Source organism: Bos mutus, chromosome X (genome assembly GCF_027580195.1).
Source record: "Bos mutus isolate GX-2022 chromosome X, NWIPB_WYAK_1.1, whole genome shotgun sequence".
NCBI lineage: Eukaryota > Metazoa > Chordata > Mammalia > Artiodactyla > Bovidae > Bos > Bos mutus.
Genome location: NC_091646.1, coordinates 115,974,012 through 116,046,100, shown reverse-complemented (window position 1 = coordinate 116,046,100; position 72,089 = coordinate 115,974,012). Strand labels below are relative to the sequence as shown.

Below are 72,089 nucleotides of genomic sequence, written 5' to 3'. Positions count from 1 at the left end.
ACTATCCTCACTGTTCTGTACATTAGACCTCTAGAATTTATTCACTTTGCATAATGGAAACATTGCACCCTTTGACCAATCTCACCCCATTTCTACCCTCCCCTCATGTCCTAGCAAACATCATTCTACACTCCACTTCTATGTATTTGACTATTTTACAAGTAATATTGTTAAAAGATGTATTTATATAAGCTGAATGAATTTAGTAGACTTCTTATTGTGTAATTCCAGCTTCTGAAATGGTCTCCTGTAGTAGTGTGTGAGACCCAAAGGCAGCGAAAAGAATTCACCATTTAACAAGTGATTAAGTACTAAATATGGCTACTAATAACCAACTGCTTCTTTTCCAGTCTTCTCCAGACACAGATTTATCACTACCACCCTTTGAAGGACAGCATGCGCAGAACCACCTGATAAAATGAAGTGCTCTCAGACTAGCACATCTAAGGACAGACAGGACATCAGTTATCTGTTACTGTTTAACAAACCACCCTAAAACTTCATGACTTAAAACAACTACCATTTTGTTTGCTCATGAGTCTGTGTGCAAGGGACATGGGCTGGGCTGAGCTAAACAATTCCTCTGCTGGTCTAGTCTGGGGTTATTCATGTGGGTACAGTCATATCACTAGATGATCTAGACGGTGGTATCAAATATTTTGCTCTTGGGATCCCTTTACACACTTAAAAATTGTTGAGGACCACAAAGAGCTTTCATTTAACTGGATTATAGTTATAGATGCTCACCATATTAAAAAACAGAATTTTTTAAAACATGAATACATAAGCATGAATTGTCTATTAACCATCAGAACAATGATGTGATCACACATCACATAGCCTCTGGAAAATTCAAATACACACTTGTGAGTGAAGGAAAGCAAAGAAGGCACATGTCTTAGGATTACTATGAAAATAGTTTTGATCTCATGGATCCCCTGAAAGGGCCTCAGGGATCACCAAAAGTCATCAGACCACACTCTGAGAACTGCTGGCCTAAGATAATCTCATTCATATGTCTGAAAATTGGTACCAGCTGACAGCTGGGCCTCTCTCTCACTGTTGTGCTGTTGTGCCAGGTCACTTCAGTTGTGTCCGACTCTTTGCAAACTCACGAACTGTAGCCCACTCCAGGGGATCTTTCCAACACAGGGATTGAACCCACATCTCTTATGTTTCCTGTGTTGGCAGGCAGATTCTTTACCACTAGCGCCACCTGGTAAGCCCTCTCTCTCATTATATGGCCTCTAATTCACCCAGCCATGGTGATCTCAGGGCAGCAAACAGAGTAGAAGAGGAAGCTATAAAGGGTCTTGGAGCCTTAATCAGCAATCCCTCAAGGATACTTCCACTACTTTCTATTGGTCAAAACAAACCACAGGACTATCCCAGATTCAAACTATTTCAGAGAGGAAGTAGGATCTACCTCTTGATGGAAGAAGTGCAAAGATATGGTCTTCTTGGCAAACGATCTCCCTCAGACAGCTGACCCCTTAAAGAACATGGTGGCCATAGGACAAACTTTTGACACTGCAGACTCAGCTAGTCACACGAGCCATCTGGTAGTACACAGTCTGTTATCAGCCTGAGAAATACACAAATGAGCTAGGTTACCGCTTATTGGTGTTGGTGGGAACACAAGACAATTTAGGTTAAGACTATATGAAATATGTGTGGAAAATAAAGGCTGGGCAATAATCCTTTCATAGAGTATGTGGAAAATAGTTGGAATTTTTTTCCTTTTTAATTGTACTCCTGTCATTTATTGTATGGGATAAATCTCAAACATTTATTTGTTTTATTGTTTGGCAAAGCTTTTCCTACTTTGCAGCAATGAGCTAATAAAAAGGTTTGATGAAACATTAAGTACTGAATTTCCTTTCCTCAAGTAAGGTATTGACTAAGTGCAATATGCACAAAATATTTGTTAACATTTACCATCTACAATGGGGGTCCTTACGACATAATTTTCCATGTGAAAACCAGAAGATCAAACCTACTACAGAGGCATCAGTATCTCTTCAAAATTTGCCATTTTAAAAAGCCTGTAGCTGAAGATAATTTAATACAAGCAGCTGCCAAAGGTCTGAGGACCTGCAGCGAGGCTGTTCATTTTGACCAAATGACAACTTTTCATTTGTTCATTTTCAATTCCAAATGTTCTGGTGCACATAACATCACAGCTATTGTGTCAAGTCAATTAGAAGAAAAGAATTCCCAATTAAATGATGCCAGATTTATATCAATAGTATCAGATGATTCAAATGGAAAAATCAGTTAATACCAGTGACAATTATACAACTTTATTTTTCATCCATTTTATGAAAACGAAGTAAAGCTCAATTCATTCTGCTGAAAGTGAAAGAGCTGATGCTGTGAACAGCAGTACACATTCAGTTATAAAGCTCAACATGAAAGGCACAGGTATTTATTCTTATGTGAAATATTTACTTTTTATTTTGTGCAGGACAGTGATGTGATACAAATGATGGCCTTACTTCATACATAAACCTATGGGAGGGGCAGCCCCAAGGTGGTGGAGGAATAGGACGGGGAGACCACTTTCTCCCCAACAAATTCATCAAAAGATCATTTGAATGCTGAGCAACTTCTACAAAAAAAAACTTCTGAACAATGTCAGAGGACAACAGGCACCCAGAAAGGCAGCCCAATCTCTTCAAAAGGAGGGATTTTATTACTGGCTTGATTCCTCTCTCCCCTTTTGACTCTCCCTTTTCTCCTCCAGGTCACCTCTATCTCCTTCCTCCCTCTTCTCTTCTCTATGTAACTCTGTGAATCTCTCTCGGTGTTCCAGGCTGTGGAGGGCACTTAGGGATTTGATTTCTGGCTAGACTGCTCTCTCCCCTTTTTACTCCCCCTTTTCTCCTCCTAGTCACCTCTACCTCTCTCCTCCCTCTTCTCTTCTCTATATAACTCTGTGGATCTCTCTGGGTATTCCTGGCTGTGGAGAACTGTTTCACCAACAAACCTAGGGGTTTTATCTTCTATACTGCATGAATGGAAAAGTCTTGAGGTTACTGTAAGAGAAGGACCAAAAGCCAGAGGCAGGGGGCTTAACTCCAAAACTTTAGAACATCAGAGAACTCCTGACTCCAGGGAACATTAATAGACAAGAGCTCACCCAAAAGTCTCCATACCTACACTGAAACCAAGCTCCACCCAAGAGCCAACAAGATCCAGTGCAAGACAAACCATGCTAATTCGCCAGCAAAACAGGAACACAACCCTGAATATTAAAAGACGGGCTGTCCAAAGCCATGCCAAACCCATAGAAACCCCAAAACACACTAATGGACACTTTAATTGCACTCCAGAAAGAAGAGATCCAGCTCCACCCACCAGAACACAGATGCAAGCTCCCCCAACCAGGAAACCTTGACAAGTCGTTATTGGTCCAACCCCACCCATGGAGAGTAGACTCCACAATTAAGAGGAACCACAAACTTCCAGCCTGCAGAAAGGGCACCCCAAGCACAGCAATCTAAACAAAATGAAAAGGCAGAGAAACATTCAGCAGGTGAAGGAACATGATAAAAACCCACCAAACCAAAGAGGAGGAGATAGGGAGTCTACCTGAAAAAGAATTTAGAATAAATGATAGTAAAGATGATCCAAAATCTTGAAAACAAAATGGAGTTACAGGTAAATAGACTAGAGACAAGGATCGAGAAGATGCAAGAATGTTTAACAAGGACCTAGAAGAAATAAAGAAGAATCAATCAATAATGAATAATGCAATAACTGAGATCAAAAGCACTCTGGAGGGAACCAACAGTAGAATAACTGAGGCAGAAGAGAGGATAAGTGAAATGGAAGATAGAATGGTGGAAATAAATGAAGCAGGGAGGAAAAAAGAAAAAAGAATTAAAAGAAATGAGGACAACCTCAGAGACCTCTGGGACAATGTTAAACACCCCAACATTCAAATCACAGCTGTCCCAGAAGAAGAAGACAAAAAAAAAAAAAAGGCATGAGAAAATATCTGAGGAGATAATAGTCAAAAAACGTCCCTAATATGGGGAAGGAAATAGCCACCCAAGTCCAAGAAACCCAGAGAGTCCCAGACAGGATAAACCCAAGGCAAAACACCCCAAGATACATATTAATCAAACTAATAAAGATTAAACCAAAGAGCAAATATTAAAAGCAGCAAGGGAAAAGCAACAAATAACACACAAGGGAATACCCATATGGATAACAACTGATCTTTCAGTAGAAACTCTTCAGGCCAGAAGGGAATGGCAGAACATACTTAAAGTGATGAAAGAGAAAAACCTACAACCAAGAATACTCTACCCAGCAAGGATCTCATTGAGATACGAGACAGAAATCAAAAGCTTTATAGACAAGCAAAAGCTGAGAGAATTCATCACCACCAAACCAGCTCTTCAACAAATGCTAAAGGATCTTCTTTAGACAGGAAACAAAGTAAAGGTTTATAAAAACGAACCCAAAACAACAAAGTAAATGGTAACAGGATCCTCAGATCAGATCAGTTGCTCAGTTGTGTCCAACTCTTTGCGACCCCATGAATCGCAGCATGCCAGGCCTCTCTGTCCATCACCAACTGCCGGAGTTCACTCAGACTCACGTCCATCGAGTCAGTGATGCCATCCAGCCATCTTATCCTCTGTCGTCCCCTTCTCCTCCTGCCCCCAATCCCTCCCAGCATCAGAGTCTTTTCCAATGAGTCAACTCTTCGCATGAGGTGGCCAAAGTACTGGAGTTTCAGCTTTAGCATCATTCCTTCCAAAGAAATCCCAGGGCTGATCTCCTTCAGAATGGACTGGTTGGATCTCCTTGCAGTCCAAGGGACTCTCAAGAGTCTTCTCCAACACCATAATTCAAAAGCATCAATTCTTTGGCGCTCAGCTTTCTTCACAGTCCAACTCTCACATCCATACATGACCACAGGAAAAACCATAGCCTTGTCTAGACGAACCTTTGTTGGCAAAGTAATGTCTCTGCTTTTCAATATGCTATCTAGGTTGGGCATAACTTTCCTTCAAAGGAGTAAGTGTCTTTTAATTTCATGGCTGCAATCACCATCTGCAGTGATTTTGGAGCCCAGAAAAATAAAGTCTGACACTGTTTCCACTGTTTCCCCATCTATTTCCCATGAAGTGATGGGACCGGATGCCATGATCTTCATTTCCTGAATGTTGAGCTTTAACAACTTATCAACAATTACCTTAAATGTAAATGGGTTAAATGCTCCAACCAAAAGACAAAGACTGGCTGAATGGATATAAAAAAAGACTCCTATAAATGCTGTCTACAAGAGACCCACCTCAAATCTAGGGATGCATACAGGCTGAAAGTGAAGGACTGGAGAAAGATATTTCAAGCAAATGAGGACCAAAAGAAAGCAGGAGTAGCAATACTTATATCACATAAAATAGACTTTGAAATAAAGACTGTGATAAGAGACAAAGAAGGACACTACATAATGATCAAAGGATCAATCCAAGAAGAAGATATAACAATTATAAGCATATATGCACCCAACATAGGAGCACCTCAATACGTAAGGCAAATGCTAACAAGTATGAAAGGAGAAATTAACAGTAACACAATAATACTGGAGAACTTTTTAATACCCGACTCACACCTATGGATAGATAAACCAAACAGAAAATTAGAAAGAAAATACAAGCTCTAAATGATACATTGGACCAATTAGACCTAATTGATATATATAGGGCATTTCACCCCAAAACAATGGAATTCACATTTTTTTCAAGTGCACATGGAACATTCTCCAAGACAGATCATATCCTGGGCCATAAATCTAGCCTTGATAATTTTTAAAAAATTGAAATCATTTCAAGCATCTTTTCCAATCACAATGCGATAAGATTAGATGTCAACTACAGGGGGAAAAAAAAAACATTAAAACTACAAACATATGGAGGCTAAACTACACACTTCTGAATAACCAAAAGATCATGGAAGAATCAAAAAGGAAATAAAAATATGCATTGAAACAAATGAAAATGAAGACACAACAACCCAAAACCTTTGGGATTCAGTAAAAGCAGTGCTAAAAGGGAGGTTCATAGCAATACAAGCCTACCTCAAGAAACAAGAGAAACATAAAATAAACAACCTAACTTTACACCTAAAGCAACTAGAAAAAGAAGAAATGAAGAACCCCAGGGTTAGTAGAAGGAAAGAAGTCAAAAAAATTAGAGCAGAAATAAATGAAAAAGAAACAGAGGGGACTATAACAAAAATCAACAAACCCAAAAGCTGATTCTTTGAGAAGATAAAATAAAACAGACAAACCATTAGCCAGTCTCATCAATAACAAAAGGGAGAAGAATCAAATCAATAAATTAGAAATTAAAATGGAGAAATCACAACACAGAAATAGAAAAAATCATAAGAGACTACTATGAGCAATTATGTCAATAAAATGGACAACTTGGAAAAAATGGACAAATTCTTAGAAAAGTATAACCTTCCAAAACTGAACCAGGAAGAAATAGAAAATCTTAACAGACCCATCACAAGCACAAAAATCGAAGCTGTAATCAAAAATCTTGCAACAAACAAAAGCCCAGGACTAGATGGCTTCACAGGTGAGGTCTACCAAAAATTTAGAGAAGAGCTAACACCTATCCTACTCAAACTCTTCTGGAAAATTGCATAGGAAGGTAAACTCCCAAACTCATTCTATGAAGCCACCATCACTCTAATAGCAAAACCAGACAAAGATGCCACACACAAAAAGAAAACTACAGGCCAATATCACTGATGAACATAGATGCAAAAATCCTCAACAAAATTATAGCAAACAGAATCCAACAACATATTAAAAAGATCACACATCATGACCAAGTGGGCTTTATCCCAGGGATGCAAGGATTCTTTAGTGTTCACAAAACAATCAATGTGATACTCATATTATCAAACTGAAAGATAAAAACCATATGATGATCTCAATAGATGCAGAGAAAGCCTTTGACAAAATTCAAAACCCATTTAAGATAAAAAAAAAAAACCTCTCCATAAAGCAGGCATAGAAGGAACATACCTCAACATAATAAAAGCCATATATGACAAACCCACAGCAAACACTATCCTCAATGGTGAAAAATTGAAAGCATTTCCTCTAAAATCAGGAAAAAGATAAGGATGCCCATTCTCACCACTACTATTCAACATAGTTTTGGAAGTCCTAGTCATGGAAATCAGAGAAGAAAAAGAAATAAAAGGAATCCAGATCGGAAAAGAAGTAAAACTCTCACTGTCTGCAGATGCCATGATCTTCTACATAGAAAACCCTAAAGATGCAACCAGAAAATTACTAGAGCTAATCAATGAATATAGTAAAGTTGCAGGATATAAAATTAATACACAAAAATCCCTTGCAAAATCCCTTGCATGCCTATACACTAACAATGAGAAAACAGAAAGAGAAATTAAGGAAACATCCCATTCACCACTGCAACAAAAAGAATACTTAGGAATAAATCTACCTAAAGAAAGAAAAGACCTATATATAGAAAACTATAAAACACTGATGAAAGAAATCAAAGATGACACAAATAAATGGAGAAATATGCCATGTTCATGGATGGGAAAAATCAATATAGTGAAAATGAGTTAACTACCCAATCTATAGATTCAACGCAATCCCTTATCAAGCTACCAATGGTATTTTTCACAGAACTAGAACAAATAACTTCAAAATTTTTATGCAAACACAAAAAACCTCAAATAGCCAAAGCAATCCTGAGAAAGAAAAATGGAACTGGAGGAATCAACCTGCCTGACTTCAGACTATACTACAAAGCTACATTCATCAAGACAGTATGGTACTGGCACAAAGACAGAAATATACATCAATGGAACAAAATAGAAAGCTCAGAGATAAATCCATGCACCTATGGACACTTTATCTTTGACAAAGGAGGCAAAAATATACAATGGAGGAACAAACAATCTCTTTAACAAGTGGTGCTGGGAAAACTAGTCAACCATCTGTAAAAGAATGAAACTACACAGGGCCCTGCGTAGACCATCATCTGGTGCCACAAATCGAAAGCTTCTGTGTTTAATGTTATCCTCTTGCTATGTATAAGTAAAGCAGATAATGTTTAGGCTAGGGACTCACTGAAGGGGAGCTGTCCTGTCATTTGTGGGGGTAAACTATTCTATGAACATGTGCAAATGGCCCTAAATAAATCTACACTCTAAAACTTTATTGGTGTGAAATTAACTTCTTACTGGCCAAATGCCTGTTTGGATGAGTTGGCTTGTTATAAACATTTTTGTTAAAGCTCGTAATTTTTAATATTTAATAGTGCAGTTTACAAACCAGTAGGCGGCCACATGAAAAGAATTACTGCATCTTTGTTAACCTCAGCAGGTATTTACTTTTTTCTTTTTTGCTTAGAGATTTGGTCATAATCTGGTTGTAATTTTGGCCCAAATTTCTTTATTCTGTTGAGCTAAACTGAATCATGGAAAGTAGTTCTCCTCACAACATGTAACAGCACTAAAGTACTACCTTGGTGATTCTACTGGATGCATGGTAGAGACTGCCTTGAAAGGTGTAGGCTTCGAACCAGTGCTGACCTTGCAGAGCGCTGTTGCAGCCCATAGTTGGCAGAGGAAGCCACTCGTGAACCTGGGGCCACTCACTCACAGGGCTGGTCAGGAGGCTGTTCTGAGAGTGGCCTTGCACCCTGGATTCAGGAGAGTGTGCACCATCTTATAACAGCGAATTGTAAAGCAGACCTGGGCTCCAGCATAACCCACTTTGTTAATGAAAAACGGTGAGGGTGGTGTATTGACAGACTGTGACTCTGTGCTGTCTTTAACTAATTATGTCTCCTTCAGAACTTTGTTGCTTCTGGTATAATAAAGTATGGAAGAATGTTACTTTTACTCTAGGGCCCGGGAGAACTTCCTCTCCTAGAGTAGCTTGCAACTGTACATGCGATGTGGAGCAGGTATGATGGACGACACGGGAAGCCGTGCTGAGCACCCTGGAAGTGACTGTCCTTCACATCACAGGCATAACACTGAGCACCTAGAGACCCACAAACGGTGGAATTTAGAAGTAGCAGTACTGGCTTTATGTAATAAAGGAAGCATTTTTAACTTCAAAAAAAAAAAAGAATGAAACTAGAACACTTTCTAACACCATACACAAAAATAAACTCAAAATGGATTAAAGACCTAAATGTAAAACCAGAAACTATAAAACTCTTAGAGGAAAACATAGGCAGAACACTCTCTGACATAAGCACAGCAAAATCCTCTATGACCCACCCACCTCCCAGAGTAATGGAAATAAAAGAAAAAATAAACAAATGGGACCTAACTAAACTTAAAAGCTTTTGCACGATGAAGGAAACTATAAGCAAGGTGAAAAGGCAGCCTTCAGAATGGGAGAAAATAATAGCAAATGAAGCAACTGACAAAGAATCTCAAAAATATATAAGCAGCTCATGCAGCTCAATACCAGAAAAGTAAACAACCCAGTCAAAAAATGGGCCAAAGAGCTCAACAGACATTTCTCCAAAGAAGACATACAGATGGCTAACAAACAGATGAAAAGATGTTCAACATCACTCATTATCAGAGATACTCAAATCAAAACCACAATGAGGTACCATCTCATGCTGGTCAGGATGGCTGCCATCAAAAAGTCTACAAACAATAAATGCTGGAGAGGGTGTGGAGAAAAGGGAACCCTCTTACACTGTTGGTGGGAATGCAAAGTAGTACAGCCACTATGCAGAACAGTGTGGAGATTCCTTTAAAAACTGGAAATAGAACTACCATACAACCCAGCAATCCCACTGCTGGCATATACACTGAGGAAACCAGAATTGAAAGAGACACATGTACCCCAGTGTTCACTGCAGCACTGTTCACAATAGTTAGGACATGGAAGCAACCTAGATATCCATCAGCAGACGAATGGATAAGCAAGTTGTGGTACATATACACAATGGGATATTACTCAGCATAAAAAAGAATGCATTTGGATCAGTTCTAAAGAGGTGGATGAAACTGAAGCCTATTATACAGAGTGAAGTAAGTCAGAAAGAGAAACACTAATACAGTATATTAATGCATATATATGGAATTTAGAAAGACAGTAACGATGACCCTATATGCAAGACAGCAAAAGAGACACAGATGTAAAGAACAGACTTTTGAACTATGTGGGAGAAGGCGAGGGTGGGATGATATGAGAGAATAGCACTGAAACATGTATACTAGCATATGTAAAACAGATGTCCAGTGCAAGTTTGATGCATGAAGCAGGGCACTCAAAGCTGGTGCTCTGGAACAACCCAAAGGGACTGAAAGGTTGTCGCTGACCCACGAAAAGACTCCGGGATTCTTGGCCTCCGGAGGAGAAGAATTCAATCCGGGGCCAGAGATGAGGCTTGATTGCTCAGAGCTTTTGTGTAATAAAGTTTTATTAAAGTATAAAGGAGATAGAGAAAGCTTCTGACACAGGCATCAGAAGGGGGCAGAAAGAATACCCCCCTGCTAGTCTTCAGCTGGATGTTATATAGTCACTAGCAGTCTGTTAATGAAAGAAAGGAATGTCTTAAAACTCAGAATAGCACCAGGCCCCTCATCCATAAGATGTATTTTGGGATAATCTCGGCACCAGACAATTCATCCAGGGCCATAAAATGATTGACTTGAATCTTATATATGGGCAGATTACCATACAAATAGTTTCGTTTACATAGATTAGGGGAACAATATCTGAGTATAACATAATGGTTTGTCAAGTAGGTTCTGAGCCTACTAGGCAAACCGACTTGAAGACAGAGTCTGGGGTAAATGCATAGTACATTAACATAGCTTAAGACAAACATTTCCATAAGAAAAATGCATTGGTTAACTCAAGGTTTGAGAATAGTTAACTTCAGGTGAGACCAGGTGTCATTATGGCAACACAGTATTTTAAGAGAAACCTTTGAAATTTGTATAGAGAAGGAAAAAAATTTCGCTAGTTAGTTTCCTCCTGCCGCTTAAGAGAGATAAAAATGTCTGACACTTGCAGCCTATTTCCTCTGTTTGGAGACCCCTGGCCTTCGTGCCTGTTACCCTCTCAGGATAGGGTGGGGAGAGAGGTGGAAGAGGGGTTCAGGATGGTGGGACACATGTACACCAGTGGCTGATTCATGTCAATGTATGGCAAAAACCACCACGATATTGTAAATCAATTAGCCTCCAATTAAAATAAATTAATTTTTTAAAAAAACCTATGGGAAAAAATAAGTTCTTAGAATTGGTTTGCTGCATACACTACTCATGATCTGATCATACTCAAACAAGCAGCAGTATTCTACCAATCAAAATAGAAGTTGTAGCTATCAAAATTTCAATTATGTGTCTATAAATACACAAAGTAACTGAATTACAAAATTTTTGTGACAGAGTGTTGAATGAGAAAAATAATAGCAATCATCATGGCAATACATGCTTTCTTTCTTTGCTACCCTCATTCACCAGATTTCAGAACTGTTGGAGCTTTTAAGTCTTCCCATGGCATAGGATTTTTGCAAGTGTGCACAGAGCTCTCTAAATTATGGTTACATTTTTTCCAAAATCTATTGAAAATCTTTAGTTAAGTATTCAACAGATGGAGAACAAAAATATCTGGCTTTCAACAAACTGTAGTGATTGAAACAAAGACTGTAAACAGAAGTCATTAAAACATATCCATACAAATGCAAGAGAGAAAACAAATGAAATAGATGATGAGACCTCAGATCATGCATATGATTTAATTTTGAGTCTGTTATTGTATTTGGGGTATCTTGCTTAGGAAGAAGCTTTAGATAGCACTCCTATCATTAATTGGGTAAATCAATATATTCTTCACTAAATGAATTCAAATTGATGAATGTTATTATTTTGCACCTAAATTTCATGACATCCAAAAGAATCATTAAAAGAGACAATTTGGAAGGGGGGTAAGTTTTGTCTATAAAATATTTGTTGAAGATACCTGGAAGCAAAATAATAATACCTGTTTAAAACAAAACTACACGGGCGTAAATACTTATACATTTTAATATCCATAAACATAGAGTCTGGCATTGGAGTATAAAATGAAGCAGGGCAAAGGCTAACAGAGTTTTGCCAAGAGAACAAACTGGTCATAGCAAACACCCTCTTCCAACAACACAGGAGATGACTCTACATGTGGGCATCACCAGACGGTCAATACCAAAATCAGATTGATTATATTCTTTGCAGCCAAAGATGGAGAAGCTCTATAAAGTCAGCAAAAAAACAAGACCAGGAGCTGACTGTGGTTCAGACCATGAATTCCTCATTGCAAAATTCAGACTTAAATTGAAGAAAGTAGGAAAACCACTAGGCCATAAAGGTATGACCTAAATCAAATCCCTTACAATTATACAATGAAAGTGATAAATAGATTCAGGAGATTAGATCTGATAGACAGAATGCCTGAAGAACTATGGACAGAAGTACTTGACATTGTACAGGAGGTGGTGATCAAAACCATCCCCAAAAAAAGAAATACAAAAAGGCAAAATGGCTGTCTGAAGAGGCCTTACAAATAGCTGAGAAAAGAAGTGAAAGGCAAAGGAGAAAAGGAAAGATATAGGCATCTGAATGTAGAGTTCTTTAAAGAATAGCAAGGAGAGATAAGAAAGCCTTCCTAAGTGAACAATGCAAAGAAATAGAGGGAAACAATAGAATGGGAAAGACTAGAGATCTCTTCAAGAAAATTAGAGATACCAAGGGAATATTTCATGCAAAGATGGGCACAATAAAGGACAGAAATGGTATGGACCTAACAGAAGCAGATTTATTAAGAAGAGATGGCAAAAATACACAGAAGTACTATACAAACCCAGATAACCACAATGGTATGATCACTCACCTAGAGCCAGATATCTTGGAGTGTGAATCAAGTCGTCTTAGGAAGCATCACTATGAAAAAAGCTAGTGGAGGTGATGGAATTCCAGCTGAGCTATTTCAAATCCTAAAGGATGATGCCGTTAAAGTGCTGCACTCAATATGCCAGCAAATATGGAAAACACAGCAGTGGCCACAGGACTGGAAAAGATCAGTTTTCATTCCAATCCCAAAGAAGGGCAATGCCAAAGAATGTTCAAACTGCCACACAATTGCATTCATTTTACCCACTAGCAAAGTAATGCTCAAAATTCTCCAAGTTAGGCTTCAACAATACATGAATTGAGAAATTCCAGATGTTCAAGCTGGTTTTAGAAAAGGCAGAGAAACCAGAGATCAAATTGCCAATATCTTTTGGATCATAGACAAGCAAGGGAGTTGCCAAAAAAATCTCTCTCTGCTGTATTGACTACGCCAAAGCCTTTGACTGTGTGGATCACAACAAAGTGTGGAAGATTCTTCAATAGATGGGAATACCAGACCAACTTACCTGCCTCCTGAAAAACTTGTATGCAGGTCAAGAAGCAACAGTCAAAACTGGACATGAACAACAGGCTGATTCAAAATTGGGAAAGGAGTACATCAAGGCTGTATATTGTCACCCTGCTTATCTAACTTATATGCAGACTACATCATGTGAAAAGCCAGGCTGGACAAAGCACAAACTAGAATCAAGATTGCTGCAAGAAATATCAATAACCTCAGATATGCAGATGACAACAACTTAATGGCAGAGAGCAAAGAGGAACTAAAGAGCCTCTTTATGAAGATGAAAGGAGAGAGTGAAAAAGCTGGCTTAAAACTCCACATTCAAAAAACGAAGATCATGGCATCCAGTCCCATCACTTCATGTTAAACAGATGGGGAAACAATGGAAACAGTGACAGACTTTATTTTCTTGGGCTCTAACATCACTGCAGATGGTGACTGCAGCCATGAAATTAAAAGACACTTGCTTCTTGCAAGAAAAGTTATGACCAACCTAGATGACATATTAAAAAACAGATACATTACTTTATCGACAAAGGTCAGTATAGTCAAACTATAGTTTTTCCAGTAGTCATGTATGGTTGTGAGAGTTGGACCATAAGGAAGGCTGAGTGCTGAAGAAAGGATGCTTTTGAGCTGTGGTGTTGGAGAAGACTCTTGAGAGTCCTTTGGACTGCAAGGAGATCCAACCAGTCCATCCTAAAGGAGATCAGTCCTGAATATTCATTGGAAGGACTGATGCTGAGGCTGGAGCTCCAATACTTTGGCCACCTGATGCAAAGAACTGACTCATCGGAAAAGACCCTGATGCTGGGAAAGATTGAAGGCAGGAGGAGAAGGAAACAACAGAGGACGAGATGGTTGGATGGCTTCACTGACTCAATGGACATGAGTTTGAGCAAGCTCTGGGAGATGGTGAAAGACAGGGAAGCCTGGCATGCTGCAGTTCATGGGGTCACAAAGAGTTGCACATGACCGAGCGACTGAACAACAACATTAAGCATAGAGATGAGAAGATCTGCCATTAGCAGAATTTGTTCAGAATCTATAAAGAGGGTAAATTTGCAACTAAAAATATTATGGTCTAAAGATAGTTGATTGGTGTGTCAACAATTTCAAATTATCAACCACAAAAATGCAACTTTAAAGAAAATTACAATTTTATTAAAAATGATTAAAAACAATAAAACCATATTAAAAGACATTCTTTAGATAAACATCACTGACACACTGTCAGTTGAAGAAAGACAGCTAGGAACCTAGTAAAATATATAAATTACAAATATTAAACTATTTATATACCTGAAAATAATGTTATATGTCAGTTATACCTCAATTTTTAATGTGTAAATATGTACAATAATTTCTCTGCTTCTGCTATTTTTTTTTTTTTTATTTTTTAATTTAAATTTATTTATTTTAATTGAGGCTAATTCAATGTAAAAATGTTTACATTTTACTGTAATATATACACACATGTATTACTTTTAGTTTTGAAAGATTTTATTCCTAATCAAACTATTTTTAGATCCATTGGTATAATAAAACCAAATCATTTGTCAGTAAATAAATATTTATTTTAGACCTTCCCCCTTTCACATTAGTCCTGGTTTGGACTAAAGTTATATTGTGACTGTAGTTATAAATGTATGATTTATACTCCCACAGGGCTGTCTAATGCAATTGTATTAAAATAGCCATCATAAGAGAGGCTGAAGAGATGCTCAATTTCCACTCAGCACAAAAGATCTTTTTTATTTTCCCCTATCTTTTTTGCCTGATAGCTTTGGGGAACAAGATTTGATGTTAGATCATCCTGCTGGTTAAATTTCTCATTCCCTCCTACTATATTCCATCTTTATGATGCTCAAGGAAGATTTCTCACTCTAGAGTCCTCAAGGGTTCTTTTTGTAAAGGTTAGGATATTTGCCCTGGGCCAGCACAGTGCCCCTTTCCCGAGTGGTCACAGCCCACATAGCCCACTCAACCTTATTTGGATCAAATCCTAAATCAGAAAAGTCAGCTGGAGAAAGCCAGTAGCTATTCCCATATAGCCCTCCTTTCTTTCTCTTCCCTCTCCCCACAGTCACCACTTTTAATAAGCTACCATAGTAAGTAAAAAAGCAATAAAACCCTTTGTCACTAAATTATGAATAGGTAAGTGTCCTTCTCGGAGGAGGCAATGGCACCCCACTCCAGTACTCTTGCCTGGAAAATCCCATGGGCGGATGAGCCTGGTAGGCTGCAGTCCATGGGGTTGCTAAGAGTCGGACATGACTGAGCAATTTCACTTTCACTTTTCACTTTCATGCACTGGAGAAGGAAATGGCAGCCCACTCCAGTGTTCTTGCCTGGAGAATCCCAGGGACGGGGGAGCCTGGTGGGCTGCCGTCTATGGGGTCACACAGAGTTGGACACGACTGAAGTGACTTAGCAGCTTAGCAGCAAGTGTCCTCCTTTATTAATGAATGTGCTTTAAATGGAAACATTTTATAGTCTGGTTATTGTTTTTGTTGGCTTTTATTGCAGCCCCACTTCAATTACTTCCTAGCATGTTGCGTAATGTTTTGAAAATGGATTGGCTCAGATCACTACAATGGGAGAGGTCCAGCATGCCTTCATACTTCTGTTGTCTCTATTTTCAAGATTGTAATGATCATCACAATTTCCATTCCTGTTGCTTGTTCCACATTTCTGTTGCTTCTGTTCTAGAATGTTATTCTCTATCTTGTACATGAGTTAGGGAATGCTAGTTGCCCAGAAATCTCAAGGGTTTAAACCATCAAAGCTGATTGCTGTTGCAAATCAAGCCCAGTTGGCTGGAGACTGGGGATATGTGGTGGGTCTCTGCTCCACAAAGTATCCCAGAAACTCAGGCTGACTAAGACTTTGCTGTCTTCACGGACCACATGGAAAGTTGTAATGAGTCAAACCTAACTGACTAACTGATGGGCATCTGGTTTCATCACTTCATGGCAAATAGATGGGGAAACAAAATCACTGCAGATGGTGACTGTGGCCATGAAATTAAAAACGCTTCTTGGAAAAAAAAGTTATGAAAAACTTAGACAGCATATTAAAAAGCAGAGACATTACTTTATCAACAAAGGTCCATCTAATCAAAGCTATGGTTTTTCCAGTAGTCATGTATGGATGTGAGAGTTGGACCATAAAGAAGGCTGAGCGCCAAGTAATTGATGCTTTTGAACTGTGGTGTTGGAGAAGACTCTTGAGAGTCCCTTGGAGATCTAGCCAGTCAATCCTAAAGGAAATCAATCTTGAATATTCATTGGAATGATTGATGCTGAGGCTGAAGCTCTAATACTTTGGCCACCTGATGCAAAGAACTGACTCATTGGAAAAGACCCTGATGCCAGGAAAGATTGAAGGCAGGAGGAAAAGGGGACAACAAAGGAAGAGATGGTTGGATAGCATCACTGACTCAATGAACATGAATTTGAGCAAGCTCCGGGAGATGGTGAAGGACAAGGAGGCCTGGTGTGCTGCAGTCCATGAGATCACAAAGAATGGACGTGACTGAGCAACTGAACAAGAAAAACAAACCTAAAAGTGACCTACATAGCTTCCACCTACATTCCACAGACCAGTGCTCAGTCACACTTAAGTATCTAACATCAAGGGAAGCTAGGTAATGTAGTCCAGCTGTGGGCCTGAGTGTTACGTCACTGAGTCGTGTCTGACCCTTTGTGACCCCATGGACTGTAGCCCACCAGGCTCCTCCGTCTATGGGATTCTCCAGTCAAGAATACTGGAATGGGTATTCCCTCTCCAGGAGATTCCATTCCCTTTCCAGGGGATCTCCCCAACTCAAGGATTGAACCCAGGTCTCCTACATTGCAGGTAGATTCTTTACTGTCTGAGCCAACAGGAAGCTGTGGGACCTCAGAGGAAAGAAAACAAGTGCAGCCAGCAACCCACTAGCATTGGCCACAAACTAATTAGACCCAGTTACTGTAGTCATTAGAACCTCAGAATAGGCTAAAGGAACACTTTCTGAAGAAAAAAACCTTAAAGTATAAGCTCACTGCCAAATGTACATTATGAAAGTGAAAGTGAAGTCATTCAGTTGTGTCCGACTCTTTGTGACCCCGTGGACTGTAGCCTACCAAGCTCCTCCGTCCATGGGATTCTTCAGGCAAAAATACTGGAGCCGGTTGCCATTTCCTTTTCCAGGAGATCTTCCTGACCCAGGGATCGAATCCGGGTTTCCTGCATTGGAGGCAGATGCTTTAACCTCTGAGCCACCAGGGAAAGTTCTTGTTAAATGATGAAAACTGCCTTTTAATTAATAGGGGAATTGGTAATTTGTTTTAAGAAGTAGTAACATAACTTGTTTCAGAGAAGGCAAATGGCAACCCACTCCAGTGTTCTTGCCTGGAGAATCCCAGGGACAAGGGAGCCTGGTGGGCTGCCGTCTATGGGATCTCACAGAGTCGGACACGACTGAAGCGACTTAGCAGCAGCAGCAGCAGCAACATAACTTGTCTAGGGACTGAAAAAGTTTGTCTCTGAGAGAATGTGCAATTCAAATCGATTCCGCTTTGTCTGACTCCTTTTGAGTATTTATTTGACTGCCCATACACTCTGATTGCCCATTTGAAAATAACTGGCAAAGTTACCACAAACTACTGTGAGCCAGAATCCCTGAGAAGAAATGGAGTATCCCTCATAGTCAACAAGAAAGTCCGAAATGCAGTACTTGGGTGCAGTCTCAAAAATGACACAATGATCTTGGTTTCCAAAGCAAACCATTCAATAACACAGTAATCCAAGTCCATGCCCCAACCACTGATGGAGAAGAAGCTGAAGTTGTAAGTTGTTTTCATAACTTTTATTTGTACATGCTGCACCAATAGCCAGTTCACATATTCATTTATTTTTTCCAGCTGTAGTGAGGTGTAATTAACAAAAAATTGTAATATATCTATAGTGTACAATGTGATGATTTGATGTATACATATACTGTGAAATGATTAACATGATCAAGTTCATTAATACATCTATCACCTTTCATGGTTACTCCCCCCCCCACCTTTTTTCTTAAGAATGATAAGATCTATTCTCTTAGCAGAGTTCAAGTATACAATACAGAATTATTAACTATAGTCATCATGATCCTCAGAATTTATTTATCTTATGATTTAAAGTTTGTACCCTTTGACCAGTGTCTCTTCATTTTCCTCAATCCCGAGCCTCTGGCAACCATGGCTGAACTGTTTCTGTGAGTTTTTTGTTTTTTACATTTCACATATAAGTGATACCATACAGCATTCATCTTTCTGTCTGGTTTATTTCACTTGGTATAATGCCCTCCAGTTTCACCACTGTTGTTGCAAGTGGCAGAATTTCCTTCTTTTTCATGGAAGAGTAATATTCTATTGTGTATATATACATCGCATTTTCCTTATCTGCTTATCCATCAGTGGACACTTGGGTTGCTTCCATAGCTTGGCTACTGTAAATAATGCTCCAGTGAACAAGTGGGTACAGATATCTCAAGATAGTGATTTCCTTTCTTTTGTATTTATGATCGCCTGCTAGTTCTATTTTTTTCCAGGGGCTTCCATACTGTTTTCCACAGTGACTGCACCAGTTTACATTCTCACCAACAAAGCACAAGGGTTCCCTTTCCTCTATATCCTCACCAACACTTACTTCCTGTCTCTTTGATAGGTGACATCCTTATTTATTCACTTATGCATCTGTTCTTCACTTACCTACTGAGCAGGTACCAGAGCTGGGCACTGTCTTAGATACTAAGGATCCCAAGAAAGACAAGATAGACAAGGTCTCTGCCTCATAAAACCTGCATTCCTGTGGAGAAGACATTCAACAAGCAGAAATATGAATGGATAGATTTTATATATATTTATTATATATATTAATCATAACATCTATAGATAACAATAATATATATTATATCACTGCCACTGCTACTGCTAAGTCACTTCAGTCGTGTTCGACTCTGTGCGATCCCATAGATGGCAGCCCACCAGGCTCCCCTGTCCCTGGGATTCTCCAGGCAAGAACACTGGAGTGGGTTGCCATTTCCCTTTCCAATGCATGAAAGTGCAAAGTGAAAGTGAAGTCACTCAGTCGTGTCCGACTCTTAGCAACCCCATGGACTGAAGCCTACCAGGCTCCTCCATCTATATCACAGGTAAGGCCAATTTCATGACTTTTCCTGTCTCAACAACAGCCCTATATAAACATCCACATTCTACCTCTTTCAGCATTCAGCACTTTAGGAAAATTCTTGCTATTGGTGAACAAAAGGGCTAGAGCATAATAGAAGGAAACAAAGTTCATTAAATAACTGGAAGACACATACAAGTGTCATATTTTTCCCTTTTCAAGTTATTTTAGAATCTCATCCTCCTTGCCACCCAAAACAAGACGCCAGGGCCCCAAGTTGTTGCTAGTTGAGTTGTTTCTCCTCTTCCCGTCACATGAACACAAATATATAGAATTCTAAAGGCCCTGAGGGATCATCTTCTCTCACCATGTTATTTTACAAATGAGAAGAGTTAGGTTTAGAACAGGAAGCAATTTGCCTGAGATTACAGAAGTAGTTGGGGGAAGAGCTGGACTGGATTTCCATTTTAGTTTTACATCCCTGGGAGAGCACAATAGAGAGTAACAATCTATTTTATAATACTAATGAGAAAACACCGGTGGACTCAGCTACATAAAATCCGACTTTGAGGTTGTAAACTAGAAAATTGAAAAGCCTATTGAAAGTCATTTTCTTTCTTTCTCTCCATGCCTCTTTTAAGGAAGGAGACAGATTTCCTTCACAAAGTTGAATGACTCTCTGACACGGTAGGGAACTGAATCTAAGCTGAAAATTGAGAAAACAAGACACTTGAGGAAAAAAATTAAAATCAGTATAGTCCCCCTAAACACAAGCCAGCTGGTGTGTTTCTAAACTCTGCCTTCATAATGATTGAAATAGTCAACACTTCACAAGATAGGTAAGAGGAAGTAAACAAAATTTAAAAGCAAACAAATAAAAAACAATTAATAAGTTACATAAGAGGAAGTCAACAAATTTCTAAGCAACACATGAGAAAACTTTCCCGAAGATCAGAAAGGGCAAATTAAAATATCAGGATATTATTATTTTACCTGTGAACATAGTGTTTCTAATGATAATTTGCAGTGCTTGTGAGGGTTGGTAAAACGGGAACACTCATGCATCACAGCTTAGTGGGTCTGTCTATTTGGACAACCATTCTGGAAGGTACTTCTCCAGGAAAATATACCAGGAGTCCGGAAATGTTCCTGTCCTTTGACTCAGAAATGGACTCTTAGGAAATGGTCCTAAGGAGATAATCAGAGATTCAACTAAAGATTTATATGCAAGGATACTCATCACTGTGCTGTTCATGATGGCAATACATACATATTTTTAATACATATATATATATATATATATATATATTTTATATAACAGACTAAACATCCAACAAAAAAGCCATGAGTAAATGAAGTATGGTGTATATATATATTGCATGGATTTTTCTATGATTATTAATGATATGGGAGAAAACGTTCACAATATAAGGTCAGATCAGAGATTCTCAACTGGGGGTGACTCTGCCTACCAGGGGACATTTGGCCACGTCTGGAGTCATTTTTGGTCACCAAAGCTGGGGGAGGGGCATCACTGGCAGCTAGTGAGTTGAGGCCAGGGATGCTGCTAAATAGCCTATAACCCTCTCCCCCCATGACAAAGAATTATCCTGTCAATAGTGCCACAGTTGAGAAACTGTCAGATAGATAAGACATGTACAATGCTATGAATGCTGACAAATTTCAAGCTTTAAGAGGATAAAACGAGGACATCACCTGGTGATAAAATTATGAGTGAGGTTTATTTTCTTCTTTACACTTTACTTTCTTAAATATTCTACCATGAACGTGTATTATTCATACAGTCAATTTAAATTTTTAAAATAATCCTTCAAAAGCTCTCTGCAGCCTCTTACATCAAATGAGACTCCTCACCTCTACCCTCAGGATCATGTATAATTTGGCCCTGCCTGACCTCTGGAAACCTTACTTCTCCCCACTTTTCATGAAGAACTCTCCACTTTAATTAGACAGATTTCTCCCACATCCCCCAACACATCCTGGTCATTTGCTCATCTCCTTGATCACCTGTGACACAGGATAATTGCCACCTCATGGGATTCTTGAGAGGATCAATCGAGATAAAATGTGCAGAAGTATTTTATAATTGTTGAGTCCACAAACGTTAGTTTTCACTCTGTCACCAGGCCCACCTTCCCTCCAGCTGAACTAAACCCATCCATGATTCAGTTTCTAACCCATGAATCTCTTTTTCTTTCAAGTCTCTCCTGGTTTCCTCCAGGCTGTTTGGGGAAACAGTGAACCCTACAACTTCATCACCCTAAGAAAGGTTGAAATGAAAGCATAGTTTCCCAAAGTAAGTTCATTGGAACACTAGTCTCACGAGACATCAGTCAAGGTTATGTCAGGAAACAAATGGTACTTCAAATTGGGCAATTGGAGGAAAGTTTAACAATGGGCTAGTCACAGAGATGGGGGCAAAATGTAGGGAAACCATCCCCAGAGGAAAGACTGTGGAATGATTTACTGAGAGGGAAACAGCCCTAGGGAGAAGGTTCCAGATAGGAACTGGGAGTTCTGTCCACAGACACAGCCAACTGTAAGTGACCCAGCATAGTGAGACCCAGAGAATAAGCACCCTACCTCTATTCTCCTTCCTCCCTCTAATCACATATAGGTGGGCCTTATTGGCCAAGCCAACCCAGACATCAAGGTATTTATCAATCAGGGTTCTCCAGAGAAGCAGAAACAGTATTGAGAAACAGAGACTAATTTTAAGAAATTGGCTCATGCGGTTGGGGTCAGGGGATGGGGACATGGTTAATACCAAAACCTTCTTCAGGAAACCTCAATATTTGCTCTTAAGGCCTTCAGCTGATTGGGTGAAGCCCACCCACACTATGGAAAGTAATCTGCTTTACTTAAAGTGCATAGACTATAGAAGTTAGCCACATCTACACAATACCTTCAGTAACATCTCGATTCACTGTAATCATGAGAGAGGTCAAGGGGGACCTGTTGATATGTTCATGCAGGTCAGCCTCCCCTGTAGCACCAACCAGAGTGAAGGAGTGTTGAGGGCAGGCCTGGAGGAGCGAAGAGGAGACTGAAGCTCTCCAGCACAGTTTTAACAACCATCTTGTAAGCAAAACTGTCACATGGTTAAAAAAACAACTTGAGAAACACTGAGTTAAACAAAGTTAAACCAATTATATTCCTGGTCAAATGACTATAACATTTTACCAGGAATGTAGAGGGGAGGCACTGTAAACAGGAGAGGTGGGATGTGCAAAGGCTTAAGGGTTAATAGATGGGTATAAATATGCACCTAAGGATGCCAATGGGCTTATGGAGCTGGAGTAGGATGCCCAAGTGGAGGAGGGCAGGCAAGGGGGCCATTAAGTGGAGGAGTTTACAGGCTGAGGACTTTAGCGTATATAATTAGGAGGTTTTATTTTATTCAAGAGGTAATTGAGAGTTATTCTGAGCTCCTTAGAATGGGAGTGACCTAATCCAAATAAAAGCTGAAAAAAGTATTCATGTTGCTATGTGTAGGATGCATGGGAATAAAGACAAGAAACTAAGAAGCCAGAAAGGAGGCAGCTGATGCACTGTGGATCTAAGGTAGTCATTGAATATTAGAGATTATGATGGGAATGAAAAGGAAGCACAAGAGCCAGGAAAGTCTCCGGAGAAAAAATGCTTAGCTGAAGGCTTGAAGTAGAAAGGAGAGGAGGGAGATACTGTGAAAGTTGGAAAATAATTGCAGTGTTATTTTACCATAATTAAAGACACAGGATACCCATGCAGTCCATCCAGTTCCAATCAGCAGCCAGTTCTCTCATCCTCAACAAAAATTAGAAGATGCTTCATGAGAGAGGTCGAAATAATACAACCCCAAGCCATTCTACTGCGCCACTGGAGGGCCAGTTCTTAGAATAATATAATAACTGAGACCAAAATTGCAGAAGCTTCTTGAGGAAAAATCTCAGAAGAGAATAAACTCATAACAGGAAATAATTAGTGTAATTGAAGAAAACTGTAGAAAGATGTGTTGCTGCTGCTGCTGCTGCTGCTAAGTCGCTTCAGTCGTGTCCGACTCTGTGCGACCCCAGAGATGGCAGCCCACCAGGCTCCCTTGTCCCTGGGATTCTCCAGGCAAGAATACTGGAGTGGGTTGCCATTTCCTTCTCCAATGCATGAAAGTGAAAAGTGAAAGTGAAGTAGCTCAGTCATGTCTGACTCTTAGTGACCCCATGGACTGCAGCCCACCAGGCTCCTCCGTCCATGGGATTTTCCAGGCAAGAGTACTGGAGTGGGGTGCCATTGCCTTCTCCGGAAGGATGTGTTAATAGATGCAATAAGAGAGTGTCTTTCATGATTGCAATTGATGAGGACCCACACACTCCAGTGGGTTTCCTGGTGGCTCAGATGATAAAGAATCTGCCTGCAGTGCAGGAGACCTGGGTTCAATCCCTAGGTTGGGAGGACCCCCTGGAGAAGGGAATGGCTATCCACTCCAGTATTCTTGCCAAGAGGATTCCATGGACAGAGGAGCCTGGGAGTTGCAAAGAGTATGACACAACTGAGAAACTAACACTTCCCACACTCCAGCAGGCAAAAAATTAGGAGCCATGGAAGAAAGGCAATGTGCATTTTTCCCCACAAAGTATTTTGGTCTCCCATGTTGGCCCCTGAGCCTTTCATGGAAATACATAAAGCTGTGTCCCACTCTCCATCACAGCCTCTGATGAGGACAGAGGTAAAGCCCTACTCTCTCCAACCACCCAACCTGCAACAGTGGATAGGGAGGATCCGGGAAGGAGGTTCTGGCACCTACCGTTGCCCAGAAAAATGGCCACTATTCTTAGAGTTGGATGGTACAAACCCTGGCTGTGCCTCTTGACTCGAGCAAATGCCCTCACGTCTCAGAACCTGCTTCCTCACCTTTAGAATGGAGATAACTTGAGTAATAACATGATTATATAAAATAATGTAACTGAAAACATGTCATGGACTGAAAAATGTAATCCAGTTTATCATTACTCACTAGGATCAGTTTGCTATAAGCAGTCACCCCAACTTCCATTGGCACCACCTTGAGCAGCAAGAGGCATTTGGAGCTTGAGACTTGTGTACCCTGAGAGCCACAGCAAGACGCCACCCACAGACAGATTCTCTAGGGTCCCCAGTGAGTGGGAGAAAAGTACCAATGACCCAGAGCTGAGTTTCCTCCCTTATTCCTACCTGGTTTCCATGGAAATACCCTAGTTATACTTTCAAAGATTCATTTGACCTGCCATCCTGACATAATAGAGACACAAAAAATAGGCTTTAATATAGTTTGAATTAAGCATTTCCATTAATTGCTATTATAAAATTTTTCTGCCATTTAATAAAGAAAAAAGAAAACAGCAGTAATTTTCACCACAGGTCAGTGATCAAGAACATACAGGTGTTTTCTCCTCTCTCAGAATGGCTTGAACTTGCCTGATAAAATACCATCTCCCCTGAGTAAGAAGTTACTGTTTTCTCAGAAGATGTGGCAGAAAACTAGAAAATGTCAACTGTGATGGAAGTTCTCTTTACAGAGGGCCTGAGATTAAGAAGAAATCATGAGCTCTGTTCTCTTGCTACATCAATCACTAAAGATTAAAAGGGATCCGAGACCCAGTCATTACCAATAATATCAAGGTAGTCCAGTCAGTGAGTTATGTTAGCAACACCAAGGGTTCTATAAAATTGAAAGTACGTTTCAGACTCTTACAAAGAGTCTGTGCATGTGATGACCACACAGAGAGCTCAGTGAGCACTGACAGTGGAGGCTAGGCACCAGGAGGAACCCTCCCTGCATCAGCTTACTGAATTCTCATAAACACCCCCCTTTTTTTAATCTGTCAGTTTTACTCAAAATCACCAAAAACTGGAAACAACCCAGATATCCTTCAATGGGTGAATGTAAAACAAACTGCAGCAGATCCATTCAATGGAATACAACACGTCCATAAAAAGCAACATGTGTAAATCTCAGACATGCTCAAAGAAGCCAGTCTCCAGAGGTTACATCCTCTATGGTGGTCTATATATGTGACCTTCTGGAAAAGCAGAGGAACCAGAGATCAAATTGCCAACATCCGCTGGATCATCATGGAGAAGGCAATGGCACCCCACTCCAGTACTCTTGCCTGGGAAATCCCACGGACGGAGGAGCCTGGTGGGCTGCAGTCCATGGGGTCGCTAAGAGTCAGACATGACTGAGCTACTTCACTTTCACTTTTCACTTTCATGCATTGGAGAAGGAAATGGCAACCCAGTCCAGTGTTCTTGCCTGGAGAATCCCAGGGACAGGGGAGCTTGGTGGGCTGCCATTTATGGGGTCGCACAGAGTCGGACACGACTGAAGTGACTTAGCAGCAGCAGCAGCTGGATCATCAAAAAAGCAAGGGAATTCCTGAAAAACATCTACTTCTGCTTCACTGACTACACTGAAAGCTTTGAGTGTGTGAATCACAACAAACTGTGGTAAAGTCTAAAAGAAACCACCTTATCTGCTTGCTGAGAAACCTGTATGCAGGTCAAGAAGCAACAGTTAGAACCAGACATGGAACAATAGACTGGTTCCAAATTGGGAAAGGAGTATGTCAAGGTTGTATGTTGTCACCCTGCTTATTTAACTAATATGCAGAGTACATCATGCGAAATGCCAGGCTGGATGAAGCACAAATTGAAATCAAGACTGCCTCTTGATGAGGGTGAAAAAGGAGAGTGAAAAGTCTGGCATAAAACTCAACATTCAAAAAACTAAGATCATGGCATCCAGTCCCATAACTTCATGGCAAACAGATAGGGGGAAAATGCAAACAGTGATAGACTTTATTTTCTTAGACTCCAAAATCACTGCAGATAGTGACTGCAGCCATGAAATTAATAGATCCTTGCTCCGTGGAAGGAAAGCTATGACAGATCTAGATAGCATATTAAAAAGGCAGAGACATCACTTTTCCAACAAAGGTCCATATAGTCGAAGCTATGATGTTTTCAGTAGTGACGTATGGATGTGAAAGTTGGACCATAAAGAAGGTTAAGAGCCGAAGAATTGATACTTTGGAAGCGTGGTGTTGGAGAAGACTCCTGCAAGTCCCTTGGACAGCAAGGAGATCAAACCAGTCCAGCCTAAAGGAAACCAACCCTGAATATTCATTGAAAGGACTGATGCTGAAGCTCAAGTTCTAATACTCTGGCCACCTGATGTGAAGAACTGACTCATTGGAAAAGACCCTGATGCTGGGAAAGATTGAAGGCAGGAGGAGAAGGGGGCGACAGAGGATGAGATGGGTAGATGGCATCACTGACTCTATGGACGTGAATTTGAGCAAGCTCCAGGAGATGGTGAAGGACAGGGAAGCCTGGCACGCTGCAGTCCACAAAGTCACAAGAAGTCAGACACAACTGTGCAACTAAACAGCCACAAGGGGGAAAGGCAAATCTATAGAGATGGAGAACAGACAGTGGTTTGCCAGAGGTTGGGGTGGGGCAAAGCGGTGGCATAAGGGAATATTTGGGGCGACATAATTTCTCTGCTTCCTGATTATAAGGCAGTTACACAAATGTGTCAGAACACACAGAACTTTATGTAGAAGAAAGTTCATTTCATGGTATGTTAACTTAAACATTTTAGAACCTGAAACAAAATATACCCAAATAAACTTCTCTTTAAGAAAAATGCTTTCAAAGAAATTTTCCACTTGGGTTTCTTCTGCTTTGTGGGGGCCTCCCCACACACGCCCTGGCATCTGTGGGTCTGTTTATTCATGGAGAAAGTGAGATCAGTCTCCCTTGATCCTAAAATGACACCCCTGGGCAGTCACTTCGTGGAAGTGGCAGAGGGGTAGGTTTGGAGAAAAGGGGAATTTGGCCTCCACTGGGTTCTGAACCCATACATGGCAGTTGTGCTTTTGTTTGAAAACCCATGGGTTAGAATAGATGGCCTTGACCCAGATCCTTGCACAACTGGGGGGCTGGAACAACTCTGGATTTCAGTGTCTACTGATAGGGCCCATTCATTCATCCCTCAGGCACATGCCCCTGTGGACCCTCGTGGCCAGCCAGGCCAGTCCACAGCTCCAGCCTTCTGGGCCGAGGCCTGTGCAAGGAACCTCTGAGGCCCAACGTCAGACCTTCTCTCCACACATGCCCTGAGACAGAGACCAATGCCATCTTTCGTCAAAAGCTGGAGGAGAGCTTGCCATGTACAGCGGTGCTCAAAAAAAACAAATTTTTAAAAAAATTTTATACAAGTGAATGCTTCCTTTGAAAACTATCTTATGCATACAATCTAGAGAACCAGAATTGGGCCCTGGTGGCTGAAGGTGGACGCAGGGTTGGCTTGGGGCCCCCCAGGGCTTCTGGAGCACTGCTTGAAATCTACTTACCCAAGAGGTTGGCACTTACTGTGAGAAGCATGAGAGGCGCCGTGATGCTTAAGGCTGGCTTCAGGTTCAAAAGAATGAGACAGGATTGTGGCAGACTCACTCCTGGGTTAGTTGGCCGTGGGGAGGACTGCAGGATTCCAGGTTTGCCACATGCAGTGGGCGCTGGTCCCCTTGACCTGGGCACCACATGGTTCAGCATCTGTCACCCACTGGGTAGGAAACTTATCTTCACTATCTTACATTTAGTAAGCTGAATCTTTAAAAATATGAACGATAAGATTAAGAGCTACAGCACTCTTCGTTTTTCGGTGCCCTTACAAAAGGCATCATCTGGTTTTTCTGTATCAACAAAAGAAAAATGTTTAAGCAGAGATCTTGGTGGAGGATCAGTGGCAGATCCCTACTTCTGACCCCAGGGCTGGCAGAATGGCTCACAGTGGAATCATCAGACAGACCTCTTTCTCCTAGACGTCAGGGATCATGTCCATGGGGGAAGTGACCATGGTCATGGTGTTCTTGCCAAACAGCGGGAACTCATGGTAGATGAGCTGTTCCCAAAAGCCATTTTTGGGCTGGAGGATGAGCTGGCAGGACTTGGTCCATGTGTGCGTGTCCAGCAGGGACATGGCCTGGTACTTCAGGAGATAGGCGAGACAGAGGGTGGCAGAGGGGCTCAGCCAACAGCACATTGTGGCAGGGTACGGCCCTGCTTCCTCTCCACCTTGTGATGCGGTCTGCTGGGGGCGGGGTGGGGGGGGCGGTGTCGAGCTGCGAAGTAGGTGTGTCGTCCACAGGCTCCTGCACGTAGTGGATGTCCTCAGATTAGGTGCTCACCGTCTCCCCCAAGAGGCTGATGACTGTGCTGATGTGGTTGCTGGAGAGCACGAGCTTGTTGCTGGCGGCCACCCTGCTGCTGATGTACGGGCTGCTCCTGACGGTGAGAGGCCACTGACCAAGGGCTGCCGGAACTGAAACAGGAAAGCCCGCAGGGATGCTGTCATCCGACTGGTGGGTCAGCAGCCAGTGAGACATAAAAGGCTGCATCTTCCTGCTAGGCTGTGTCCATGGAACACACTCTCACGTAAGCGGGAGGGTAAGTTCACTTAGGTAGCAACTTTGGGTCTCCGGGTGAGAGAAGACCCGTCACAACCAGGAAGCCACTATCCCCGCTGCCCGCAGCTCCAGTTTCCGCAGCACTGATCCCTTGTCACAGAGAGGAATGCGCCATGCTGGGTCTCTGGAGAAACACTGGCCTCATCTCCCTGTCCTGGAGCTGCTGGGCCTGAATTCATCCGGTTACCCGCCCTGCGATCATGCGGGGACTGCAGCAGTCAGTTGAGAAGTAGGGTCTGCTCCACACCACAGCCCACTCCTTCTCACCCATTCCATCTCCATGGCAATGCTGAATTCTCACAAAAATCTCTTTAAGTGTGATTCTTTGCCTCCATTCTACAAGGAAGGAATCAGAGGTGAAGGAGTTAAGTAAAATAGCTGACGCCCAACAAGAGAATAAGGAGCAAAGCTACCATACCAGTGCGGACAGGTAGCATAAGAATTCCAAGGTCAAAGTAGCCTGTCCATAAATTCAGGGTGATTATCACCAGCATCTCAAAGTTCTTGCATTGAACTCTTCCTGCTCACACAGACCCTCAAAAACATCCTCCCACCCCAAAGTATCAATAAAAGCCTTCAAAAGATGCCTCTCCTGTGCCCATGGACTGGTTTGTCAGCACCTACCATTTTCACAGTCCTTTCGCCTGGAGAAGGGAATGGCTATCCACTCCAGTATTCTCACCTGGAGAATCCCATGGTCAGAGGAACCTGGCAGGCTTCAGTCCGTAGGGTTGAAAAGAGTTCAAGAGACGACTGAGTGACTAACACACATTCATTGCATCTATGTCTTCCCTAATGCAGCCACTAGGGGGAGACTCAAAGCTGACATGGCTGATGGACATCTTGGAACATCCTTGCCCGCGTCCCCTCCTGGTCTCAGAGTTGCCAGTTTTGAAAATATCATTGTGGTCCTGCATGCCACAGAGAAATGGGAGCACTGGCTCTTGTCCTTTCACAGTGATGCCCATTGTCACATGGACCTTGAAGCAGCTCATCCAGTGTCTGATTCTCCCCTTTCTCATGAAGATTCAAAATTTGACCCTCCTTTTAGCTTTCCCCAGTCCCCTCCACTGTACCTCAGGCACAAAAGCCACAAGAGGACAGAATATCGAAGTCAGCTTATACTAGGGTATTTTCCAGAGTATCTTTCATAAATTAAAACTTCTATAATTCAAGAATAACTGTCCTGTAGGACTGACAAAGAATAACATCATGCAGTTCTGTTTATCAGCTACCACAGCCGTAGTATCGTTTCCAATTAGTTCACCAGCTTTAAACATGTGTGATTATTTTTTTTTTCTTATTTGGGGAGGTCCAAATTATTTCAAATTTTGTCCTAGAAATGAGATATTTTAAGTATGTTTTTAATCACATTATTTCATATTTACATAATCCAAAATCACATAAGGCTATATACATATTAATACATGAATATTTCAGCCCTTTCCACTTTCCCCCTAGTTCTAAAGAAGGAATCTTACTTGGGAGTTAAGTGTCAAGTTTCTCCTATTGAGTGTGAAATCCGGGAAATGAGATGATTTTTAGAGAAATAAAGACAGATTACCCACCCCAGAAGCCCAAATGTATCACAGAGAGTCAGATGCTGGGAGCACTAGTTTTAGGAAGACATCACTGTGCATGAACATAGGGATGAGGAGGAGTAAGTGAATGAGGGAATATCACAGTGATGAGGGGAAAGTTTAGATGACAGGACAAGAAAGAGACCTTTAGCTCTATACTTGACTGGAGACTCATAGTCAAGAGACCAAAAAGCCATGTCTTTTTGTTTCATGGAAGTTTTCAAAGACTATAGCAAAAATGGGAAGAGAACATTTTATATTTTCATGAGCCACTACCAGAGAGTTCTTAGGAGTGCTGCTACAAGGCATTACAGAAAGACTGAGAACAATAAAGATGTCTAAAGAAGATGCACCAAGTACTGTGTGGATCACAACAAACTGTGGAAAATTTTTAAAGAGATGGGAATATCAGACCACCTTATCTGCCTCCTGAGAAATCTGTATGCAGGTCAAGAAGCAATGTTAGAACTGGACATGGAACAACAGACTGGTTCAAAATCAGGAAAGGAGTATGTCAAGGCTGTATATTGTCACCCTGCTTATTTAACTTATATGCAGAGAACATCATGCGAAATGCTGGGCTGGATGAAGCACAACATGGAATCAAGATGGCAGGGAGAAATACCAATAATCTCAGATACGCAGATGACACCACCCTTATGCAGAAAGCAAAGAAGAACTAAAGAGCCTCTTGATGAAAGTGAAAGAGAAGAGTGAAAAAGTTGACTTAAAACTCAACACTCAGAAAACTAAGATCATGGCATCTGGTCCCCATCACTTCATGGCAAATAGTTGGGGAAACAATGGAAACAGTGAGAGACTTTGTTTTTTGGGAGTCCAAAATCACTGTAGATGGTGAGTGCAGCCATGAAATTAAAAGATGCTTGCTCCTTGGAAGAAAAGCTACGACCAACCTAGACAGCATATTAAAAAGCAGAGACATTACTTTGCCAACAAAGTCTGTCCAGTCAAAGCTATGGTTTTTCCAGTAGTCATGTATGGATGTGAGAGTTGGACTATAAAGAAAGCTGAGCACAGAAGAATTGATGCTTTTGAACTGTGGTGTTGGAGAAGACTCTTGAGAGTCCCTTGGACTGCAAGGAGATCAACCAGTCCATTCTAAAGGAAATCAGTCCTGAATATTCATTGGAAGGGCTGAAGCTGAAACTCCAATACTTTGGCCACCTGATGTGAAGAACTGACTCATTGGAAAAGACCCTGATGCTGGGAAAGATTGAAGGCAGGAGAAGGCGACGACAGAGGATGAGATGGTTGAATGGCATCACCGACTTGATGGACATGAGTTTGAGCAAGCTCCTGGAGTTGGTGACGAACAGGGAGGCCTGGCGTGCTGCAGTCCATGGGGTCGCAAAGAGTTGGACACGACTGAGCGACTGAACTGAACTGAAAGAAGATGCTCTTTTAAGCATGTACTCCCCCTTTTGGCTTTTCTTTTCCTCCAAGAGACTGAGTACAGATATGAATTGCTGTCAATTATGTTTTTCTGCCACACACTGCTTTTGAAGACAACATTGCTCAGAGACTGAACCATATGTGTTCCCAGTTGCACTCAGGTCATACAAAGTAGCAAAGAACCCCCTCTCTTTTCAGGAAAAAAAATTGCCCTCAAGCATATCATACCTATAAGCAGATATCAACCAAGATCAACAACTTTTAAATCTCAGTTTGATGTGAACTGGGACATATGCCATTTATGTTGAGTACCATCTAGAACTGGGACTATCTTCCTTCATACTAGTAGGTGTGTTTAAGATACTCAGACCAGGACTTTCCTGGTGGTCCAGTGGCTAAGACTCCATGCTCCCAATGCAGGGAACCTGGGTTTGATCCTTGGTCAGGGAACTAGATCCCACATGAAGCAACTAGTAGATCCTGAGTGTCACAACTAAGACCTGGCACAGCCAAATAAACTTAAATAATAATAATAATAAGATATTCAGACTCATTCAAATACTCTGGATTTTTCATAGCAAATGCTGGCAAGAGATTTGTGCTTTCTGGGTAGTTTTAGATAGATACATATTCATATCCTGTTTTCTTCACTTATTCTCCTCTTTGGGTCACAAAGTCAAATTTTATAGTTTTCACTCCACTCTACTGCTGAATCCATCCTATTTTTCCTGTTGAAAAATAGTATCACAATCATTTCATTTGACTGCTCATAGCAGTTCCTAGTGGATTAAAACAACTACTGTGTATTTAGCTCATGATTCTGGGAGCTGGCTGGTTATTCTGATCAGGGCTAGCTCAGTAGATCCCTGCTGGACTTGTGTGTGCTTCCGGAGGCAGCTGGTGGACAGCTAATGACTGGATGGTCTAACATGGTCTCATTCATGTGTTTGGTGGTTGGCAGGCTGGAGTGACAGCCCATGTGCTTTTCATCACTCAGCAGGACTGCCTGGATCACAAGGTCCCAGGACAAAAAAAGTAGAAGCCGCACGGCCTCTTGATGCCTTAGTTTGGGACTCACTTGATGTCACTGGTCACAGCAAGTCCCCAAGTCAGCCTCAGTTTCAAGGACCAGGAAATAGACTCCATCTCTTGCTGAAAGGAGCTGAAAAGTATTGAGGCCATTTTTTGCAATGTGTTCTACTATTGCTATTTCTGAATTCACTGTCCCTTACTGCAGAGAGACACTGTAGCTAAAGCTGTATGCCATCTTCCTGCCATTTACTATACAGGAATTTGCACAAGAGCCATTTACTGGCTGCTCCTGAATTGGGAGCAGTATTTTAGAAAAGTTCCTATCAAGACTACTAAAAGGTAACCAGTCACATGGTGTGTATGTTTGGTAGTAAAGGCCCTGTGGATCTGCTAAATGCCATTAGAGTCACTAGCAGTGCTGTACGGCCTGCAGGGTGAATGTTCCCTTTTATGTATCTTCATTAACTGGTTAATCAAGTGGCAAGATGGCCCTTAGAAGAGGACTCTGCCATAGCAGAGTGGGACAGAAGACAGACAGGACAAGTGGAAAAGTCTGAATCCAGAGAATGGAGACAGAGATAGTCATGGTCCCCCAGTGGAGAATGGGAATGAGGTTGGGAGGGAAAGGTCTCTTTACTAGTTACAGAGTGATAGAATGTCCTAGAAATTTGAGAGGGCAGCTACTAACAGATAGTAGGCACATGAAATGGTGATGGAAAATTCCAGTCACCTCACAACTTTGTCTAGTCCCTTTTTTTCTAGCCTAACCTGTCTCTTCCCATATCCCCCATCCTCAACCCCAATTAATTGGTCCTCATTTGCAATTTGCTAATTGATGTCTTCTTTATCTTAATACCCTGCCAGTGCTTGACACACAAAGGTAGTCAGCAAGAACGAAGATGGCAAGACTCAGACCCCTGAAATTAGTGAGTTGATCTATTTCCTCTTTTCCCTAGGTCTGAGTGACAAGATAGTGCAGAGCGGTATCATTCCCAACTTCATTGACTCTTCTGTAATTAACTTCTTATAAAGTGGTGCTCAGCAAAAGCTTATTGGATAGAAAGATGGATGAATGGACATCAAGAATCAACGCCAAGAGTGGGAAGAAATCCTGAGGTTTGAATACAGCAGTGGTCAGAGGTGGAGCCTGGGACAGATAGGAAGGTTGTTGAGAGGCTTTCATTGAGGAAGAGACATGGGGAGGATGAAAACATTCCCCCAGCTGCTCTAGAGCAGCCAGCTCATACAACAGCAAATGTGGTATTTTTATCCTCAGGATGTCTCCAAAAAGATCTAGTCTCATGATCTTGGGTTGTTTTAGTTTTCAACCTTGACTTTGCTAGGTAATATTTTAAAATACAAGTTTCTTTTGAGCAATTTTCTGCATAATCCTTTGACTACTCAGTGAGTTCTCTCCAAAATTTTACCCTCATTTCCACATCTATGTCATTTACAACATCAACAACGTTTGTATGCTATAAAGAAGAATAAGATCATGTAGATTAAAGACATCTGTAGGCCACAGAGTTTTAGAAATGCAAATCTGTAGTATCAAAATTTTAAAGGATAAAACCTGTAGCCATCATTTTTTTTCTCTGCACATTATACAACATTATAAAAACATTATAAAATCCCATCACACAAAACAAACTGCGGCATTAAAAGATAACTTTAATAAAGAAAATATTGTTCTATAATTCTGTGTTTAATTATGTTATCCCAAATTTAATTTTGGATTGAAAGCCATCTAACTGACTTGGAAACTGTATATTTCAGGAATAGTCTCTTCAAAATTATACTCAAATAAAGAAGTTAATAAAATAGACTTTTTTTTAAAAAAAGCAAAAGCTGCCCATATCTGGTATTTTCCTTCTGTAGAGTCTGACATTTGATAGCATATCTTATTATTTTACTTCAATGCAGTATTCAGGGAAAGCTTTTGAAACCATTTTGATTACCCTGACAGCTGAAATAAGATTTTTACAAGACCAGCATATTTGGAGCCAAAGATCTGGTTGACACAATGAATGCAATGATGAAAATCATTTTACAGCAGCCCAGCTTAGCATATTGGCTTCATTTAAAATTTGTATCACACAGGTTAAAAAAATTTTTTTTCCTCTAAAAGAAAACAGTAGCTTTCAATTCTTTCTGATGGCCAAGAAAAGTCCTAAAGCTTTGGAGATTTGAATAGCTATCAGAGTCCCAGGAACCCCATTATCCAGCATCTTAAAATTATTTTCAGAGGTTTTGAAAAAGAAAGATATCTTGGGAGCTGCACAATTAAGAAATTAGTCAATTATCAGAATAGCAGACCCCTGCAGAGAGTTAATAAATTGTGCTTGAACATGTGTAATGTTCCCAGTAAAAATCCACCCTCTCAACACTGTGTTCTAATAGGCACGAGACAGCAGTGGTTGCAGATTCAAACTGGCAATCAGATTCAAGACACACTGCAGGCTTCATCTCCATTCACATCCCTCCATAGAAGGTCAGAGGACAGGAAACAGCATCTTCATTCCATCTGGTACCTGCAGTAAGCAGAATCATGGCACCCCAAATATGTCCATGACCTAATCCCCAGAACCTATGAATATGTTATGTTAAATGGAGAAAGAGAACTAAAACTGTAGATGGAATGAATGTTGATAATCAGCTGACCTTAAAATACGGAGATTATTCTGGATTGTCCAGATGCGCCTAAAGCAATCACAGGAATCCTTAAAAGTAGAAGAGGGAGGCAAAAGAGATTAGAGTGATGCACTGTGAGATGGACTCAATCTACTGTTGTTGACTTTAAAGATGGAGAGACAACAAGCCAAGGAATGTAGGAGGCTAGGAAATGGATCCTCCCCTAAAGCCTAGAAAGGAAGAGAGACCTGCTGACACCTTGATCCTAGCTCCATGAGATCCATGATAGACTTCTATATCCTATAAAACTTTACAGTAATACATTTACATTGTTTTAAGGTACTAACTTTGTAGTCATTTGGTACACGGTGATAGGAAACTCACATGACACTCATCAGGTACCCAGCTGCACAATTTATATTGCCCCCACACCCATGTAGGAAATGCAAAGCTGCCACAGAACAACATCCAAGATGCGGATAGGTCACCTGGACACAAAGACACCACACGTACAGCTTCCCAACAACCTTTCATATGGTACCTGTGATAAAAGCCCCACTCATGCACGCCAGTGCCCAGCAGCCCCAGTCAGGAGCAGTTCCCCCAGACCAAAGCCTCATGACAAACGAAACAGACACAACATCCCACATTCATTGATCACTGCAGTCTGTAGGGACACAGAACTCTGAAGTCCTTCTGACAGGCAGACCTGGATAAACTCAGGGCTAAAATGAACATTTCCTCAAAGTTGTGATCCCAATGTCATGATATTTACTACATTTCAGACTGTTCGAATCTGGAACATAGGGTACCCTTACCACAGACATCAAAGACAGGGGACTTGCTTTCCCTTGACCCAAACAGTGCAGAAGGACACATCAATGTTTCAGTGCTCACTAATTCAGTGTTCAGTTCAGTCGCTCAGTAATGTTCGACTCTGCAACCCCATGGACTGCACCACGCCAGGCTTCCCTGTCTATCACCAACTCCCAGAGCTTGCTCAAACTCATATCCATCGAGTCAGTGATGCCATCCAACCATCTCATCCTCTCTTGTCCCATTCTCCACTTGCCTTCAATCTTTCCCAGCATCAGGGTCTTTTCCAATGAGTCAGTTATTCCCGTCAGGTGGCCAAAGTACTGGAGTTTCAGCTTCAGCTTCAGCTTCAGTTCTTCCAATGACTATTCAGGACTGATTTCCTTTAGAATGGACTGGTAGGATCTCCTTGCAGTCCAAGGGACTCTCAAGAGTCTTCTCCAATACCACAATTCAAAAACATCAATTCTTCAGCACTCAGCTTTCTTTATAGTCCAACTCTCACATCCATACATGACCCCTGGAAAAACCATAGCTTTGATTAGACAGACCATTGTTGGCAGTAATGTCTCTGCTTTTTAATATGCTGTCCAGGTTGGTCATAACTTTGCTTCCAAGGAGCAAGCGTCTTTTAATTTCACGGCTGCACTCACCATCTGCAGTGATTTTGGAGCCCCCCAAATTAAAATCTGTCACTGTTTCTATTGTTTCCCCATCTATATGCCATGAAGTGATGGGATCAGATGCCATGATCTTAGTTTTCTGAATGTTGAGTTTTAAGCCAGCTTTTTCACTGTCCTCTTTCACTTTCATCAAGAGGCTCTTTAGTTCCTCTTCGCTTTCTGCCATAAGGGTGGTGTCATCTGTATATCTGCTGCTGCTGCTGCTAAGTCACTTCAGTCGTGTCCGACTCTGTGAGGCCCCATAGATGGCAGCCCACCAGGCTCCCCCGTCCCCGGGATTCCCCAGGCAAGAACACTGGCGTGGGTTGCCATTTCCTTCTCCAATGCATGAAAGTGAAAAGTGAAAGTGAAGTCGCTCAGTTGTGTCCAACCCTCAGCAACCTCATGGACTTCAGCCTTCCAGGCTCCTCCGTACACGGGATTTTCCAGGCAAGAATACTGGAGTGGGGTGCCATTGCCTTCTCTGCTGTATATCTGAGGTTATTGATATTTCTCCCAGCAATCTTGATTCCAGCTTGTGCTTCATCCAGCCCGGCATTTCTCATGATGTACTCTGCATACAAGTTAAATAAGCAGGGTGACAATATATACCTTGACATACTCCTTTCCCGATTTGGAAACAGTCTGTTGTTCCATGTCCAGTTCTAACTGTTGCTTCTTGACCTGCATACAGATTTCTCAGGAGGTAGTCAGGTGGTCTGGTATTCCCATCTCTTTCAGAGTTTTCCACAGCTTATTGTGATCCACACAGTCAAAGGTTTTGACGTAGTCAATAAAGCAGATGTTTTTCTGGAACTCTCTTGCTTTTTCAATGATCCAGTGGATGTTGGCAATTTGATCTCTGGTTCCTCTGTCTTTTCTAAATCCAGCTTGAACATCTGGAAGTTCATAGCTCACGTATTGTTGAAGCCTGGCTTGGAGAATTTTGAGCATTACTTTGCTAGCATGTGAGATGAGTGCAATTGTGCAGCAGTTTGAATATTCTTTGGCATTGCCTTTTTTGGAATTGGAATGAAAACTGACCTTTTCCAGTCCTGTGAGCACCACTGAGTTTTTCAAATTTGCTGGCATATTGAGTGCAGCACTTTACGGTGACTTTACGGAATCACAAAGAATGAGAATCAACTGTATTTAAATCACCAAAATGATGCAGGAATAGAGCTGGGAAGAATGACATGCAGCCTGAAGATACATTTTTGTTGAGAAAGAGTGAACCATGCATGCATCTGGGGTCAAGCACAACAACAGAGTAGCAGGTGGTAACGTCTGATGCAAAGCTGGAGGGTTGGAGGAGGAAGAAATAAAATTCTGGAAGAATCAGTAAAGAGCAATTTAACATAAGGAATGTGCTCAGAAATGGGAGACATTAGGGGCAAGTCTGTGATAGAAATTTATTTTTCTTGCTTACTGACTAGATTTAAATCTCACCCTGTCTGTGGTCACCCTCTCCTGTCTGGGAGCCCAGGTTCTTTACACTCCACACAACAACAGCAGCAGGTCAACCCTCTTCTCAGCCTCTAAGTTGGGAAAAAGAAAAGGTCAGCTGCTGAGTACACAAGCATAATTCTATCTTATGACTCAATATGTCACAAAATAGAGTCCATTCTCCTTTGCTATTTCTAAATAAACACCTCTATTATGTCCATAGAAGACAAAGGTTACCTAGTGAGAGAAATTACTCATGAGAGAAAAAAAATACAATTTTGAACAAGGCTTTTAGGTGACCTATACAGACGTATGAAAATAGGACTAAAATCTATACTAGATGACAGATTTGAAAAGATGAAAACATAATCAAATTGCAGTAGCATTCCTCAATCTAATTTAACCTTTGAGGGGCCTGGCCAATGGTCTCTTAAAATTAATTCCACCCAGTGATTCTCCAGGGAACAGAAAGAAAGAGAAATTATACTAAATATATGCATGCATACTTATAAACATACTGTAGTTTATCTTTTTTTTTCTACCAACAAATATTTTCAGATTGCTCATTAAGGCTTCTCAGCTTAAAAAAAAAGTCTTTGAAAAAGAGGCTTCATTCTGAAAAACTGGAGGGCTAGTGTCTAATCTTGAAGTATTTCTGAAAAATCCTTCACCAAAAAGTGTAACATTTACTCTGCCCTCATAATTATGCCAACTTGTAATGAGTTTTCTTTTGGGTTTTAGTAATTCTCTGATTACTGATTAAAAATTCACCAAAAGGTTAATATCCAACAATAACTTCAAAAAATTACCCAGACTTCCTGTCCTAAACTTATTTTGGGCTTGTTATTCAATTCCACTTACAAAATGTTAAAGTGGAAATCAATAATGTACCAATTTGACAAGGTTCTTCCATCTTTAGGAACAAGAAAAACTTAATAAATTGTTAGCATTAACCAGAAAAGGAAATGCGTGCATGCATGCACTGCTCAGTCACGCCTGACTGTGAACCATGAATTGTAGCCCACCAGTCTCCTCTGTCCATGGAATTTTCCAGTCAAGAATACTGGAGTGGGTTGTCATATCCTACTCCAAGGGATCTGCCCAACCCAGAAATCGAACCTGTGTCTCTTGTATCTCCTGCACTAGCAAGCAAATTCTTTACACTGTTCTAATATTTTGGCCAATTGATGTGAACAATTGACTCATTGGAAAAGACTGATGCTGGAAAAGACTGAAGGCAAAAGGAGAAGGGTGTGGCAGAGGATGAGATGGTTAGATAGTATCACTGATTTAATGGACATGAATTTGAGCAAACTCCAGGAGACACTGTTCATGGGGTTCTCAGTATCTCAGAATCAAGGTAAATTGGAAGTGGTCAAACAGGAAATGGCAAGAGTGAACACTGACATTTTAGGAATCAGTGAACTAAAATGTATTGGAATGGGTGAATTTAATTCAGATACCATTATATCTACTACTGTGGGCAAGAATCCCTTAGACGAAATGGAGTAGCCCTCATAGTCAACAAAAGAGTCCAAAATGCAGTACTTGGGTGCAACCTCAAAAACGACACAATGACCTCTGTTCGTTTCCAAGGGAAGCCATTCAATATCACAGTAATCCAAGTCTATGCCCCAACCAGTAATGCTGAAGAAGCTGAAGTTGAACAATTCTATGAAGACCTATAAGACCTTCTAGAAGTAACACCCAAAAACAATGTCCTTTTCATCATAGACCACTGGAATGTAAAAGTAGGAAGTCAAGAGATACCTGGAGTAACAGGCAAATTTGGCCTTGGAGTACAAAATGAAGCAGGGCAAAGGCTAATAGAGTTTTTCCAAGAGAATGCATTGGTCATAGCAAACACCCTCTTCCAACAACACAAGGGAAGACTCTACACATGGACATCACCAGATGGTTAATATCAAAATCAGATTGATTATCTTCTTTGCAGCTGAAGATGGAGAAGCTCTATATAGTCAGCAAAGAACACAAGACCAGGAGCTGACTGTGGCTCAGATCATGAACTCCTTATTACAAAATTAAGACTTAAATTGAAGAAAGGAGGGAAAACCACTAGACTATTCAGGTATGACCTAAATCAAATCCCTTACGATTACATAGTGGAAATGACAAATAGATTCAAGGCATTAGATATGATAGAGTTCCTGAAGAACTATGCACAGAGGTTCATGACACTGTACATGAGGCAGTGATCAAGACCATCCCCAAGAAATAGAAATGCAAAAAGGCAAAATGGTTGTCTGAGGAGGCCTTACAAATAGCTGAGAAAAGAAGAGAAGCTAAAGGCAAAGGAGAAAGGGAAAGATATACCCATTTGAATGCAGAGTTCCAAAGAATAGCAAGGAGAGATAAGAAAGCCTTCCTCAGCGATCAGTGCAAAGAAATAGAGGAAAACAATAGAATGGGAAAGACTAGAGATCTCTTCAAGAAAATTAGAGCTACCAAGGAAACATTTCATGCAAAGATGAGCACAATAAAGGACAGAAATGGAATGCACCTAACAGAAGCAGAAGATATTAAGAAGAGGTGGCAACAATACACAGAAGAACTATACAAAAAAGATCTTCATGACCCAGATAACCATGATGGTGTGATCACTCACTTAGAGCCAGACATCCTGGAATGCGAAGTCAAGTGGGCCTAAGGAAGCGTCACTAATAACAAAGCTAGAGGAAGTGATGGAATTCCAATTGAGCTATTTCAAATCCTAAAAGATGATGCTGTGAAAGTGCTGCACTCAGTATGCCAGCAAATTTGGAAAACTCAGCAGTGGCCACAGGATTGGAAAAGGTCAGTTTTCAGTCCAGTCCCAAAGGCAATGCCAGAGAATGTTCAAACTATTGCACAACTGCACTCTTCTCACACACTAGCAAAGTAATGCTCAAAATTCTCCAAGCCAGGCTTCAACAGTACATGAACCGTGAACTTCCATATGTTCAAGTTGGATTTAGAAAAGACAGAGGAATCAGAGTTCAAATTGCCAACATCCACTGGATTATCATAAAAGCAAGAGAGTTCCAGAAAAACATCTGCTTTATTGACTACGCCAAAGCCTTTGACTGTGTGGATCACAACAAACTGTGGAAAATTCTTCAAGAGATGGGAATACCAGACCACCTGATCTGCCTCCTGAGAAATGTGTATGCAGATCAAGAAGCATCAGTTAGAACTGGACATGGAACAACAGACTGGTTCCAAATAGGGAAAGGAGTACATCAAGGCTGTATGTTGTCACCCTGCTTATTTAACTTATATGCAGAGTATATCATGAGAAATGCCGGGCTGGATGAAGCACAAGCTGGAATCAAGACTGCCAGGAGAAATATTAATAACCTCAGATATGCAGATGACAACACCCTTATGGCAGAAAGCAAAGAGGAACTAAAGAGCCTCTTGATGAAAGTGAAAGAGGAGAGTAAAAAAGCTGGCTTAAACTCAACATTGAGAAAATTAAGATCATGGCATCTGATCCAATCACCTCATGGCAAATAGATGAGGATACAATGGAAACAGTGACAGACTATTTTTTTGGGCTCCAAAATCACTGTAGATGGTGATTGCAGCCATGAAATTAAAAGACGCTTGCTCCTTGGAAGAAAAGTTATGACCAACCTGGACAGCATATTAAAAAGCAGAGACATTACTTTGCCAACAATGGTCTGTCTAATTAAAGCTATGGTTTTTCTAGTGGTCATGTATGGATGTGAGAGTTGGACCATAAAGAAAGCTGAGCACTGAAGAATTGATGCTTTTGAACTGTGGTGTTGGAGAAGACTCTTGAGAGTCCCTTGGACTGCAAGGAGACCCAACCAGTCAATCCTAAAGGAAATCAGTCCTGAATTTTCATTGGAAGGACTGATGCTGAAGCTGAAACTCCAATACTTTGGCCACATGATGTGAAGAACTGACTCATTGGAATAGATCCTGATGCTGGGTATGATTGAACGCAGGAGAAGGGGATGACAGAGGATGAGATGGTTGGATGGCATCATTGACTGGATGGACATGAGTTTGATTAAGCTCTGGGAGTTGGTGATGGACAGGAAAGCCTGGTGTGATACAGTCCATGGGGTCACAAAGAGTTGGATTTTAGCCACTGAACAACAATCAAAAAAGACTGACTATATAATTTGTCCAAAGTTCAATGGAATAGCTTGACTAGGACATGCTGGGAAGAGATGTTTCATGGAAGAAAATAGTGATCTAATTTTAGATAAATTATTAAAGGCATACTTTGAGCTCCCGCTTGATTAAGTTTAAGAAAGAGGAAGACCACCAAGGGCCAGTACAAGTAGAGGAAAGCAGCATCATAAATCGAGTCCAAATTTCTGGAAGGGAATTTGGCTATATATATATATATATATGTCAAAAGATGTCATAAAAGATGACCTCATTGACCAAGACTTATATTTCTTAGAATTTATCTTAAGAAAATAAAGGAATGATGTAATAAACTTACACTATTCCTATTATCACTTTAAATAATTTTATTATTGCACATTAATTATTCTGTCTTTAAAATTAGAGAAAATTAGAAATGATGAAAATGCTTATGAGTGAAGAATTGTTTAATTAAATGGTCTTTCTTCTCCTACTCTCACCCTCTCCAGTCTATTTCGAGCACAGCAACCAGCATCATCTTATAATTAAAATGCAATGACTTGAATGCTTGACTTACTGTAGCAATTGTTTTGCAAAAGACACAAATATTGGATCATAATGTTGTAAATCTGAAACTAATGTTATATGTCAATTATACCTCAACACCAACAACATTTTAGTGCAGTGACAGTGGCCACATCACTCCTGTCCTCAAAACATTCCAAAGGTTTCCCTCAGTCAGGGTCAAAGCCTAATCTTTATCCTGCTCTAGTGCATACCTTGCATGGTCTCGAGTTGCCACTTAAGTGGCTCTTCCCTGAACAAGTGTTTGTGCCCCAAGTAACCTTTCATCTTCACTTTAGACACTGAAGAATCTAAAATCTTAGCTCCCTTGTGAAGGACATTCATTTGATATTTGCCTTAACATACACTCTCACACATAGATTTAAAAAAAATAATGTTTTCTCCAGAACTGTAATTATGTTAGATACTGAGCAGAAAACTGTTTTTCCCAATCATTATCAAGTGACTATCATCTTTCATCTGGACTATTGCTAAACTGCCCACTTTATTATTATTAATAATTCTGCATATTTAATTTGTTCTCCTCACTGCATTCTTTTTTTCTAAAAAATAGTCATAATTTTCCCATGTTTAAAATCCACCAATGCCTTCCCATTTCTCTGCAAATGAAGATCCAAATTCCTGATGGTCAAGAGTTTTGTTTTGGGTTTTTGTTTGTTTGTTTGTTTTACACTGCAAATGCAAGAGCTCAGGTCCTCGACCAGGGATTGAACCTTTACGCCCCCTGCGGTGGAAGGGCAGAGCCAGACTTCACTGGATCACCAGGGAAGTCCCCTGATGGTCAAGGTTCAAAAACAGTGCCATACAATGGAAATCTATTGGGAACCATGTATTGAATTTTAAATTTTATAGCAGCCATGTATTTTCAGAAAGTTTAAACATGGTAAAAATAATTTTAATACTATAGTCAATTTTAGTCAGTCTATCTAAAATATGATCATCTCAATATGTAATCAACAATTCAAGTATAATTGTTACCACTATAAAAATATAGTTATGTGAGGTGATGAATGTGTTAATGAACCTTATTGTGGTAATAATTTTGACACATATACATGTTTCAAATCATTGCACTGTACACCTTAAATTTACATGATGTTATTTATCAGTTATATTTCAAAGCCAAGGAAAACATTAAAAAAATTATTGAAATATATTACATTCAGGTTTTCATACTAAGTGTTTGAAGTCCAACGTGTATTTTACTCTACGGTGCATCTCAAATTGGACAAGCCATATTTCACATGCTCCACAGCCTCAAGTGGCTAGGGGCCGCAATACTGGACAATGGAGCTCTACCAGATCAACACTGTGCCAGGGTTTCCCTGGTGGCTCAGATGGTAAAGAATCTGCCTGCAATTCAAGAGACCTGGATTCGATCCCTGGGTCAGGAAGGTCCCCTGGAGAAAGGAATGGCTACCCACTCCAGTATTCTCGCCTGGAGAATTCCATGGACAGAGGAGCCTGGCAGGTTATAGTCCATGAGGCTGCAAAGAGTCAGACAATACTGAGCGATCAACACACTCAGTCTTCTCAGGCTGTGGACCCATTTAACCTTCAGGTCATCAAAATCCAATTCTTTGAATTTTCCTAGTCCTTTATACATATTAAGTTTTCATACAACAAAAATTTTGAAAGAACACAACCAAACTTTTTTTAATGGCCATAAGATTTGAATGACATTTCACCAATGGAAATACACAAATGGCCAATAAGCAAATGAAAGCTACTCAACAGTCATTAGGAAAATTCAAATTAAAATCAAGATGAGATACCACTTCACATCCACTAGAATGATTATAACTAAAAAATAGACAATAACAAGTATAGACAAGAACGTGAAGAAGCTGGGACTTTCATATACTGCTGGTAGGATTGTACAATGTTGTGCTTGCTTTGGGAAATAGTCTGACAGTACCTTAAAATGCTGAATATAGTTATCATAAGACCCTACAATTCCACTTCCAAGTATTTACCTAAGAGAAGTAAATGAAGATGTATGTCTACACAAGACAAATGTCCATACAGACATAGAAATAACCTGTTAGGTCAGAAATTAGGCACAAGCAAGAGGGGTGGCCTAGCCGAAAAGGATGCAAGCTGATCTCTAGACTCCATCCCAGACATGCCCAGGAGAGCTCACAGATATGCTGCAAAAACAACCAGAGATTTTTCCAGCTCCTGCACAAGCACCATAAGCACACAGTGGATACAAACTAACCACAGGGGCTTCTCCAACTCCAGCACATGTGCCTGTGATGCACAGCTGTGTCCTCAAGTAACCTTAGGCAGCTAGGAGCCGGATCAGTTCAGTCGCTCAGTCATGTCAGACTCGGCGACCCCATGAATCGCAGCACACCAGACCTCCCTGTTCATCACCAACTGCCGGAGTTCACTCAGACTCACATCCATCGAGTCAGTGATGCCATCCAGCCATCTCATCCTCTTTCGTCCCCTTCTCCTCCTGCCCCCAATCCCTCCCAGCATCAGAGTCTTTTCCAGTGAGTCAACTCTTCCCATGAGGTAGCCAAAGTACTGGAGTTTCAGCTTTAGCATCATTCCTTCCAAAGAAATCCCAGGGCTGATCTCCTTCAGAATGGACTGGTTGGATCTCCTTGCAGTCCAAGGGACTCTCAAGAGTCTTCTCCAACACCACAGTTCAAAGCATCAATTCTTCGATGCTCAGCTTTCTTTATAGTCCAATTCTCACATCCACACATAACTACTGGAAAAACCAGAGCCTTGACTTGATGGACCTTTGTTGGCAAAGTAATGTCTCTGCTTTTGAATATGCTATCTAGGTTGGTCATAACTTTCCAAGGAGTAAGCATCTTTTAATTTCATGGCTGCAGTCACCATCTGCAGTGATTTTGGAGCTCCCCAAAATAAAGTCTGACACTGTTTCCACTGCTTCCCCATCTATTTCCCATGAAGTGATGGGACCAGATGCCATGATCTTAGTTTTCTGAATGTTGAGCTTTAAGCCAACTTTTTCACTCTCCTCTTTCACTTTGATCAAGAGGCTCTTTAGTTCCTCTTCATTTTCTGCCATAAGGGTGGTGTTATCTGCATATCTGAGGTTATTGATATTTCTCCTGGCAATCTTGATTCCAGCTTGTGCTTCTTCCAGTCCAGCATTTCTTATGACGTACTCTGCATATAAGTTAAATAAGCAGGGTGACAATATACAGACCTGATGTACTCCTTTTCCTATTTGGAACCAGTCTGTTGTTCCATGTCCAGTTCTAACTGTTGCTTCCTGACCTGCATATAGGTTTTTCAAGAGGCAGGTCAGGTGCTCTGGTATTCCCATCTCTTTCAGAATTTTCCACAGTTTATTGTGATCCACACAGTCAAAGGCTTTGGCATAGTCAATAAAGCAGAAATAGATGTTTTTCTGGAACTCTCTTGCTTTTTCCATGATCCAGCGGATGTTGGCAATTTGATCTCTGGTTCCTCTGCCTTTTCTAAAACCAGCTTGAACATCTGAAGTTCACGGTTCATGTACTGCTGAAGCCTGGCTTGGAGAATTTTGAGCATTACTTTACTAGCGTGTGAGATGAGTGCAATTGTGTGGTGGTTTGAGCATTCTTTGGCATTGCCTTTCTTTGGGATTGGAATGAAAACTGACCTTTTCCAGTCCTGTGGCCACTGCTGAGTTTTCTAAATTTGCTGGCATATTGAGTGCAGCACTTTCACAGCATCATCTTTTAGGATTTGAAATAGCTCAATGGGAATTCCATTACCTCCACTAGCTTTGTTCATAGTGATGCTTTTAAGGCCCACTTGACTTCACATTCCAGGATGTCTGGCTCTAGGTAAGTGATCACACCATCGTGATTATCTTGGTTGTGAAGATCTTTTTTGTACAGTTCTTCTGTGTATTGTTGCCACCCCTTAATATCTTCTGCTTCTGTTCGGTCCATACCATTTCTGTCCTTTATCAAGGGCAACTTTGCATGAAATGTTCCCTTGGTATCTCTAATTTTCTTGAAGAGATGTCTCATCTTTCCCATTCTGTAGGGTTCATAAATATTCTATACATACATATATCTGATTATAACAGACTGAATTATGGAAAAGACATGTGCAATAGAGCCTCTTGTTATGTAACTTGCAACTGTCAATCAAAATGCTCAGTCCACACCCACATAAATGAAAATGTAAAAACTCTATTTTGCATGTGCCCAGACACACACCCTTCCCTGATTGGCTTTGAGTGTATGCTGATTTGCATTTTACACAGGGCAGAACCAAGAGAGGAAGACAGGAAGTATAAAAAGGAAAGCCAAGACCTACTCACATGTCTTGGGAGTGCTTGTTTAACAGAAGACTTGTTCACTAGGACTGTAACCAGTTGTTTTTTTTTAATCACTTCAATTATGACATATGAGTTGAGATGTCCTGTCAGAGCTATAATTAGTCTGTCATTCAAGGCTTCATAAGACAAGAGAGATGGGAATAAACTAACCTGACAAACCCTAAAGGTCCGTCAACAAGTAAAAAGGTAAAGTATTTTGTGTGTGTGCATGTGTGCATGTGTATGTGTACATGTCTGTGCACATGTCTGTGCATGTATGTGTGCTTAGTTCCTTTAGTGGAGTCCAATACTTTGTGACCCCTCCCCCCAGGCTATAACCTGGGTTACCATTTGCTTACTCCAGGGATTGTTTGCAACTCAGGAATCAAATCTGAGTCTTATTTCCCCTGCACTGGTATATGGAATTTTTACCACTATATTAGTCTCTTACATCTCCAGTATATTGGCAGGCTACATACAGTCCATGGGGTCCCAAGAGTTGGACACGACCTAGTGACTAAACCACCACACAGAGATAGAGAGTAAATAAATAGTTGCCTAGGGGGCATGAGGATGGAGAATGACTGCAAATAGGCACAGGGACTTTTTGGGAATAAGGGAACCGTTCTAAAACTGGGTCATGGTGATGGTGGCACAATTCTATAAAATTATTAAAAATCAGGTGGTGCTAGTGGTAAAGAACCAGCCTGCCAACGCAGGAGATGTTAGAAATGTGGGTTTGATCCCTGGATTGGAGACGATCCCCTGGAGGAGGGCGTGGCAACCCACTCCAGTATTCTTGCCTGGAGAATCCCATGGACAGAGGAACCTGGTGGGCTCAGTGCATAGGGTCACACAGAGTCGGACATGACTGAAGCAATTCAGCACACATAAAATGAGTGAATTTTATGACATAAAATATTTATCTCAATAAAATTATTTTAAGTAAAATACTCACAATAAATTAAAAAATAAATCTGAGGTAGTGCATTGGGCAGTCCTGAGGCTCTGTCTCTTGCTTCCACAGTGTTTGAATGGAATAGATGCAAGGATGCCCCTTCCTCCAACGCCTGTCCACCCTCCAATATCCTGGGCCTCCAGACCAGCCAACACCTTCTTTTGAGCTTAGCTCCTTACTGATCAACCATGAGCTCCCAGACTTATCAGAATGATGCCACCCAGGTAGAGGCTGCTGTCAACTGCCCAGTCAACATGTATCTGCACGCCTCCTACACCCACCTTTCTGGGCTTATTTCCACCACCATGGCTCTGGAGTGCATGGGCCACCTTCTCAAGGAATTTGAAACAGGCTGGAAACTGGTCCCTGGGGCCCTTTGCTGCAGTGCTTCCACCTGGACAAACCTCTCCTCTTCTGGAGCAATGAAATACAAAGAAACTGTAAGGAACTAAAAATAACTGCATGCATGTATAGTTGGGACAAATTATGAACAATAAGAAAAAAGACTAAAAACCCAACTGCTACTTCTCAAGAATTGGAAGCAAAAGCAGGGTGTTGGCCCTGTACTCAGCATCCCTGGACCTATCCCTACCCTCATTCCATTTGAGAGGCCAGCTCACTCCCCCATTAGGGAGCCAGTAAGGCAACCTGTTACTAGTTTTCACTCCCTCATGCTTAACCCTAACCCAAAAGGAGCAGGGTAAAACCCAGGACGCTGTGGAAGCCATCGAGCTCAGGGAAAAGCACCCAAAATCGGCCTTCATGGACCTGCAGGCCCGGGGCTCTGCCAGCGCAATCCCCACCTTCTCGACTTCCCTGACAGCAGGAAGACCCCCTGGTGTCAGGGGTTCTGCCTGAAGCCCCTTTCTACAGCCACTAGGCAGCTTGTTAACCACCTGGAGACTTCCCCTAAGCCTTGCACCAAGTGGAAACAATAAAGCTTTTTGTAGCAAAACAAAAAAAAACCACTTGAATGTTTACATCCTGTTGTAACATTTTCATACCTTTTATAGTCCCAGCCTCCTCCCAACAGATCCTAAGTTGCAGGCAGGGAAGAACCATTCATGCCTTGCTCCTGGTTGTAGCCCCACCATCCACGCTATGCCTTTCCCAGAGCAGGGGCTCAAACAGCTGTTGAATATACTGAATAAATTGCTTAGGCAATTTCAAAAAAAATCACAGACACTTAAAGTTCTTAAAAATCCTACTCAGCAATAAAACACACTCAACAACATGGATGAACATTATGGAAGAAGCCAGAAACCACTGACTACTATACTATATGATTGCATTTATAAAATTCTAGAACAGCGAAAAATTGATATTCTGAATAGTGGTTTCCTGGGAGAGCAGGGGGCAGGCACTGAGTGGGAAGGGGTACAAGAGAACTCTCAAAGGTGATGGCAGTTACATAGGTGTTCAGTTCAGTCGCTCAGTCGTGTCTGACTCTTTGTGACCCCACGGACTGCAGCATGCCAGGTTTCCCTGTCCATCACCAACTCCTGGAGTTTAGTCAAACTCATGTCCATCACAGCGGTCATGCCATCCAACCATCTTATCCTCTGTCCTCCCCTTCTCCTCAGCCTTCAATCTTTCTCAGCATCAGGGTCTTTTCCAGTGAAAGTTCTTTGCATCAGGTGGCCAAAGTATTAGAGTTTCAGCTTCAGCATCAGTCCTTGCAATGAATATTCAGGACTGATTTCCTTTCAGATTGACAGGTTGATCTCCTTGCAGTCCAAGGGACTTCTCAAGAGTCTTCTCCAACACCACAGTTCAAAAGCATCAATTCTTCCGTTCTCAGCTTTCTCACATCCATACATGACTACTGGAAAAACCATAGCTTTGACTAGGTGGACCTTTGTTGGTAAAGTAATGTCTCTGCTTTTTAATATGCTGTCTAGGTTGGCCATAAATTTTCTTCCAAGGAGCAAGTGTCTTTTAATTTCATGGCTGCACTCACTATCTGCAGTGATTTTGGAGCCCAAGAAAATAAAGTCTGTCACTGTTTCCATTGTTTCCCCATCTTATTTGCCATGAAGTAGCTGGATCATCGAAAAAGCAAGAGAGTTCCAGAAAAACATCTATTTCTGCTTTATTGACTATGCCAAAGTCTTTGACTATGTGGACCACAATAAACTGTGGAAAATTCTTCAAGAGATGGGAATACCAGACCACCTGACCTGCCTCTTGAGAAACCTGTATGCAGGTCAGGAAGCAACAGAACTGGACATGGAACAACAGACTGGTTCCAAATAGGAAAAGGAGTACGTCAAGGCTGTATATTGTCACCCTGCTTATTTAACTTATATGCAGAGTACATCATGAGAAATGCTGGGCTGGAGGAAGCACAAGCTGGAATCAAGATTGCCGGGAGAAATATCAATAACCTCAGATATGCAGGTGACACCACCCTTATGGCAGAAAGTGAAGAAGAACTAAAGAGCGTCTTGATGAAAGAGGACAGTGAAAAAGTTGGCTTAAAACTCAACATTCGGAAAACTAAGATCATGGCATCCGGTCCCATCACTTCATGGCAAATAGATGGAGGAACAGTGCAAACAATGGCTGACTTTATTTTTCTGGGCTCCAAAATCACTGCAGATGGTGAGTGCAGCCATGAAATTAAAAGATGCTTACTCCTTGGAAGGAAAGTTATGACCAACCTAGGCAGAATACTAAAAAGCAGAGACCTTTGCCAACAAAGGTCCATCTAGTCAAGGCTCTGGTTTTTCCAGTGGTCATGTATGGATGTGAGAGTTGGACTATAAAGAAAGCTGAGCACCGAAGAATTGATGCTTTTGAACTGTGGTGTTGGAGAAGATTCTTGAGAGTCCCTTGGACTGCAAGGAGATCCAGCCAGTTCATCCTAAGGGAGATCGGTCCTGGGTGTTCATTGGAGAGACTGATGCTGAAGCTGAAGCTCCAATACTTTGGCCACCTGATGCAAAGAGCTGACTCATTTGAAAAGACCCTGGTGCTGGGAAAGATTGAGGGCAGGAGAAGGGGACGACAGAGGATGAGATGGTTGGATGGCATCACTGACTCGATGGACATGGGTTTGGGTAGACTCTGGGAGTTCGTGACGGACAGGGAGGCGTGGCATGCTGCAGTTCATGGGGTCGCAAAGAGTCGGACACGACTGAGTGACTGAACTGAACTGAATGCGACTGGATGCCATGATCTTAGTTTTCTGAATGTTGAGTTTTAAGCCAGCTTTTTCACTGTCCGCTTTCACTTTCATCGAGAGGCTCTTTAGTTCTTCTTCGCTTTCTGCCATAATGGTGGTGTCATTTGCATATCTGAGGTTGTTGACATTTCTCCCGGCAATCTTGATTCCAGCTTGTGCTTCATCATGCCTGGCATTTCACATGATATACTCTGCATATAAGTTAAATAAGCAGGGTGACCATATACAGCCTTGATGTATTCCTTTCCCGATTCAGAACCAGTCTGTTGTTCCATGTACAGTTCCAACTGTTGCTTCGTGACCTGCATACAGATTTCTCAGGAGGCAGGTCAGGTGGTCTGGTATTCCCATCTCTTGAAGAATTTTCCACAGTTTATTGTGTGATCCACACAGTCAAAGGCTTTAGCATAGTCAATAAAGCAAAAGTTTTTCTGGAACTCTCTTGCTTTTTCAATGATCCAACAGATGTTGCCAATTTGATCTCTGGTTCCTCTGCCTTTTCTAAAACCAGATTGAACATCTGGAAGTTCATGGTTCACGTATTGCTGAAGCCTGGCTTGGAGAATTTTGAGCATTATTTTACTAGCATGTGAGATGAGTACAATTGTGCAGTAGTTTGAGCATTCTTTGGCATTGCTTTTCTTTGGAATTGGAATGAAAACTGACCCTTTCCAGTCCTGTGGCCACTGCTGAGTTTTCCAAATTTGTTGGCATATTGACTGCAGCACTTTCACAGCATCATCTTTTAGGATTTGAAATAGCTCAACTGGAATTCCATCACCTCCACTAGCTTTGTTCGTAGTGATGCTTCCTAAGGCCCACTTGATTTCACATTCCAGGATGTCTGGCTCTAAGTGAGTGATCACACCATCATGGTTATCTGGATCATGAAGATCTTTTTTGTATAGTTATTCTGTGCATTCTTGCCCCCTCTTCTTAATATCTTCTGCTTCTGTTAGGTCCATACCATTTCTGTCCTTTATCGAGCTCATCTTTGCATGAAATGTTCCCTTGGTATCTCTAATTTTCTTGAAGAGATCTCTAGTCTTTCCCATTCTATTGTTTTCCTCTATTTCTTTGCACTGATCACTGAGGAAGGCTTTCTTCTCTCTCCTTGCTATTCTTTGGAACTCTGCATTCAAGTGGGTATATCCTTCTTTTTCTCCTTTGCCTTATAGGTGTACATTTGTCAAAATTCAAAGTGCACACTTAAAATCAGTGCATGTTGCATACAAATTATATATCAATTAAAAAAATCTGAATACCACTAGTAAAAAGTAATAAAGCCTCCTAGTTCTTTAGTAGGAAGTGCAAGGTTTTCCATGACCTGGTCACTGCATGCCACTCCAAACTCACTTCTCAGAAAGTTGCCCCACTGCCCTCCCCAAACTGCCCCTCTAAGTCCATCCCCACAAACCCTGGGCTCCAACCTTATTAAATGGCTGACATTTCCCCAAACACATCATGTCCATCCATTTCTCTATGCCCTCCTATCCTGAACTTCCTCTCCCTTCCCTGACAGCTGGGCACCTACTGTATTTGCAAAACTTCAGAAAATTGAGTCATGGTTGCCTGGAGCTGTGGCCACTAGAGATCTTTTGGGGTAATGGAGCCATTCTAAAATTGGGGTGTGGTGCTAACTGCAACTGTAAACTGACTGAAATTCATTGAATCGTACACCTAAAGCAAGTGGCTCTCGTAGTATGGTATGTAAATTAAGCCCCAGTCAAGGTATTTTTTTGTTTTTTTTTTACTTCTTTTTTTTGGCCAGTACCAAATGAGATGTTTGGGATTTGGGCTCAACTCAGAATACTTTGGAAACAGCACACCTGTCCTTCCATTTGTATTTCTTTTTCCTTTGGTCTTATGATTTATATCTTATGAATCTCTCTGAATGTTTTTTTCTTCCCCTCCTTCTGTTGCAATTTGACCAGACTATAGAAGGGCAGTGTAGACATTTATACCTTTCATGAATGCCATTCCCTACCTGTAGGCCAGAACAGGTGTTACAGGAATTCCTGGGTGACTGCTCTTCAAACAGAACTGGATCCTTTCTGCCAATGGCTTCCATTAAAGTTACTTATTGGAGCAATAACATTTAGTATGGGAGTAGAAACTGTTTCCTGGTATTTAAAAGTGGACAGAAATCTCTTATTTACTAATATGTTTGATTGTAATTGACAGACTTGCCTCAAATATTTGCTAAGTAATTTAATATTTATTCTAAAAGAGCTAAAGTGAGAATTTTTGACTTACAGAGAATGGATTTCCCAGGTGAATCTCAGAAGGTTGATCTTGGGGAATGTTTGGTACTTAAATATATAGTACTTAAATCTATGAATACTTGACAGTTTGATAATAAGGGGTCAATCCATCCTATGAAAAGGAAGAGAGGGTAACTTCTTTTTTTTTTTTTTTTTTGCCATTCTCCCAAATCTTCCCACCCTCTCCCTCTCCCACAGAGTCCATAAGCCAGTTCTATACATCAGTGTCTCTTTTGCTGTCTCGTATACAGGGTTATCGTTACCATCTTTCTAAATTCCATATATATGCGTTAGTATACTGTATTGGTGTTTTTCCTTCTGGCTTACTTCACTCTGTATAATAGGCTCCAGTTTCATCCACCTCATTAGAACTGATTCAAATGTATTCTTTTTAATGGCTGAGTAATACTCCATTGTGTATATGTACCACAGCTTTCTTATCCATTCATCTGCTGATGGACATCTAGGTTGCTTCCATGTCCTGGCTATTATAAACAGTGCTGCGATGAACATTGGGGTACACGTGTCTCTTTTTCCTTCTGGTTTCCTCAGTGTGTATGCCCAGCAGTGGGATTGCTGGATCATAAAGGCAGTTCTATTTCCAGTTTTTAAGGAATCTCACACTGTTCTCCATAGTGGCTGTACTAGTTTGCATTCCCACCAACAGTGTAAGAGGGTTCCCTTTTCTCCACACCCTCTCCAGCATTTATTATTTGTAGACTTTTGGGTCGCAGCCATTCTGACTGGTGTGAAATGATATCTCATAGTGGTTTTGATTTGCATTTCTCTGATAATGAGTGATGTTGAGCATCTTTTCATGTGTTTGTTAGCCATCTGTATGTCTTCTTTGGAGAAATGTCTATTTAGATCTTTGGCCCATTTTTTGATTGGGTCATTTATTTTTCTGGAGTTGAGCTGTAATTCATTGAATCGTACACCTAAAGCAAGTGGCTCTAATAGTATGGTATGTAAATTAAGCCCCAGTCAAGGTATTTTTTTAAAAATATGCAACATATGTAAATCAAACCACCACGCTATATACTTTAAACTTTTAATGTGATGTCTCTATGTCAATTTCTCAATAAAACTGGGGGGTGGAATCCTAAGCTCAAAGATAATCCCTCTGTAAAGACCTTCCTATCCCCTTCCAAATCCTCAAACCAAATACCTCTTTTCTCTGTCACACCTCTCTGTACTCTGTACCTACTCCTGTTAAAGGCCTCTGTGCCTCAGTACACTTTTTTCTCTAGATCTTTCTATTCTCAGATGCTGAAGTCCCAAGGGTGCTGCCTTATCTAAGCTTTTTTCATCCATGCCTAAAACCACACCTGACACATAAAGCAACTTAACTGCTGCTCATTCCAGGCTCCTCTATCCATGGATTTCTCCAGGCAAGAATACTGGAGTGGGTTGCCATTCCCTTCTCAAAGGGATCTTCCTGACCCAGGGATGAACCCAGGTCTCCCACATTGCAAGCAGATGCTTTACCACCTGAGCCACCAGGGAAAGCCCCAGATAAATAAATGTGTTGCATTTTAACTTCATAATTCCTTGCACTATAAGCCTAAGAGTTGGGTCCTGGTTAAAACTGAATGTTTCCCTATTTTGACAGGTATGGCTTTCAATCTTTCGACTGCATGAGTGTTGCTGGTAGAAACACGACAAATACCCACAATGTGCATAGTTGTGATTCTTGCCCTTGGACTCGCACTTCAACCACCTGGACTCCCCGTACTCCTACCTGTACTTAAAATACTCAGTTCATTTACATGGACTTAAAAGTCTGTCAAGAACAGAATTTGGAGAATGCCATCCAATCTCATCAACTCCAATTTGCAGGCCCACAGTTTGGTTAGCAGTAGCCCTGTAGGCTTCTGAGTGTCTTAGAAACCGTACTATGCTCTGATTCTTAGCTTTCTTGTCCTAATGTGGTCATCAGTCCATTCAGTTCAGTCACTCAGTCGTGTCCGACTCTTTGCAACCCCATGGATTGCAGCACACCAGGCTTCCCTATTCATCATCAACTCCAGAAGCTTGCTCAAGCTCAAGTACATCAAGTCGGTGATACCATCCAACCATCTCATCCTCTGTCGTCCCCTTCTCCTCTTGCCTTCAATCTTTCCCAGCATCAGGGTCTTTTCCAGTGACTTAGTTCTTCGCATCAGGTGGCCAAAGTATTGGAGTTTCAGCTTCAGCATCAGTCCTTCCAATGAATATTCAGGACTGATTTCCTTTAGGATTGACTGGTTGGATCTCCTTGCAGTCCAAGGGACTCTCAAGAGTCTTCTCCAATACCACAGTTCAAAGCATCAATTCTTCGATGCTCAGCTTTCTTTATAGTCCAACTCTCACATCCACACATAACTACTGGAAAAACCATAGCTTTGACTAGACAGACCTTCGTTGGTAAAGTAATGTCTCTGCTTTTTAATATGCTGTCTAGGTTGGCCATAGCTTTACTTCCAAGGAGCAAGCATCTTTTAATTTCATGGCTGCAGTCACCATCTGCAGTGATTTTGGAGCCCAAGAAAATAGTCTCTCACTGTTTCTATTGTTTCCCCATCTATTTGCCATGAAGTGATGGGACTGGATGCCATGATCTTAGTTTTCTGAATGTTGAGCTTTAAGCCAACTTTTTCACTGTCCTCTTTCACTTTCATCAAGACGCTCTTTAGTTCTTCTTCACTTTCTGCTATCCCTTGGGTGGTGTCATCTGCGTATCTGAGGTTATTGATATTTCTCCCAGCAATCTTAATTCCAGCTTGTGCTTCATCCAGCCCAGCATTTCTCATGATGTACTCTGTATATAAGTTAAATAAGCAGGGTGATAATATACAGCCTTGACGTACTCCTTTCCCGATTTGGAACCAGTCTGTTGTTTCATGCCCAGTTCTAACTGTTGCTTCTTGACCTGCATACAGATTCCTCAGGAGGCAGGTCAGGTGGTCTGGTATTCCCATCTCTTTAAGAATTTTCCAGTTTGTTGTGCCACACAGTCAAAGGCTTTAGTATAATCAATAAAGCAGAAGTAGATATTTTTCTGGAACTCTCTTGCTTTTTCGATGATCCAATGGATGTTGGCAGTTTGATCTCTGGTTCCTCTGCCTTTTCTAAATCCAGATTGAACATCTGGAAGTTCACGGTTCATGCACTGTTGAAGCCTGGCTTGGAGAATTTTGAGCATTACATTGCTAACGTGTGAGATGAGATCATACTAACTTCAATGGAAACCCCTGAAATGAGTGTTGGCCCCAAGTCTTCCCCATTCAGCAGGCACTGTTTCCAGGTTGTGTGAGATATCACAGGGAAGTGAGAAAACACTGGATTTTAGGTCAGTGGCCCTGAGCACAAGCCCAGCCTCACCCATCATTACCAGGTGACCCCTGGAAGGTACCTACTATATAGTTCTAAGGTGTGACCTCAGCTTCTGCAAGTTTAATAACTGCCCATTCAAACTTACTGAGCAACACTGCACATCAAAAGAGGCAGAGTATGAGAATGTGCTCTTTAATTTAAAATGTTCCATCAGTCCAGAATTGCTAATCACTGCCTTCCTTGCTGGTTTTCTTTTGCACTTTGCCCTAATGTCTCAGTTAGTCCACTGGGATCTGTAAATTATCCCACAGCTGCTGTAGAACAAAGAACCACTTGATATCCTTCAATCCAACTGGAGAAATGTACACGGAGTAAAGTCTGCATAAAGGGCACCACCTGGCTCAGCGCTCTACACGTTTATTCCCTGAGTGTCTCAAATGTTCTGCAACAGCTGATCATAGTAATTTGCTTTAAAATAAAGTGTGCTATTGCTAGGTCAACACAAAATCTAAAGTATGGCATTTGTTCTCACCTTTAAGCCTTTTTTGTAATTTTCCCCCCAATTTTCCACAAAGAACACATACTTCTATTACATTAGGGAAGAGTTTAAACAAAAAAGAAAAGGAAAAGGAAAAACTTTTATGCTTATTCTATTTTAGACCAACCATATATAGGTAATACTTTCAAAATACTAAGTAGGAGACCTTATTAGAAAAACTTTTATATATTGTCTTCTTGAAAACTCTATGAAGTAGGTGTTATTACTTCTCTCCTTTTCACAGATGAGGAAACGGAGGCACAAAGATGAAGTAATCTACCCAGACTCACACAACCAGTAAGCGATGAACGGGATTTGAACCTAAGCACTTTGGTGTTGAAGTCATGCTTTCAACTAGTAGTCCAGAGGGAAAGACTGTGATTTACTGGTACTACCATCTACCATGGCTTTAAGAGTCCAATTACACAAGCAGGCTCCCTTGGGAGAAACCAGTGGTCTATTAGACTGTGGAATCCTGAAGGCAAAAATAACGTGCAATTCATCTGGTTTTCTGTACCAGTTAGCTTTTGCTGCATACCAAACAACCCAAAAACTTAAGTACTTAAAGACCACAACCATCAATTTCACTCATAATTCTGTGGGTTGGCATTTGGGCTGGACCTTTTTTTTGCTGGTCTTCTGCCATGCTTAGTTGAGCCATGCCAGTTAACTGCTGGTCAGCTAGATGTCTCTGCCTCTGGAAGTTGGCAGGCTGTCAGATGGGGCAGTAAGACCCCCTGGCCATAGGTGTCTGATCATGCAGCAGTTTGGTCTGGGCTTCCTCACATGGGAGCAGTGGCAGAGTGCCAAGAGTCTCAAGAGTGGATAAGCCTCACTGAGCAAGAGTTTTTCAAGTCTCTGCTTGTATCACATTTACTATTGACCTATTATCCAAAGCAAATCACATGGCCAAGCCCAGAGTCAGTGTGAGAGGGGACCACTCAAAGGCATGGAGGCAGAGGGGTAATTCATCTGTGGCCATTTATGCAATCTACTAATATCTCCATAACCAGACACAGAATCTAATAAAGAGTAGACACAAAATGAATGCTTATTGAACTGAATGCTATCTCTCTTTCATAAAAAACCAAAAGAAGACCAACAACCTCCCCCTTCTCTACACAAAAGACACCAGATCATGCAGGTGGAAGAGGCTGACTGACACCTTCTCACAGAGGAACACCTCGCCCTGGATAATGGAGCCTACCACTTGACAGCCAGCTCCCAATGCAGGATCTTCTCAGCTCGTGGGGTGAGGGGTGTGTTCTGACTGGGGGGCTGCTTCCCTAAAGCTCTTAGAATCCCAGGCCTCATTCTCATCCATGGTTCCATCAAACTTCCCAAGGGACCTTCCCTTCTCCACAGCTTCTGTGGTGTCCTTCAGGGACATGTCTCTAAAGCTGCTCCAATTAGCATCCCTGCTCACCCTCTCAGTGAAAATGAAGTCGCTCAGTCGTGTCCGACTCTTTGCGACCCCACAGACGGTAGCCTACCAGGCTCCGCCATCCCAGGGATTTTCCAGGCAAGAATACTGGAGTGGGCTGCCATTTCCTTCTCCAGCAGACCTTCCCAACCCAGGGATCGAACCCAAGTCTCCTGCATTGCAGACAGACGCTTTACCGTCTGAACCACCAGGGAAGCCCACGCTCACCCTCTAGTGGTTCCCTAAAGTTCTGCAGCTCTTTTAAGAAAAGGGCAACAGAAGAAACACTTGGTGTGTTTTAGATCAGTATTTTCCAATAGGGGGCGATATTTTCCTCATGGGATACTTGGCACTGTCTAGACATTTTTGGTTGTCACCACTGGAGGAAGGGTGCTGGCATCCTAGTGGGTAGAGGTCAGGAATGCTGCTAAATATCCTATAATGCATAGGACAGCCCCCACAGTAAAGAATTATTCAGTTCAAAATGTCAATAGCCACAGCTGGTAAAGAATTTGCCTGCAATGCAGGAGACCCTGGGTCTGGAAGATCCACTGGTGAAGGGATAGGCTACTCACTCCAGTATTCTTGGGCTTCCCTCGTGGCTCAGCTGGTAAAGAATCTGCCTACAATGTGGGAGACCTTGGTTCGATCCCTGGGTTGGGAAGGTCCCCTGGAGAAGGGAACGGCTATATCCACTCCAGTATTCTGGCCTGGAGAATTCCATGGACTATACAGTCCATGGGGTCACACAGAGTCAGACACGACTGAGCCACTTTCACTTTCATTTCACGTTTGAGAAACCATGCCTAGGCTCAAAGAGAGCTCTTCTTCATCCTAAGGATGCACCCACTGTCCTGCCTGGGACTGTTACATGGCTGGATCCATTACCCACTCTGAGAAGAATCAATGTCTAAGCAATAGTGCTAAATTCTCTGTGCAACTTAAATCTTAGGAACGGTTCGCTGGGCACCCATAATTCCCTAGGTTAGACTGACAAACTTAGAGCTAAACGGGAGGTTGGTTACATGCAACATGATCTGATTGTCTCTTTCTATTATCTATGCTCAATGCTACTGATTCTGCGAGTAATTTTCTCAAAAAAAAAGAGTGCTTAGAGGTTTTTATTGTGAGCCACTTAATAGCCTCAGGAAAGAAAAATGGCTTCCCATGGAGAAGAGCATTGTGGGACTTCTGTGTGAATGATTCAAACCTTTTGATAAAATGCACATGAGTTGCAAGAACAGATGACAGGCATTCAGTTTTAACAAAATGATACGTGGTCCGTGGAGGAAGAGACTTTCTTGCTGTCAGAGAGAACACCAAGAATTGAGGGAATAGAACTACACAGACATTGATTGCTTTGGCAGCTCCACATACAAAAGCGACAGGAAATGAAAGCCTTGATTCTAGTCACCCATCTCACTATGGCATTTTAGCAATGCTAATTAGAAGAGAGGCACCGACATTTCCCCACCATGAAAGATAAACTAAAATTTACCCTGGAAATTTACTTCTGGTTTTCACAGAAGAATTCTAGAGTAAAGGTGCTTTTTATTAACCCTGGACTTCGTATCTTGCCTGTTCACTTTCTTCGACTCCTGTGTGCTAGTAGCTGGAAACATCCTCCTTGCTCATTCCCCGGAGCTTCTCATTCAAGAGAGAAGCAGGGAAAGGAAGAAGGCAGTGAGGGTCCATGGCTCCAGCTGCTCTTTGATTCACTTTAAACCTTTTCTGTCTTCACTTCTTCCCAGGACCTGAGGCTTCTCAACACCCTCCTCCGCCTGCCCTGCATCTCCCTCTCCTCTCTTCTTCCTCCTATTTCCCTCACCCCTGCCTCTGGACCCCAGAGCCCCTGGAGGGCACATGGGGACTAACAGGGAATCTCAGGCATGATGTGGAGATATGACCCGTGTTGGGGGAAGGTACATAGCTCCCTCCACACCCCACTGGGTTTGTGGTGAAGCTCAAAACAGGATTTGGAACAAAAAGCCCTTTACCCTGGGTCATTCTTGGGAGGCCAGGCCAGTTCTGGGATTTAGACTCATCCAAGGAAGAGCCAAGCATCCTTCCCTAGCCCCCTGCGTGGTGAGCCCAGCTTCCCATGTGGGCTACATCTTCCAGCATCCCCTAAGCTGGCTTCTACTGTGATTGCCTCGACTTCTCCAGGTAAGCCTCGGAGCAGCAAGAAGTGATGCCCAGGACCAGGCCTTGGTGGAGGAGTTTCTCAAGCAAAGTTCCCCTGTAGGTTCCTGATGAAGATCCCACCGTTACTGGTTCTTATGCCAAAGTCCTCTCACTTCAGAGGAGAAACTTTAAGGGATTGTGAAGCTGGGCTCTCCATCCAGGCCGGGAACCACCTTTGGTTGAACACCATTAACCTCCATTATGTCATAATGGAATCAGAATCTGCACTGAGTGGTAACTATGGAATGTAAGGCATAGACACAGCTGACATGCTGGGATAAAAGGTTCAAATGCACATTGAAAAAAAAAACATGGGCTTTTGAGTCCTAAGTTTCTTTACTAAGTGCCTATTTTGTACTATACACTGCACTAAGGACTATATATATATATTCCTCACCCCCAAAGGCTGTGTGACTTTGGGCAAGGTAGTTAATTTCTCTGTTTCTGTTTGCTTTACCAGATAGAGATAGCTACCTTGCAAAGTTGTTTTGAGAACTACTTGAAACAGCATGTGGAAAGTTCCTGGCATGTGGAAGCTATCTTAGCTCAAGCTGCTGTAACAAAATACCATGGACTGGGTGGCTTAAATAACAGAAATTTATTTTCTCATGGTTCTGGAAACTAGGAAGTCCAGTCCTGGCTGATGTAGTTCCTGGGGAGAGCTCTCTTATTGAGCTGCAGATCTTCAGCTCCTCACTGTGTCCTCACATAGCCTCTCTTCAGTGCATGCTGCAGAAAGGGAGGGCTCTCTTTCTTCCTCTCTTATAAAGCCACTAATCCCATCATGAGGCTCCTACCCTCATAGTCTAAAGTGCAAGTGGAAATGAAGTCATCTCTGACCCTTTGTGACCCCATGGACTGTAGCCTACCAGGCTCCTCCATCCATCCATAGGATTTTCCAGGCAAGCGTACTGGAGTGGGTTGCCATTTCCTTCTCCAGGGGATCTTCCTGACCCAGGGATTGAACCTGGGTCTCCCGCATTGTAGGCAGATGCTTTTTACCATCTGAGCCACCAGGGAAGTCCACTCATAGTCTAATCTAACTCTAATTATCTCACAAAGACCCCTCTCTAAACACTATCACTTTGGGGGTTTGGGCTTCATATGTATTTTGGGGAGACAAACATTCAGTACATAACAGTGAGCAGTAGGTATTAAGTAAATGGTAGCTGTTATTACCACTAAATTATTATTAATAAAACAGGTATTGACACTCAGGAAACAGCTCCAACAGCATGACTTGGTCTAAGACAAAGGAAATCTGTCTCAAGCACTCACTCCCCTGAATCGGTACCGGCATAAAGTAAAGCATCAATTTCTTAGTGTTCCTTCTCAGGCTCCCAGTGCTGGAGCAGCACCAAGCTATTTCTCCTTGCTCAATCTTGAGGCTTCTGGTAAAGCAGGGTCCCTCAGCACTGGTTGAGCACCACTGATCTGGGCAGACTGCAATTGTGGCTATTAACCATGATTACTTCAACCATCTACAGGGCATTCTCTGTGGTCCTCCCACTTCTGAAGTGCTACATGCCTATTCACTTGGCTCCCTTCCAGTTGAGGAACATGCAAGCCTGGTTGTTCTTCCGTATTCTGAGGATTCAAAGCACCCAGGACCAAGATTCTCCCCTCTTGGTTGATTTGCAAAATATATAAACACCTCACACAACTCAATATCAAAAAAAGAAAAGCTAATCCAATCAAAAAATGGATGGAATACCTAAATAGACATTTCTCCAAAAAAGACATACAGATGGCAAATAGCCACATGAAAAGATGCTCAACATAGATAATTATTAGGGAAATGCAAATCAAAATCACAATGAGGTATCACCTTACACCAGTCAGAATGGCCATCATCAAAAAGTCTACAAATAATAAATACTAGAGAGGGTGTGCAGAAAATGGAACCCTCCTACAATGTTGGTGAGAATGTAAATGGATATAGACATTATGGAAGACAATACGGAGGTTTCTTAAAAAACAAGAAATAGAACTACCATATGATCCAGCAATTCCACTCCTGGGTATATATCCAGAAAAGATAAAAATGCTAATTTGAAAAGATACATGCACCCTGATATTCATTAGCAGTACTACTTACAATAGCCAAGACATGGAAATAACCTAAATGTCCATTGACAGATAAATGGATAAAGAAAATGTGGTTCATATATATACAATGGACTATTACTCAGCCATGAAAAGAAGGAAATATTGCCATTTGCAGTAACATAGATGGATCTAGAGAATATCACATTAAGTAAAGGAAGTCAGATAAAGACAAATATTATATGATATCATTTATGTGTGGAATATAAAAAATAATACAAATGAATCTATTAGCAAATCATAAACAGACAAACAGAAAAGAAACTTATGGTTACTAAAGGGGAAAGGGAGAGGGAAGAAGGATAGATTAGAAGTATCCTAATTATTTAACAGATACACATTACTGTAATATAAAATAGATAAGCAACATGGAGTTACTGTATAGCACAGGGAACAATGTTTAATATCTTGTAATAACCTATAGTGGAAAATAATCTGGAGATATATATATATATATAAAACCATATACATGTGTGGGACTTCCCTCATAGCTCAGTTGGTAAAGAATCCACCTGCAATGCAGGAGACCCTGGGTTGATTCCTGGGTCGGGAAGATCCTCTGGAGAAGGGATAGACTATCCACTCCAGTATTCTTGGGCTTCCCTTGTGGCTTAGCTGGTAAAGAATCCACTCCAATGCAGGCGACCTGGGTTCAACCCCTGGGTTGGGAAGATCCCCTGGAGATGGGAAAGGCTACCCACTCCAGTATTCTAGCCTGGAGAATTCTATGGACTGTATAGTTCATGGGGTTGCAAAGAGTCAAACACGACTGAGAGGCTTTCACTTTCATATATATGTGTATATATATACCTTAATCATTTTGCTATACACCTGAAACTAACACAATGTTGTAAATCAACTACACTTCAATAAAAAAAAAATATGTGCAAGTGAGGAAGAGCAAAAAACAAAAGATTCTCCCCTCTTTAAATCTCTAAACAGAAGTCTCTACCCTCCACCTCCTCACATTCTTTGATAGCCAACCCAGTTACAGGTTGTATTCAGGGCAGACTTCACACCTCCCAGTAAACTCTTCCTTTTCCACCCTGAGAAGGGTGGAAAATATATTCACTTCTATCTTGGTGAATCTCAAGTTCAAGAAAATAAGCCAAAAATTAAATTCTCAATTATTTTCTACATGATTTTCAAAAGGATATTTCCTGATGGAAAGATAAGTGCTATAAAATTTCAACAAATTCACTTAAAGGGGAAATAAACATCCTCATGTGTTTTCGTGGAATATGGACTTTCATAAGTTCTTGTGCTTAGTCACTCAGTTGTGTCTGATTCTTTGTGACCCCATGGACTGTCGCCCCCCCGCCCAGACTCCTCTGTCCACGGGATTCTCCCGGCTAGAACACTGGAGTGGGTTGCCATTTCCTGTTCCAGGTCATAAGTTCTTAGAGGCTATTTAATCAATATTCCCAGATGAAAAATTAAATTCTCTCTGTGTCAATTACACCTTTTACCCCAGCAAATGCAAGCAGAATGTCTGATGAAAAGAACATCAAGCTAAACCTCAAGGAATCTGGGCCCTGGACCAAACTCAGTGTCTACTGGGGGTTTCAGCTTCCTTGTCATCAGGGTTCCTTTCATCATGAGCATTCTGCATTGGTTTAAGAAACAATTTCCTGAACTCTAAAGTAGCTACAACATTTAAACACAGTGTTCTGTTCTACATGAGCCCATTTTCCAAATGCCACTCTATTTCAAAGAGCAGAGGGAACCATCACAAACCATTTAATCCAGCAAACACTGATACAGTGTCAACAGAATTCTTGATAGGTTCAAATATTTTAAAATTCCTTGAGCACCCACTGGCCTGAACCCTTAACCAAGCTTATAAGAAATACACTTCTCTTATTTACCATTGCATTGTTAGGCATCAGTCTTCTGTTGAACCAAAGAAGGAAAGAGATAAAATTTCAATATAGACAGACTGAACTTTACTTTCTTTGAGGCAAATATTGCCCCCTATTTTATCACTCAAATATTAAAGATTATAATATATAATCTTTGGGCTGAAAAGTAAAAATGGGACACAGAAGTGAAGGCTGTATGGATGAAATGTGACCTGTACATTCTGATAGAAAGCAAAGTAGAAGATGGTATGTGACATAAATCCTCTAATGCCTCTCCTGCAAGAATCTGGGAAACAAGAGTGTGATACTTCAGACTTCCATTTATTTTATCTGGAAAATGGGGATGAAATTATGGGTCTCAAAGAGGAGTTGTCACAATGAAAATACATTCAAATCAGGAGGATTTATTGAGCATCTAGTCTGTGTCCCACGCCATGCAGGGCCAAGAGGAAACAGAAGGGCAAGCAAGTCCCTGTGCTGACCATCACAGATTGCAGCCTCTGTTCTCTCAACACAAACAGGACTGAGCAAATATCTGCAGATACCATGAAGGATCCATCTGACCAAAGAATTTGTGAAAATTTTACTGATCATCTCCACAGAAGATTGATTCCATTGCATAGCATACAGTATTGTCCTAAAAATATTTGGTTTTTATTCCTATAAATAGCTCTTCCCACACCTCCTCTCTGAGCCATGTAATTCCACCGTCTTCTTCTTCCATCTTGGTTACCACTACCCACCTTACTTGTGTGAAGATTCTACCCCTGTCCTGGCTTCTCTCTTCCATCTTGTGTCTCCCACCCAATACTGAGACTGTAAGCTTCTTGAAGTCAGTGTTTTATACTGAAGTAGCACAACCAAAAGCACTTTTATAAAAAAGAAAGAAAGAAAGAAAAATCTTCCATTTTCTCCGAAACAGCAGGCTGATGGTGGGTGGATATGAAGAGCTGGAGGCACCCCAAATGCCTTATCCTCAGTAAAACGGCTTTCCCATGTCTGAGGAATACTGCTGGGTGGCCACACACAAGACTGGAGAAAGATGTCTGGACAGCAGAAGAAAGGAGAGGAATGGAGGAGGGTGAGTATCCTGGAGCCATAAGTGGGGTGGCTGGTGGTGTCTGGGCTGAATGGCTGAGCTATTAATGGAGTTTTTGAGAGCCATAAGTGTACACAGGCCCTGGCATGGAGTGCAGATTTGACACAGGAGGGGCGGTAGAAGTAAGGGCAACTGCCTTACTGTGAACTGTGAGGGCTTACGTACAGATGGCAGCAGGGCACGTTCTGAAATCAGAACAAAAAATATTTTTTCAATCTAAAATTTTTAGCATAATCGGATAACAATTCATAAATGTCTCCCACCCAGAATGACCCTTTCATCCCTCTTTCAGTCTTTTTCGCACTTTTCAAGACTCAGATCAATTTCCATTCCACCCAAGAAGCCTTCTCAGAATTTCTGGCCACAGCAGCTCTTTCCTTCTCTCAACTTACAGGTATAATTTGTATTGTTGAGCTGCTTTCTTTGGGTTCTCCCCATCCTTCCATCCATACAATATATTATTGAATATTATCGAAGTAATCCTTAACCACAGTTTTCATACCTCTACTCAAAAAACTTCACTGGCTTCTCTCTGCCAACAGGAGTTTTAAAGTGGAAGGGGATCAGTCACTCAGGATCACTGGCTCAGTACCTCTCATGTGTCAGCATTTTCCCAGAGCTTGAGTGAGACTGGCAATGTGTCATAATTCATTCCTTTTTCATACTATTTTATAGCTTGTGATCCTGCCCTGCTCATCTACATGTCAAGTCAATGCAGCTGCCAAAAATTCAGAGCCAGAGGTGACAAAATTTAAGGCAATAAATATATTATTGTTTAAAGGGTTATGCACTCCATCATCCCCAGAAATATCTGTGTGTTATTAAAAGGAGTCTAAAATCCCCTTTGGAAGGAATCATTCTGAAACTCCCATCATTAGACCACTGTAATGCCACTTAAACATCCCCAAACCTGTTGCCCTGATCCAGTCACACACTCCCCACTACACGATTTTCCTGAAAGTTTATCCTAACTTCCGGTCAATGTTCAAAGGGTTGGAACCAAAATTACAACTGATTCAAGCTCTGTCTTCAACCCTGGCTATTCATCAGAATCCCCAGTGCTCCCTCCAGGTCAATTAATTCAGGACCTCAAGGGTTGGGCCAGATGTCAGTATTCTGATTCTGATATGTGGCCAGGGTTGAGAGCACTGCTGCGTCTTGCTGTCTCAGCAGAAAAGGGGATCTTCCTAGGTCAGCTGGAGGGGGTTCAGGAGCCAGGTCAGTGCACCAGTTCTTGAGAAGGCTGGCCAGGGCAAAGAAGGATGCCAGCTTCAGAGAACCTGGGCACCACGCAGAGGCCTGGGGCTGGGAGACCCAAGAGGACCATGACACCTGCCCCCTCAAGAAGGGAACCTTGGCCACACATGCTGCCTCCGTGAGGAGACAGCCACATTTCTACGGCCAGCTAGACATGCAGAATCTTTCTGGTATTCCGAGCATCACGTAGCAGTAAGGAGAATCAGTTATACTCTCCCGCAACACTCTTGCTTCTAGAGAAAAAAATCTATTTTATCTGTAATTCTGCAGAGAAATCCTGTTGTCCTCTGACTTAATTTAAACTACTATTAAATCACTTCTTCTCAATAGATTTTAAAGACAGAAAAGACATCTCAGAATGGCTATGTTTTAACACTGATTTTTGTACCAACCACTCCTGACTTTGGAACCAAGCTCCCAGAATGAATTCTCAGGGAGATTCAGGGTAAAGATCAGTGAACAAACACAACCTCAAACAATAAAATTGAAACAATTTGTCAGGCTTGCTTTAGCTCAATACTATAGGTGACACAGAAAGCTGGAGACCAGAGATGATACAGCTCTTGTAATTAAAAATGACTGAAATCTTCAGATAACATTATATTTTATTCCTGATAGGGTAACTTTCTCTTTCTAGAACATTTAGTCTTTATGGCTTCCAGACATTTCTGCAACTCGAATCCAGTTATTGAAAAAGGACAACAGTCTTTACATCCAGAATGTAAATCTGCAGAGTGTTCAATGCTGCAGTCAATCACCTCCTCCGTAATATATAATAAAAACTAGCCTGGTCATGTAAGTAAACCTCCTGGGCCCCAAGACTAAGAGAAAAACAAATCCCTGTGGCCCTCCTTGGCCCTAGATCCCAAGACCCTCAAACCCTTATTTCTGTCACACTCCTCCAACCACTCAAGCCACACCCCAAACCCCACCACACAGGCCTGCTGTGAGCATGGGCTCACCCCTGGGTCTCTTGCCCTCAAATTCAACTCCATTCTCCCCAAATGGGGCAACGTACCTGCTCTGTTCTTCTTAGGAGGTAAGCTCTGGGCATTTGAAATAGGGGTGTGCCTTACTCTGTGGGACCACTTTGTCCCCGGCACTCTCATTCTCTTGCCCACCAGCCTCAGAACAAATGAAAGACATATGGCTAGATACAAAAGTAGGTACGTGTATGTATCTATATTTGTGTGTATGGATATGTATGTGTATTACTATGAATCCATGAAAGAAATAGAGAATCCTCCCCCCAGCTTCCCTATTATCTCAGCCCTTTCCTAGTGTGTAGCTGCGACAAAGAGTTAAAAGGAATAAGCATGCTCACATAAACCGAACAGGACACCTCACTCCAGCACCCTGCATCATTCAGCCAGCCTGCGGTTTTTGAGACCTCAAGGCTCCAGAGATAATTGAAAGTCTGACAGGCCCAAACACTAGCTTGTCAACTTGCCATCATATGGAATGTGCAGGATGGCATATGCTTGAAAGGATTCCCAGACACACAAAGCAGGAGGCAAGTCCTTCTTCCCTCCACTGGCCTTGTCACATGAGAGATGGACAATCTGTCCACAGCTTTATCCACACTCTGTGACTCTCCTGCTTAGAATCTTAGCATTTCAAGATCCAACTGTAAATGTCTGACTCTGTTACCTTGGAAATGAATGGTGGGAGTAAGAAAGTGATGTGGAAGGAAAGTTGACTGCAAAGAGAAGGAAGGGAGGTTAGGGTCTACTTTCCTAGACTCGGAAAAACTTGGGGCTGGAGGTTCTGGTTGGCTCATAATGATCTCAAATATGTGATCATCCAACCTATGATCAATGCCTTCTGAAGCAACCCATTCTATTTTCTTACTGCTTTAATCATCAAACCCATTAAAGTAAGTGTCGAGATGGTAAGTCTTACAGACCATGGATCTTAGCCTGTGTTGTTCACTGATCCAGCTCCAGTGACTGAACAGTACCTGGCACAGAGCTGTCACCAAACAAACACTTGTTAAATGAATGAGCACCTCCCAGTGGCTCCCAACGATTCTATTTCTACTCTGCAAAATTCAAAAGTCTGTTTTTCTTCACTATGATGGCCTGGCACATTTTTTAAGACAACTCTCATGTACCACCACAACTATTTTCCTTTCCAAGTTTAAATCCCTGGCTCGTTCAGCCATTTCTTATACAGTAGATCATGAGTACCCCCCCCGGAAAGATTTATCGGATGCCTGCTGTGCAGTCACCACTGGAGAGAGGCGGGACCCTTAAAGAATTCTAGGTGTTATCTACTCCATTCATCAGAGGCTGACTCTCTCATCCACCATATTGTTCTCCTTTGTCTATGAGGACAAATGAAAGGCTTTGGCAAATGACCAACATAAATCCAGGTGAACTGCAGCTTCTATTCTGCCCCAATAAAGCTCTTTGGCTACTTCGTCCCACAGGAGGAGGAGGAGACAAAGGAGGAGGACAAGACAGAGGAGAAGGAAGAAATGAGGTTAACTTGGCACTATTTTCATGGCTACATGCAATGATTCTCAGCCTTGGATTCATATTAGAATCACTTGGGAAGCCTCAATAAAAGATGGACTCCTTCTGACTGAATTGGTCTGGGATGGAGGCTGGGCACCAGAATTTTTCAAAGCTCCTCCAAATAATTCTTTTGTGTAGCCAGGGCTGAGGGCCACTGTGCTTATGCAAACCCCTGGGGATCAACATATCTCTTTTAAAGAGCTTGAAAAAAATTTTTAAAGCTCATTTGAAGAGCTATCTGGCTCTTCACCCATTTTTAAAAAATACAGTTTAGTTGGACCGAAACCACACTCCTTCATGTACACATTGTCTATGGCTGCTTTTGCCCTTCAGGAGCAGAGTGAAGTAGTTGTGATGGAGACTATGTGGCTGGTAAAACCTAAAATATTTACTATCTGGCCCTTTAGAGATAAAGTTTGCTGGCCTCTAGCTGAAAACCAATATCAAAATCAGTCTAGAGTTTGAGGAATTTATGGCTTTGCTCTTGGAAAAACAAAGCACTCTCAAAAGAGTCTTCTCCAGGACCACAATTTGAAAGCATCAATTCTTCAGCACTCAGCCTTCTTTATGTGAGAGCTGTCCAGCTCTTTATGGTCCAGATCAGATCAGATCAGATCAGTCGCTCAGCCGTGTCCGACTCTCTGCCACCCCATGAATCGCAGCACGCCAGGCCTCCCTGTCCATCACCAACTCCCGGAGTTCACCGAGACTCACGTCCATCGAGTCAGTGATGCCATCCAGCCATCTCATCCTCTGACGTCCCCTTCTCCTCCTGCCCCCAATCCCCCTCCCAGCATCAGAGTCTTTTCCAATGAGTCAACTCTTGCATGAGGTGGCCAAAGTACTGGAGTTTCAGCTTTAGCATCATTCCTTCCAAAGAAATCCCAGGGCTGATCTCCTTCAGAATGGACTGGTTGGATCTCCTTGCAGTCCAAGGGACTCTCAAGAGTCTTCTCCAACACCACAGTTCAAAAGCATCAATTCTTCGGCGCTCAGTCTTCTTCACAGTCCAACTCTCATATCTATACATGATGACCACAGGAAAAATCATAGCCTTGACTAGACGAACCTTTGTTGGCAAAGTAATGTGTCTGCTTTTGAATATGCTATCTAGGTTGGTCATAACTTTCCTTCCAAGGAGTAAGCGTCTTTTAATTTCATGCCTGCAGTCACCATCTGTAGTGATTTTGGAGCCCAGAAAAATAAAGTCTGACACTGTTTCCACTGTTTCCCCATCTATTTCCCATGAAGTGAGGGGACTGGATGCCATGATCTTCGTTTTCTGAATTGTTGAGCTTTAAGCCAACTTTTTCACTCTCCACTTTCACTTTCATCAAGAGGCTTTTGAGTTCCTCTTCACTTTCTGCCATAAGGGTGGTGTCATCTGCATATCTGAGGTTACTGATATTTCTCCTGGCAGTCTTGATTCCAGCTTGTGTTTCTTCCAGTCCAACATTTCTCATGATGTACTCTGCATATAAGTTAAATAAACAGGGTGACAATATACAGCCTTGACGTACTCCTTTTCCTATTTGGAACCAGTCTGTTGTTCCATGTCCAGTTCTAACTGTTGCTTCCTGACCTGCATACAAATTTCTCAAGAGGCAGATCAGGTATTCTGGTATTCCCATCTCTTTCAGAATTTTCCACAGTTTATTGTGATCCACACAGTCAA

At 41.6% G+C, this 72,089-nt stretch overlaps 1 protein-coding gene and 1 pseudogene across 1 annotated transcript; one reads left to right on the top strand and one right to left on the bottom strand.

Moving 5' to 3' along the window:
• Positions 1-28,430: 28,430 nt before the first annotated feature.
• LOC102267086 (dual specificity protein phosphatase 18-like) lies at positions 28,431-29,000 on the bottom strand (annotated as a pseudogene).
• Positions 29,001-48,848: 19,848 nt separating this feature from the next.
• On the top strand, positions 48,849-49,518 carry LOC102267925 (ferritin light chain-like). The gene is made up of 2 exons (XM_005888712.1): positions 48,849-49,100; positions 49,354-49,518. Exons 1-2 carry the CDS (start codon positions 48,849-48,851, stop codon positions 49,516-49,518), a joined length of 417 nt encoding a protein of 138 aa, XP_005888774.1.
• The last annotated feature ends 22,571 nt before the right edge of the window (positions 49,519-72,089 follow it).

What these genes read in the sequence shown, in the direction of transcription:
- LOC102267925 (XM_005888712.1), top strand. Translation starts at nt 48,849, where the DNA reads ATGAGCTCCCAGACTTATCAGAATGATGCCACCCAGGTAGAGGCTGCT. An exon ending in CAATGAAATACAAAGAAACT is followed by an intron (nt 49,101 to 49,353) that starts GTAAGGAACTAA and finishes CTAACCCAAAAG; the next exon opens with GAGCAGGGTAAAACCCAGGA.